General features: G+C 53.0%; 2 protein-coding genes across 4 annotated transcripts; one reads left to right on the top strand and one right to left on the bottom strand.

The window, feature by feature from the left end:
- The first annotated feature begins 986 nt into the window (after positions 1–986).
- On the top strand, positions 987–16,125 carry GOLGA7B (golgin A7 family member B). Its single transcript, XM_007126151.3, has 5 exons — positions 987–1,347; positions 7,857–7,982; positions 11,762–11,914; positions 12,001–12,102; positions 13,196–16,125. Exons 1-5 carry the CDS (start codon positions 1,336–1,338, stop codon positions 13,298–13,300), a joined length of 498 nt encoding a protein of 165 aa, XP_007126213.1. The 5' UTR covers positions 987–1,335; the 3' UTR covers positions 13,301–16,125.
- A 9,135-nt stretch (positions 16,126–25,260) lies between these two features.
- Positions 25,261–60,117, bottom strand: LOC102974572 (cartilage acidic protein 1). Of its 3 annotated transcripts, XM_028485452.1 has the most exons (11): positions 59,964–60,117; positions 51,060–51,194; positions 47,768–47,913; positions 45,024–45,160; positions 41,416–41,498; positions 40,465–40,565; positions 39,846–40,014; positions 31,080–31,225; positions 29,691–29,733; positions 26,963–27,106; positions 26,197–26,496 (listed from the first exon to the last, which is right to left on the bottom strand). In XM_028485452.1, the coding sequence occupies exons 1-11, from the start codon at positions 60,046–60,048 to the stop codon at positions 26,378–26,380; spliced, it is 1,308 nt and encodes a 435-aa protein (XP_028341253.1). In that variant the 5' UTR covers positions 60,049–60,117; the 3' UTR covers positions 26,197–26,377. The 3 variants fall into 3 exon arrangements, with proteins under 3 accessions (XP_028341251.1, XP_028341253.1, XP_028341252.1); XM_028485450.2 differs by lacking the exons at positions 26,197–26,496; positions 29,691–29,733 and adding an exon at positions 25,261–26,138; XM_028485451.1 differs by lacking the exon at positions 29,691–29,733 and having other exon boundaries at positions 26,399–26,496; positions 59,964–60,114.
- Positions 60,118–61,531: the final 1,414 nt, after the last annotated feature.

The raw sequence follows: 61,531 nt of genomic DNA on the forward strand, positions 1-61,531 counted from the left end.
CCATGGCTCCCTGTGTGTGGGTTGCCGCTGTTGACCCTTTGGCAGCTGTGAGCTGCAGAGGAACATACCCAGCTTCCCCTCAGAGACCAAGGGGTGTATGGGTGTGTGAAAGGGCACCTGTGTTGGTATTTCCTTTTTGTTTATTAAGCATATAGATAGGTCATCTGGTAGAAAGATGTGATGTCGAAAATGTGAAAGAGGCACCAGAGCCAGACCTGCCATCCTTGGAGAGTAGGCGTACTCATTTGGCACCATGTGCTTGTGGTTTTTAATTGGTGATGGTGGTGTGTATGTCAGCTCTGGGATTTCAGAGGAGAGAGGGAAGAGTAAGGGTTGGGGGCAGGGCCAGGAAAAGCAGCAAGGAGAGGCTGGCTTCAGTTCTGGAGCTCCCTGAAAGAAGGGACCCCCAGGGTATCTCTGGGGATGAAACAAGGGTACATATTTAAAGAAAGGAGATGATTCTCTGCGGTCTGCAGCAGCCTCCTCTAGCTAATAGGGTTCAAGGCAGTGAAAAGGAGAGAGGGGAGAGGAGGGAACGTCCATGCAGCCCTCGAGAGGGGGCCACAGAGAAGAAACGGAAGAGAAAGGAGAGGAAAAAAAACACAGACGAGGCAGCCTGGGCCACGATGGGGGAGGGGTTGGGAAGACGGGTGTTGGAAAGGTAAAGAGCCCGCACCTGGGGGCCTGCGAACGAGTCGAGGACCCTCAGCCTTGGCAGGCTGGAGTATCTTGCCCCAGAACGGTCTTGCCTCTCCTCCGAGTCTGCAAGTCCCTGGAGGCCTCGGTAGCGAGCGCCGAGATCCTGGCTCTCTTACTAGGGGGAGGGGCAGGCAGGAGAGGTGGGGCCTCCGGGCCGGGCAGGAGCGGAGCTTCTGGCCGCGGGCGGGGCTCCTCTCCGGCGGGCGGGCGCCGGAGTCCGGGGCCACCACTTCCCCTACCCGATCTGCCGAGGCGCCTGGCCCCTCCTCCCCGCCACCCCCCAACCCCCGCCGCCCCCACGCCCGCCGCCCCTGTTAAAGATAAACCGGGCTGTTGCCTGCAGGAGCAGCGGCAACCAGCGATCGGGCCCGGAAGAGCCTCGGCTAAGGCTTCGCCTCTCCGGCGCGGCGCCCTTATCAGCACCGCGGAGAGCACAGTGACCGTCTCCAGGACCTAGGCGCCCGCCCGCCCAGCAGCCCACGGGCGCACGGGTCTGCGGCGTCCTCATCAGCACCGCGGACAGCGCCCCGGGCCCCATCTCGTTGCCGCCAGCCCACCTGCTCCCCGAGTCAGCACGGCGGACAACCCCCCTCGACGGGCCCCGCAGCTGCTTGGAGCTGTCAGCGCCCCCGGAACATGGCCACTGAGGTAGGGAGCGAGCACCGGCCCGCAGGCGGTGCCCGGCTGCTGTGGGAACAGATCCCCGCTAGGGGCGGGGAAGGAAGACGGAGGGTGGGGCAGGATGGGATGGGGTGGTTTCTCGGATCGGGTCCGGAGGGAAGGCGTGGGGGAGGGGAGAAGTGGCCGGGGGGAAGAGAGGGGCTCCTCACTGGAGCTCATTTCACCCCTGGCGTGTCAATCTTCCCCATCGGAGTCCCGAAGCTGTCCGCACCACTTGTTGGCACTAGAGCCACGGCTGCTCCCGGGGCCTCAGCTGGGGTTTCCCCTTCCCATGGACTGCAAGTCCTGAAACCACTTCCCTAGAGGCTTGGAGACGAGGCTGAGCCAGTTTTAGGGGAGAGAAGGCGGCTGGCTGCTGTTGCTATGTGGTGTGGCCATCCAGCTTCTGAGCCCAAAAGCCTGGCTAAGAGATGACAGACCTGCCTTCACATCTGCATTTCCTCCTCGGGGGCAGGGAGACAGGAGGGGACAAAGAATCCTCAGGTCAAAACCCCAAATGGTTGGTTTTAATGAGTTGCCTGCACCAGTTCAATTTTGCATATTACCCTTTCTTGCTTCTTCACCCCTTTTGAGTTTCCTGTACCAGAAGACTGCATTTCCCTTGTGTCTGATGGGAGGAGCTGCCTTCTTCAGGGTGTGCCTATACGTGTGTCACCTTCAAGGGACTTGAAAGCTGAACCAAGGACCTATTGACTGAGGGCAGGTCTATGTGCATTGCTTAAGAGATCAGGAATTACCTCCTCTACCCGCTCATTTCACAAGGGAAATGGAGCTCTTTATAGTCCCACTTCATAAGTGGTAAAGCTAATACATGAAGGGGAGGACCTATTTAACACTCACACAGCGTGTCAGCAGCAGATCTGAAAGTTTCTTCTTTGAATTTTGGAGTGGAACCTAGGACACCAGATTTCCCCAGTTCTAATGTTGACTTTTTTTGTGGTGTTTCCCCATTTCCAACCCAGCTGGAACACAAGCCAGGGGGACAGCAAAGGCTTTTGAATGATCCTATGCAGTGCCTCTGGGCATCCTGAGCAGCGTGACATCAGCACCAAGTGTTACTGTTGTTATTCTGCTGTCGTCGCCACGACAGAACGACGTGCAGCTGCTTGGCATCACTCGGCTTTCTGACAAGGCACAGGGTTAGCTAGGAGAGCTCGTCCCTAAGGACCCTGTGAGGGGACAAGCCCTGCGCAGACCCATGGAGCTTGGTTTCTAGGGTGGAGAAATGCAGAGTGCTCAGAAAGTGCCAGAGATACTGAGAAGAGGAGGAAGAACAAAGGAGAAATGGCCAAGGATCTGGTCATGTTCCAGACAGGGCTGGCAGACTGCAGCAGAGAGGCTGCTGGTGTTGGACAGGAAGGGGAGACTTCAGCCACGTGGGGACAGTTGGGCCTGCAGTGTGGGCAGAAAAGGTGGCCACATCTGTGATGAGGCCCATTTGTCCCAGCAAATCTCCCTCTCGGGTCTGCTATGGTTCACAGATTCTAACGAGCAGGCTTACATCTCTAGGTCGAGGCAGTGTTTCCAGGAGGCTGCTGTTAGCCTGCTGTTAGCTCTGCTCATAATGCTTCTGTGAATATAGCATTTTCCTGTATACAAAGCACTATCACATGAGTGATCTCCTTTGAGCCTTAGAGCAACCCTGTGAAGTAGGCGAGGATAGTGTCATTATCCCCAATTAACAGATGAGACAACTGAGGCTCAGAAGCTTGCCTAATCCCTGTGAAGGAGCCAAGGACAGCATCATTATCTCATTTTACAGATGATGCAACTGGAGTGCTGAGACTTATCCAAGAAAATATGGCTAAAAAGTGGCAGGGCCAGGACTAGAACCTGAGTCTTCTGCCTCCCTGGCCAGTGCTTTGTTTGCTGCATCCAGGTGTATCCAATGAGCCAACTGTGTTGCCCAGTAGAGAACAGAGGACTAGGGGTCCTGCCATAAGACTTTGATGGGGGAAGGAGGCAAAGGAGTTCGGGAAGGGCTGGAGTGTGGGGACTCAGGTACCCTGACTGGCTTGGCTGGTTCAGCTTGAAGGCAGAGGGATGGAGGAGTGCCCACGGGGTTGATGGGCTGAGCACAGATATTGCTCATTTCCCAGTTTGGCCTCGGGTGGACTCTGATGGCAGCACACAGGGAGGAAGGCTTAGCTCTGCCAAAAAGGCACAGGACGTTCACGTGATCTGGGCTGCAGAGCGAGTCATTTTCCCCAGCCTGTTTTTACTGTTAGGACTGAGTTAAGATTCCCAGGAAAAACCTGTTGGGAGAAGGAAAACCTCATGCCAATCTCCTGTGGCCATTCTCTTAGGATCCTGAATGGGAGGTCCTCAGCTGCAGCAGAAAGTGTTTTGAGAGGAGGAGAGGGGAGAGAGGGAGGGAAGAAGAGACAGAGGGAGAGAATTGAGAAAGATTGGATATCCCTGGATCCCTGGATGGAAGGCATGGAAACTGGATATTTTCTACTCCCTAATTTCTGTTTAGGAGTTAGCATTAGGGGAGGGGTGTGTGTGAGGACCTCAGAGTAGGGATGAAGCCTCCTGAGCCATACGCTGACCTCATTTGGAAAACTGTAATGAGCCCATTTCCTGCGTGACAAACCTCTGCGAATGTGTGTCATGGGAGCAGGGTCTGCCCTGGAAACCAGTCCAGACGGCCAAGGACAACTGGGAAATGCTTGGCTGGGAGGGGCTTGTCCAAGTGGTGGAGTTTGACCCCTAAGAGTTTTTTTTTTTTTTTTTTTTTTTTGGGGCCTCTCACTGCTGTGGCCTCTCCCGTTGCGGAGCACAGGCTCCGGACGCGCAGGCTCAGCGGCCATGGCTCACGGGCCCAGCCGCTCCGCGGCACGTGGGATCCTCCCGGACCGGGTCACGAACCCGTGTCCCCTGCATCAGCAGGCGGACTCCCAACCACTGCGCCACCAGGGAAGCCCTCTAAGAGATTTTTAAATGCACCCAAGTAGCATTAGCCAAGAAAGGCATTGGAGGTTTGATCTCTGAGGCATGAAATTAACAAGCAGCTGACAATGGGCTGGGCGGGGGCTCTGGTGCAGGCTGAGAAGGAGGCCCTGCGCCTGGGTTTCCATCCTGAGGCCCGACTCGGCTGCCTGGGACTCGTGATCCTCACTCCTCCTCCACACCCCAGCCAGGGAGGACGGTGTTGGCTCATCAGCGGAAACTTCTGATTCTTGAGTTGAGTCTCAAATGCGTCCTCTGGAATTAGTTGGTTTTTAATGAGGATGGAGATGTGGGCCAGATGGGGCCTCCTGTTTCTCTTGGTCCAACCTGCCTGGGAGTGCTCATCTGCACTCCAGTGCTTGCTCCTCCCCACCTCTGCCAAGTTGACTCTGTCAAGTGGACAGACCCTAAATGTGAGACCTGGGATACCCACTCTCCTGGCAGCCTCCTTTTCCCTGCCATGCAGTTCAAAAATTGGTGTCAGCAGATCTCACCACTGATTTTCTCTTTCTTCCTCATGCAGTGCCTCTTGGTCCTGTCCTAACTCAGCTGCCAGCAGCTAGGGGATGGTGATGGGAGAGAGGGGAGGGTTGAGGAAGGTGAGAAGTAAGAGGCAGGAGACCCTGCCTTGCCTTAGATCCTAGTCTTCACTAACTACAGATGCGTTAGAGTCTTCGAGTCTGTGTGCTCTAAGTAGATCTGGGAAACTAGGGCTCTGGCATATAAAGTGTGTCTGATACCATCCTCTAGCAACTCCTCGAGACCCCACAAACACTCTCCAGGGAGGGAAGAAGATCCCTAGTCATCCAGAGCCAGGACAGTGTTCTAAGGCTCAGGATATTGTTGGGATTGGAAAGGGTGTTGACCCCTCCCACTCTGGCTACTTGAGAACACATTGATAAAAGCCAGAAGGAAGTGGGACTGTACTCTGTAAGGTAGCACCCTAAAATCTTAATGGTGTAATAAAATAGAGGTTTATTTCCTTCTCAGTAAAGTCCCAGACTGGTGTTCCTGATCAGTAGGTGGCTCTCCTCTAGGCAGTGATTCAGGGACCCAGGCTCTCTTCAGCTTGTGGTTCCACTATCTTCAACACATGGCTCTCTTGGTTTCTGTGGGAGGGGAAAAAAATCACAGAGGAGTGGTGGACTTTATGAGCCAAGCCTATACATGACATTCATCACTTCCATTCGCATTCCATTCAGTCATATGGCCACACCTAACTGAAAGGGAGGCTGGGAATTAATCTGGCTGTGTGACCAAGAGGAAGAAGTGGCTGTACTCAACAGCTAGCCAGTCACTAGAGACATATACCTTCATGGTAGCACACAGTATGTGTGCATTCAGTCACAGACAAGGGAGGATATTGGAGGGGAAGAAGCTGAGCCCATTTCAGAATGGCTGAAGCACTGTTCTTTCCTTTTCTTTCCATTCTCACCATTATTTTTCTTAAGTTAGACCCACTTTAATTTTCCCCTGGACTACTACAAAGATAGTCATTCCTCCACCTGGCCCCCTACCCCAGTCACGCCCACTTCCCATGCACCACTCACAAAGCTACCAGAATGATCCTTCTGGGGCTAGGGGAATCCATCCTCAAGATTGACAGGCTCATGTAGGTTGGTTTAGAAGGTCGGAGGAAGGTCACAGCCCCTTCCTTTTCCTTTGAAAATACAACTGTATGAAACCTTAACCAGACAGAGCAGACACACTGATAAATAACATTTTTATATTACCAAAGCATTTTTTATTTTTCAAAGCTATCATAGGATCCTACTAAATGTCAAGGGGACTCCTTCAATTAAAACCTTGATTAGGGGAATCAAGGACTATAGGAGCCCTTATACATTATTTCATCCAATTACAATACTTTAGGATCACACTCTTACATAGAGCAAAATTCACTTGGATTTAGGAAAGTCTTGTTAGCACCATCCCAGGACCTTGATCTACCTATCATCTGATCCTACTACCACACTGCAAACCTTTCTCTCTTTACTTCTTCTTCCCCTAGCTCTTAAGCAATTTAAGTATCTTCTATCTTAAACCCTCTGCTGCAGTAGGAACTTGTCAAGCTCGTTGTGATCTAACCCTTGCCTTCTCTACACTCTCATCTACTGCTCTTATCTGCTCTGCAAACCAACTTCAGTCTTGCTGAAATCTGCCTCCAGTCATTGGAGTAGACCTTGTTCTCTGCTGTCTCTGTTACTTTGCACAAGCTCCTCCCTCTGGGTTGCCTTTTCTTCCCTCCCTCACCCCCCCACCCTGCCCACCCCCCCACCGCTGGTAGCTCTTTTATGACTCCACACAGACCTCAGGGAGCCTTTCCTGAGTAAGCGTTTCTGGGGGAGATGCTACTTCTCCGCAGCATTTATCACAGTCTGATTCATTGTATATTTACTTGTCTTCCTCCCTGGAGCTCACAGACTGTCTTTTGCTCAGCATCCCCAGAGCCTGGCAATAGCAGGGACTCAATAAATGAAAGCTGAGTGACTGAATGGATTCACCTTAATTACACAGGATGAACTGGCTGTGTTCAGTCTGCCTTTGGGGCTTGGGCTCCACGTGGTTCCAATGTCTGGAATATTTCACCCAGTGGGAAGCTTGCCTCAAATGTGGGTGATGGAGGCTGGAAGTGGAAGAAAGAGGCCCTGTTCTTCTGTGGAATTGAGCCCACTCCTCTGAAATGCTAGAGTCTGTGTCAATGTCAAGTCTGCAGTGTGGACAAGGGACAGAAGTCACCCCACTCCTTCCTACAAGGGCAGGAGATTTCTTCATTTTCTGGCCTCAGCCCACTTTATCCACAATTTTCTCTGGGAAATTTGGATGTCTGTGGGCCCCTTCTTTCTTGTGATGAGACGTGCTGGACGTGGAAACAATCTGTGGTGTCTCTGACTTAAGCCATAACCTGGCCTGAACCCCAGTCTCCCTCTGAGTTCATGGGTGCATCACATCTTCCTTTGCCCCACAAGCTCCCCTCCCCCAACCCTGTCAGCTCTACTAGGCGGGATGGGTCTGAGGCAGCAGTCTTGTCCAGTGCTGGGGTCCCCAAGCCACAGCCTGACAAGCTGTGAACATTTGGTACTTGCTGAATGAATGAAAGAGTGAAAGACACCACCATGCATGTGTGTGTGTGTGTGTGTGTGTGTGTGTGTGTGTGAGAGAGAGAGAGAGAGAGAGAGAGAGAGGATCTGGGCTAGCCACCAGGAAGTGTTTTCCTCTCGTTAAAATTTGTTCCTGGCTCTGTTGGTGGTTCCAGAACCTCTCACTTTGGCTCAGCTTTGGCCCTGCTTCAGGCTTTTTCTAGATCTTTCTGGGATAGCTAGAGGCATCTTCTGGAGTAAACTCAACAAGCCTGCTTCCTGCAACCTTCCTTGAACATTTGTGGGGTGGACAAGTTGTCCTGGTTTGCTGGGAACTTTCCTGATTTTAGCAATGAAAGGCCCACACCCCAATAAACCCCTCAGTCTTGGACAAACCTAGAAGGATGATCACTTTGAGTGCATCTCTCCTGAACGTCTCCCCAGGTCCACAATCTGCAGGAGCTCCGGCGAAGTGCCTCGCTGGCCACCAAGGTCTTTATCCAGAGAGACTACAGCGATGGGACCATCTGTCAGTTCCAGACCAAATTCCCCCCAGAGCTGGACAGCCGGGTAAGGATGTCTTTTCCTAAAGTTGGATCATAGACTATGATGGAACTGAGGGGCTTATTAGAATACGTATATTTTTCCAGGAAAAAAATCGTATAGGAAACAACTTGCTCAGCCACTTCAAGTGGAAGAACTAAAAAATGTCCTTAACACTGTCTTGCTGTCACCTCCTAGAAAGTTAGAGCTGAAACACCTCAGAGATTTTCTAGTTCAGTGGCTCTCAAATTTCAGAGAATCACCTAGAGAGCTTGTCAAACAAATGCAAATTCCTGGGTCTTATTGGATGATACTAGGTGTCATCAGAGATGCTGACTCAGTTGCAGGACTGGGTTCAGGAATCTCTTTTTAGAAACACTTCTCAACCCCAGCTGCACATTAGAATTTCCTGGGGAGCTTAAAAATATCCCAATGCCCAGACCACACCCAAGATCAATTAAATCAGAGTGTCTGGGACTGGGGGCCAGGCATCAGCATTGCTTTAAATTTCCCTGGGTGGTTCCACTGTGCGTCCGGGGGCTGAGGATCTTAATTTTTAATGAGGAATCCCCGGGTGATGTGGAACTGGGTGAGTCACAGATCCCACTTTGAGAATCTCTTGTCTCCTAGTACAGTGATTCTCCTGCTGGGCTGCCCGTTAGAATCACCTGGGGGCTTTTGAAAAAACCTTGCAGGGCGTCAGCTTGGGTAGAATAGGACAGTGGTAGTCTTTGCTGCTCGGACCCGGGACCCGCCCTCTCGCTTCTCAGACCATTTGAATTAGAATCTCCTGGAGGCGAGACCTGAGTATGCCTGTGTTTCAAAAGCTGCTCAGGCGATTTTAGCGTGTACCACAACTGAGAACAAGTAAGCCCTTGAACCAAAACTGTGGTCTGTGGACAGGCAACGTCAACGTCCTCTGGAAACACAGAATCTCAGGCTCCACCCTGGATCTACTGACTCAGAATGTGCATTTTAACCAGATCCTGAAGTGATTCATATGTGCATAAAAGTTTGAGAAGCATTGCATTAGTTCATCCTCTCATTTAAGAGAGGAAACTCAGGGCCAGGAAGAGGAAGTGACGTGCCAAACTGACTGAGCGCCGAAAGGGCCTTGGCGTCCGACTCTCTGCTTTTTCACAGGACTCCTGTTTCCTTAGTGGGTATAGATAAAACTGGGTGCCTGGGTGATCAGAGTCTTGGCAGGGAAAGCTTAGAGACCTGGAGGAAGGGCCGGAGGGTGCTTTTCCCTCCTTCTCCCCACTCGGACAGAGGGGAGAGCCTGACGCTCCATCACAGGGTCTGCTGGTGGCATCAGAGGCCGTCAACCAAGGGCTCTGCCCACAGCCTCCCGCGCCAACTCAGCTACTTGGCTGTTTCGTGGACCACTGGCCCCTTGCAAGGCATCAGCCCCTGCTGCGGAGTTTTGCTCCTGGTCCTGGGTGTATGTAGCCCTCATCCCAGGCCCCATTAGAACTGGCCTGGGGTTGGGGGAGGGCAGAAAAGGACCATGACCTTTCATTCAGCAGCCCAGGCAGATTTGAATGAGTTTGGGAGGGTGGGGCAGGGGTGGCCTTTGCTGATCTGACCCCTAAACAGCTTTTGGGGAGCCATGTAGATCTCCTCGTCTTAGCATGCCTGTCCTTTGGGGCGGGGGTGATCCCTGAGATACAGCAGCAGGGCTTGGGTCCCAGACAGGATGGACATAATTATCTCTATATGTTCACTCCAGATCTTTAGAGAAGTAGTGGCTGGGAACCCCAAAGCTTCTGACTATTTGGGGGGAGAGCTTTTGTCCTAGACAGGAATGGGAGGTCCCTAACCTTATGTGATGGGCAGTTCTGGTCCTGTGGGGGGTGAGTGGGGGAGGGGGTGCTTAAAGAATGTAAAAAATGGGATGAGAGACACTCTGATACCTACTGAGTTTGGAGCATGACCTTCCACTCCAGGCTCCAGTGGAGGGCTGCATGGTGAAGAGCACAGGCTCGGGTCAGAGCTGTGTAAACTGGGCCAAGTTCACGCAGCATTCAGCAAGTATTTATTAGGCACCTACAATGTATTAGGCACTGGAGATGTAGGGGTGAACACATGGAGCTTACTTTCTATTAGAGGATACAAAAAAATTTAAGAAGCAACAAGAAAATATGTAGGTGGTAACAAATACTGGAAATATAAGAGAGGAGGTCAAGTACAAAGGGGGAGCTGGGCAGAGGATGCGGGGTGCTGTCAGATAAGGTGAGACCTAAGGGGAAGTAAGGGAAGAGCCAGGGCAGGGGGTGTCTGGGGAAAAGTACTGCAGCTGAGGACACAGGCCCAAAGGACCTGTGGCATTTTCAGGAAGCAGTGGGCAGTCGGTGTGGCTGGAGTGAAGAGAACAGGAGATGGAATCAGAGGAGTTGCAGGGCCGGGCCCTGGAGGGCCTCACAGGCATGTAAGGGCTCCTTGGATTTTACTTGGAGAGAGATGGGGAGACTTGGGAAGCTCTTGATCAGAGTCATGACGTGATCTGACTTTAACAGTCTCCCTTGGCAGGGCTGGGGGCAGAGAGACCACTTAAAGAGGTCAGATGATGGTGGTCTGGACCACAGAGCAGAGCTTCCATCAGGCTCTTCCCCTGTAAAATGGGGGTGGGAGTCGTACTTCTCTGATAGGATTGTTATGAGGGTTAAATGAAAGAATACATAAAAAGTGCCTGGCACATAGAACGTGCCTAATAAATATTAGCTATTATGGTTATGGATGCAGGCAGGATAGCTTCTCAGTTGTCCAAATGCATGGGGCTGACCTGTTCTGGGTGACCTGTTTTTTTCTTTTTTTAAGTAATTAATTAATTAATTTTTGTCTGCGTTGGGTCTTCGTTGCTGCGCGCGGGCTTTCTCTAGTTGCAGCGAGCAGGAACTACTCTTCGTGGTGGTGCCCGGCCTTCTCACTGTGGTGGCTTCTCTTGTTGCGGAGCACGGGCTCTAGGCGCGAGGGCTTCAGTAGTTCTGGCACACGGGCTCAGTAGTTGTGGCTTGCGGCAGGAACTACTCTTCGTGGTGGTGCCCGGCCTTCTCACTGTGGTGGCTTCTCTTGTTGCGGAGCACGGGCTCTAGGCGCGAGGGCTTCAGTAGTTCTGGCACACGGGCTCAGTAGTTGTGGCTTGCGGGTTCTAGAGCGCAGGCTCAGTAGTTGTGGCGCACGGGTTCAGTTGCTCTGTGGCATGTGGGATCTTCCCGGACCAGGGCTCGAACCCGTGTCCCCTGCATTGGCAGGCGGATTCTCAACCACTGCACCACCAGGGAAGTCCCCTGGGTGACCTCTTAACTGGGAGGAAGTGCCTCCTCCTGGAAAGACACTCCTGAGGTCTTATGCAATCAGTCTCATGCTCTCCAAACATGGAGAGCCCCTACTAATCAGGTCCTGAATCCTCTCACAGCCATCACAATGGTGTATGTGTGTGTGTGTGTGTGGCAAAGTCACTGGAATTCCTGCCTGATCCGCTGCAGAAAATGTTCACATCTTGGATTTCATGGGAGTTTTCTGTTTCCAAGGGAGGTCAAGTAGTCATTCTTACTCCCATTTTACAGATGTGGAAACTGAGGCGAGAGTAGTTAAGTCATCAGTCCAAGGTCACACAGCTAGCTGATGGCCAAGTCTGGACTGGAAACCCAGGTCTCCTGACTCCCTGTGTGACGCTCCATGCACGCCTGCAGCCTCGCCGGTCTTGCCTGTGTGCCGCCAACCCCACCGCTGGTGTGGCCCCTCCACTGCCACCTCCAGGGAGGCTGACCTGGGCCTGGTTCCCTGTCCCTCTCTCCCTCCAGATCGAGCGGCAGCTCTTTGAGGAGACTGTGAAGACCCTCAACAGCTTCTACGCAGAGGCGGAGAAGATTGGGGGCAGCTCCTACCTCGAGGGCTGCCTGGCCTGTGCCACGGCCTACTTCATCTTCCTCTGCATGGAGACCCACTATGAGAAGGTGGCTCCTTCCCCCACAGCCCCGCATCCCCTCCCCCAGGGCTCCTGTGCTCCACCCTCATCCTCAACCGGTCCCTGTCCTTGCAGGTCCTCAAGAAGATCTCCCGATACATCCAGGAGCAAAACGAGAAGGTCTTTGCCCCCCGAGGCCTCCTGCTCACAGATCCCGTGGAGCGTGGGATGAGGGTTGTATCCTTTCCAGCTGTTCCACACGAGGGCACAGAGCTGCCGGCCAGTGGGCCCCTGGTGAGGCTGCTGGGAAATGGGACCACCTTCGGGGCCTCTGTTCAGGGAGTTCCTAGGGCTCCCCCCACCCCTGGTCATTGGCCCCTGCCTCCACCCCAAGCTAGTGCTGTTTTTTGCATTTCAGGCTTCGCTTTTACTGAGCTGCATTTAATCAGTGCTTAATACATGCCAGATATCATAGTAAGTGCTTTGAAAATATGAACCCGTGCACTTCTCATAAGACCCCTATAAAGTGGGTAACTCTTCTTATTGCCTTTGTAGCTGACCCTGGCTCAGGGCCGCCCAGCTGGCGACCGCCAGAGCCAGGATCTGAGCTCAGGCCCACTCTGCAACGCTCTCGCATGTAACCCTCATTGAAGCCCGTTCAATGCGCAGGTCCTGTTGTTGCCCTTTTGCAGATGAGAAAAGTGAGGTCTTGGTGGGAGACTGGCGTTCGAGAGGGTTATAGGTCTGCTTACTCCACCTGGTCAAGGTGTACTTGCATCCTGCCCCCCAGTCAGCAGCAGGGGGTAGAATTGTTTAAAAATAACGTTTACTGGAAAACTGACAGGAAAAGAGTAAAGAAAACGCCAATCCCAGAATCTCATGCTTACAAAGCCCAGGGAGAGGCTCTTCTCGTCTTTGCGACTTTACTATGTGCCAGGCATTGTGCATTACATGCTTTATTTCATTTAATCCTTGCAGTAACCCCAAGATTCTATTATTATCCCCATTTTACAGATGAGATGGGTGAGCTGAGATTTGAACTCAGGACACCCAAGTCCTCACACTTCCTGTGCAGTAACACCCCCTCTTGGGCACATCCCATCCTGGGATACAGCGATTAGACCCACTAGAATGTAAGCTCCTGGTCTCGGCTGTGGGCAGGGGCATCTGAGCTGAGTGAGCGCAGGTGCGAGGAGGGGCGTGGGTCTGGCTCCCCGGGCCTCTGAGTCCTTACTGTCTGGGAAGCAGCACCAGCTCTGCCTCCCGCTTCCCTGCTGGTCTCCATCAGCCAGTTCCTGTCCGCTCGCATCCCTCCTTAACGCCGCCCCAGATCGAGATCTCCATCTACGAGGACCGGTGCAGCAGCGGCAGCTCCAGCAGCGGCAGCTCCAGCAGCGGCAGCGGCGGCAGCAGCGGCGGGGCGGGTGGCCGGTGACTGGCCGAGAGTCCCTGCAGGGAGGCGTACGACTGGACTGAGGGCCCTGCAGACCTGCGGCGGCTACGCTACCAGAGCACCCGCTTCTGAGTCGTTCTCTGGGCCCAGGGCAGGAGGGAGGGTGACCCGCCCAGTGTTGCCTGTGGGCCATCAACGGCGCCCCCTGCCCCTTGCCCCCTGGCAGGACGGCCCACTTCCTGACCTGGCTCTTACCCGACGGGGCTGGTCTGGGTCACACAGAGGCAGGTTTTCCAGGGGGAGGCTGGGGTGAGGACAACACAATTTGGACAGCCCCTCTCTTCTGCAGCTCCCCTCCCAACACCCCAGAAGAGGATCCAGGTCTGTCACGTAGAGAATTCCCATCCTGCACGATTCCTCACCCCAAATTCCGCGTCCACCAGGACTCCCTCCCTCGGGGCCCTGCTCCCCATGGCTGTCTCCCAGTGTCTGCTCTTTCTGATGCCACCACGGGGCCTCTGCCTGTCTGTGACCCTGCCTCCACCGAATTCAAGGTCTGGGGAGACAGGAGTGGTCAGCCTATGGGCGCTGCGATGGGGAGTTCTTCAGCCCCCTCCTGACCTCTTCTAGACTCATGGTGTCCCTGTCCTCCACCCAGAGCCTGGAGGTCATCTTAGCCTTGCCAAGAAGCGTCCAAGTCCTGAGGCTTTGCAGGCCACCAGGTGCTGGTGGTGGGGCACATGGCCTGGGGCTCTGGGAGGTTATATGGGGGGTCTGGAGAAATGCCTCATGGAGAGATGTAGCCTTGAGGGGTTTAACCGCCAGAACTGGAGCCAGCTTCCTGAGATTAGAACCTGCACGTGTGTGAGAATGAGTGTGTGTGCACGCAGGCACACGTGTCAGCGCACATATGTGAGTGCACAGGTGCGCAGGTGCATGAATGCACCTGTGTGTGCTGTGTGTGAGGGCAGGTGTGTGCATGCGTGCATGGTGAGTGCACTTGTGTGAGTGTGTGGACACATGCGTGTGTGCATGTATGTGAGTGCACTTGTACGTTCCCCTTGGCTGCTGGGCCAGTGACTGCCCCTCTCTGCATCCTGTCTTATCTTCGTGCGCCACGGTCTGGCTGCTTCCCTGTGTGGGTCCAGCCTGTCCCCCTGTAAATAAATGTCCTAATGTCCCTTACCCCTTGCCTGGGCTGCCAGCTTGGCTCTTCTTCCTGGCCTCTCCCCTACCTGCAAGGTTCTCCCCACCTTCTGACTGTACCGTGTACATTCTAACAAAAAAGAAGCTGGGGTTCTAGGAGAACAGAGCCAACCTCCCAGGGCCTTCTGTGCCCCCCTCTCAGTCCCTCATGACAAGGCAACGGGGCCATGGACACTGCATATTCAGCCCGCCCAGGCTCCGGGGCTCTCTAAGGCTGTGTAAGTGAGGCTTCTTTGGAAGGTCAAAGGAGCTGCTAACCCGCAGGGGAAAAGGCAAATTCCTTTCCTGAAAGGAAAGAGGGGTGTCCAGCCAATGAGGCCCTGGCTGCCGACACCCAGCAGCCCCATCCTGGTGCCTGAAGATGGACAGAGGAGACTGCCTGCCTCAGCCGGCAGGAGGTGCTAGAGTAGGTATGAAAGACCAGCTAGCCAGGTAGCTTTCTGGAACCAAAGAGGGGCCTGATTTTCTTTTGGATGCAGAAGCAGTGTGTAGGAAAGTTCCAGAGAGCTGGAGAGGGCAGCCCAGCCCCTGAGCCTAAGTGGGTCCCGGTCCAAGGATGCCCTGGGTGAGCTTGCAGCCCAGTGGGCTCCAGCACAGCCCCTACCCCTATACCCACCCTGGCCCACCTATGGCTGGGGCTGACCTGTGCGTCTCCTGTGGGAGGGCTGGGCGTAGGCGATGTGGTGGCCTTTTGCTTTATTATTTCTTTTTCCAATAAAAGGCCTTGCCCAGCTTGAGGCTCTGTGCTGCTTCTCTCTCGCACGGTGGTGGGAGGCCAGATCTGTGCCCCAGGACCACGGCGAGGAGGCAGGGCTGAGTGTGCTCCTGAAGAGGCAGCGCCCTGACACGGGCAGGATGGGCCCTGTCTTCTTGGAGCTTGCAGTCTAGTGGGAGGCAGACACTCTGCATCCCTAATCTGCAGCCTTTATGCAGCCCTGGGATCCTTAGGTGGGGGGAACAGGTTGGACTGAAAGCCAGGTCAAAATCAAGTCATGGATTAATTAGATAAATACCCATTTCTTGAGCTCGTATCTGTTCGGGGTTGGATCACACAGGTCACTCAGTTCTAAAGAAAAGTGTGTGGGTGTTGGAACCTAGTAGAGCTGTGTCTTGGCTTTTATAAAACTAAATAACATTTAATGAGCACCTACTGAGTGCCAGATACTTTGCTAAAACCATGTGGCACAGATGTGGGAGGGCATTTAAAGATCATCTAAGTGAGGCAGAATGGAGGCCCAGAGAGGGTGAGTGACTTGACCTAGGTCACACAGCTGGTTGATGATAGTGCCAGGTTTAGAACGAAGGTCGTCTCCTGACCCAGTGCTCACTCTGACACTTTGGGGATGACACCCAAATGGAAGTTGCCTGAAGCTGTAGGATGGCCGAGGTCACACATTCAGGTCTGTGGGCCAAGAGAGGATCCCACCAGACCGTGGGGACAATGGCTTCACCTCTGGGTGGGGTCTGGTGGGGGGCCCTCTCTGAACAGGACCCTGCGTGGCTTCCCTGCTTGTACTTTCTGCTCCTAAGGGGCAGCTGGACTTGCTGACTGCTGAAACCTGGGGTGCGGGTGGGTTGTCACAATGGAGGCTGTTCTTTAACATGTGGTAGGTTCATTTTGTCTGTCCTGTTTGCAACATTATTATTAGTAGTAATAATAAACAAACAATAGTAGCTAACATTTATTTAGCACTGACTATGTGCCAGGTACTAGGCTAAGACTCTACATAATTCATTCAATCCTCACAACGACCCTCTGTGGTGTGGACTATTATTCCCACTTTACAGATGAAAAGACTGAGGCTCACAGAAGTTAAGTAACTTGCCCAAAACTATACAACTAGAAAGTGGCAGAGCTTGGCTTTGAATCCAGACAGTCTGACTCCAAACTGTGGGGAAGATGATACCAGCTTCAGAGACCCCCTCAGCCATCCTAGGGTGAGGATTTGGCAGATAACCCAGGGAAGGACTTGGAGCTGTGCCTCGGTTCCAAGGGAGGTCTAGTACCTTCAAGCCCAGGGCATCACGGGAGTGTGGGTGGTTGGGCTCCTCATGGGCATGCGGGGCCCACAGGGGCAGCTTGGTGAAGGGCAGTGAGGGGAGAAGCCGGCTGAGGCGTGGCTTCTCTGCCTGGCTTTCCTCTGCTGGCTCAGTTATGGGGGAAGTGGCAGCCATATCCCTGCAACCTCCTTGCCAGCCAGAGACAGGCCCCATCAGGCCCCAGGAGCAGAGGAACCCTCAGGCGGCTCTGGGCTGCTGCTCCCGCATCACTGTCCCCTGACTCCGCTTTTCTGGCTTCCTTTGGCCAAAGGCAGGGCTGTGTGTGAAAACCACAGGGTCTACAGAAGCTCGTGGTGCCACCGAGTGGTGGCATCTTGCACTGCACCCCCAAATCAAAGCAAATTGGGCCAGAGCATCTCAGCGGCTGGGAAACTTCTCCACGACCCCCAAACAAGCAGCTGATCCCACCTGCAAGGACTTTTCTGTGACTTCCAGAGTGGCATGGGGCAAAGATGGAGTCCAGTCTGTGGTGACTCTTTCTCCCTATGGCCAGCCACCGGGGTGCTGCCTTTCTCCTGGGGGTCTTGCAGCCTGGGAAACCCGACTTCCCTTCTCCATAGCTCTGGAAGGACTTACAGCGACGAGGTGTCTGGCAGGAGGCACCCACACCTGGTTTTGGCTTTACTGTTCACCATGGATGAAGGCAATGCAAAGAGCACCCCATGTCAGACCTGAATTGGAGCTCCGGCTTCATGACAGTTGCATATTGTGGAAAGACCTGGAGCTTTAGTTTCCCCAGCTGTAAAATCGGGATACTAATACTTTACAGAATTGCCTAGACCAGTGCTTCTCATCCTTGGTCGTAATCAAAGTTACCTGGGGAGCAAGAAAAACCACTGATGCCTGGTCCTGTCCCCAGGGATTCTGATTTCATTGTTCTGGGGTGCAGCCTGGGCATCAGGAGTTTTAAAATTTCCCCTAGAGATTCTAGTATGAAGGCAAGGTTGAGAACCCCTGGTTTCGATGGTACCTAGAGCCTATGAGCTTTTCACAGGCCTCTGAAGATATCTGAGACCTGAATGGAAAAGCTGATTGGTTCCATGAATTCAGCCAGACACAAAATGAGTATGAACTCTATGATTGCACTTATAACACATTCTAATACAGGCAAAACTAATCTATGGTGTTAGCAGTCAGGATAGCAGCTGCCCTGGGGTGGGGGGCAGCGAGTGGAAGGGGGCCTGGGGGATTCTGGGGACTCCTGATGAGCTGTTTCTCCAGCAGTTACATAGGTGTGCTCACTTTCAGAGCATTCACGGAGCTGTACACTTAAGATTTGCATATTTTCTATAAGTATGATACATTTTAATGAAATTTTCCAAGAAAGTTCATTGGCTTCAAAATAGGAAAAGAAAGCACAAAACTGAAATTAATGTTTTATTACATATCTACAAAATGTAACATTGTCAAACAGTCAACTGCAATTTAACCAAGTCGTGTGTGTGTGTGTGTGTGTGTGTGTGTCTGTGTGATTTAGTGCGGGTTGAGGATGTATAGGATAATGTTTGATATGATGAGGGGTGGGGCGTTTAAAAAAGAAGGTCCCTGGTACCTAAGAAAATCTTAGAACAGCCCAGGTTTATGCCAGGAACTCTTAATCTTGACCCCTTGCCCTTGTATGCAGAATGATGTACCTTTAACTGGGGAAGAGAATCCACAGCTTTCAGCAGATTCTCAAAGGGGTATGTGACCCCCACAAAAGGTTAAGAACAACTGGTTTTGAGGAGCTGGTGAGAAACTGGCCACGAATGTGCCTGGCATGAAATAGGTGTTCTTTCCCTCTTTTCAAAGTCCAGCCTTCCGAGGTTTCCACAGAACGCTTCTCAGGTGACTTTGGGAGGATTTATTCTCCTGGCGGCACTGAGGGCAGATTGTGCTGTGCTCACAGCTCTTCCTCTAAGAGGCTATTTAAAGGGCCTGTCACTTCAGCATCTGCTGGACAGCAGAACTTAGCGTCCCAGAGCTGCACAGGGACTCGTGGTTTTGACAGGGATGATGGAGGAGGTGGAAGAGTATGGAGGGGGTCAGAAAGCTGCACCGGTCTGCAGACCCCTGGTCAATTGCTTAACCGCACTGAGTCTTAGCTTATCATTTGCAAAATGAGAGCGTGGTGAGAAGGCATCTTTGTAAATGATAATCTGTTTCTCCAATGTAAGATTGTTATTGCTGGAGTTACACTAGGATCTCATTATACCGTGGCCTCATGATGTAGATTTATAGCCAGGTTCCAGATTCTTGCATAGAACAAGCAAAATCCAAGGGTTCACTGATCCCCTAATATATGCGAGGAACTCCTGTACAGTATTATTCCATTTTGCTCTTTAACACTCTTGTGGGTGGTTATAGTTGAATTCTCATTTTATAGATGAGGAAATTAGATGGTTAAGTGGCTTCACGAGTGCCCACAGCTAGTTAGTGTCAGAGCGAAAGCTTGAACCTAAGTGTCCGACCCCAAATCCATCTCTTATTCTGCTACCGTGTGTCACAGTCAGACAAAAGGTTCCGTTCTGCCTGGACTGACTCATGAAGACAGATTTCAGGCTCAGAGAGAAGCATGTGGGCAAATGCAGACACAGAAAAATTAGATTTGCAGGGGCACGAAGGGGCTAGTTATTTTGGAGTAATTCAAGTTTATCGATTTCTGTAATGGAAAAGTGATCGGGGACCAGCTACCACCTGAGAGCTGTGCTGAGCAAGGCCCTGGAAGGGGAAATGTTATACACAGCTTACAAGACCTTGTGGTGGTGACGGACTTCCTCCTGTCCCAGTTCTCTCCGAACTCTTGGCGGGGGCGGGGATCTTGTCTTACTTATTTCTACCACCTCCCTCCCCCACCCCAAGTGCCTGGTGCAGTGAAGTTCACCCTTGGCAGGTGAACGAGAAGTGCAGCCCATCACAGGCTGGCAGGAAGAGACAAGAACATACAGACGTGAGATCCTCAGGCCCCTGGGGCAACATGCCACTGAGAAGCAGCTTAGGCAGATGCAGACACAGACAGGTAAGTGGTCACCGAGTGACTGAATTAAATGGTGACCCCAGGCCATCCCCTGCTCTGGGCAGCTTTAATAACATTGCCCTGGCTATGATCTTGTGGCTCTGCTCATGATCTCCACCTGGGAGGGGAGGGAAGGGGAGGAAGTGTACATCCTGACCCCGCTCGGCCCCTGCCTGGTGCTCCTGGGCACCATTATTTTGAGGTGGTAAATCCTTGTGGGGCTGAGTGCTTTGCCCGGAAAGTCTGGCCCTGGGGTCCTAGAGGGTGAAGTACCATGGGTGGATGGATAGGTGAATGGATGGACGGATAAGTGGATGGATACAGAGAAGATGTGTACAGGGAGATGACTGGTGGATCAGAGGTGAGGGAGAGGGCTGCCTGGCTTGAGACGGATGCTCGCAGACCGTGGAGAAGCAGGTGAATGGATGGATAGTGATCGGCCCTGTGCTCCCCAGAGCAGATCTAAATACAGGACTGGAGCTCTTCAAAGGGAACATGCTGTGCAGGCCGGTCCCCAAATGAACTCCACATTTATAACTGTGAGTGATGGTTGTGTCTCATTGGGAAAGATTCTTATAGGTCTAACATCGCCCCAGTTAATGACTTATGGATTGTTGTAAAATCAGGCACTGCTAGAAGTGAAAGCAGGAGGTTAAAGGGCCTGGAACAGATTTCATAATAATATCTGCATTTTAACAAACTGAGCACCTTATACGCTCTATCTCGACGAAGCCTCACAAAAGCTCAATGAGGTTATGCCTCCATTTGCAGTGGATGAAGAAACTGAGTCTCGGAGAGGTGATGCTGCTGGTTTAAGGCCACTGCGGAGTGCATTGGTGGGGTGCCTGGGATTCAAGCCTGATTCAAGCCATCTGATCCCAGAGTCTCAGGGTGAAGAGAGAATTTTAAGGAGAGATGGAAGGAAAGAAGGAGGGAGCGCGGGCTGCAGGGTTTGGGGATCAGCTTTGTAAGAAAGAATGTGGTCTTTGACACCCGAGACACCTTCTGCCCTGGGTGAAGCTTTGCAAGCTGCCGGCTTCCTTCTCCCTCTGTCCTCTCTGTGTCTGCCTTCAAGGCCTATACATCTTGAGCTTGGGGACTGAAAAGTGCAGAGAAGGTATCTGTGGGGTTTGCCTTCCTCCCTTCGGCCTAAGCGTGTTCCTCTGCTTTTGTCCCCACGAGCAGTTCGGGGGACGTGGCTGTGCTTTTGTCCCTCCCCCAGAGCTCCGCACGCAGGTCCGGGCTGGGAGAGGAGAGTCAGCCCTTAGATCTTTTTGCGGGGGGTGTTAAATGATTCTGGGGCATAAATCCTTCGTGACTTCTCTGGGTCTGGCCATGAAGAAGGACAATGGGTTACCTTTACTGGAATTATTCTGGGCCCCTTCTGGAAGGCAGGTGGGCAGGCATGCTGAGGTCATGAGATTCTGGGCAGGACTTCCTGGGAAGGGGTGACACAGATTCTCCTTCTGTCCCCAGCCTCATCCCCTATGCTCCTGACCCTGTCTGCAGCCTCCCCTCTCTCAGCTGATCGGGACCCTCTCGGCACCTGGTACCTCCCCCTGGCTCTCTCGTCCTGGCTGTGTTCCACCATCCAAGCACGGTGCCTGGATTCACTTGGCGGGCACTTCCCCTGACTCTGATTCTGTGTCAGCATGATAGAAAGGACAAGCACTGGCCCCCATATTTCTAAAATGCTTGATGCAACTGTGCTTCTGAAATGCTCTGAGTTTTCTGGAGAAGGAAGCAGAGGGAGGCAAGGAGTCCCAGGCAGGAGTCAGAGTCCCAATTAGGCTGTGGTCCTCAGGAAGGTCACTGCTCATTTTTGGGCCTCCGTTTCCACATATGAGAAGGATGGGGCAGAACTAGATGATGTCTCAGGTGCCTCTGTATTTAATGATCTAGGATTCCGTGCTGGTGGGGGGCGAATCCCTGGGCCAGTTCACCAGCTGCTGGTGACTCCTGCTCTGTGCAGCTCAGTCAGTGCCATGCCCTCCCTGCTGGGTTTACCGCATTTTATGAGTATTCTCTTGGGAAATGGCACCTGGTGAGAACTAAGTTGAACACTTCAGCACAGCCGAGGCCCCGGGAAGGTTTGGTCTGCTCCCTCATGGCCATTTTCGGTTCTGAGATTGCTTCAGCTCCCTGTGGGCGGCCAATGTCCTCCAAATCTCCCACACTGCAGCCTCCCGGTGACCTGGGCCACGGCAGGCTGTGCTGGGAGCCACATGAGATTTGGCACTGAATAGATCTAGGCTCCATCCTGAACTTTGCTACTTGGTAATATTGATAACATTTCTGATTTATTGAGGGCTTACTAGGTGCCAGGCTGGCCCTATGTCAAGTATTTTATATCATCTTGTTTAATGTAAAAACTTTGTGTGGTAGGTATTATCCCCATTTTACAGATAAGAAAACTGAGGCTCAAACACAGCTCACCTACCTCAAATACCTCTTTCTCAGCAAGGCCTACCCTGAGCCACCCTATTTAGAATGGCATTCTGCCTATCTCAGCGCTCCCGATTTGCCTTAATGCTGCTTCCTCCTTCCCACCTAACTTGTAACGTACTATATACTTTACTTATTATGTTGTTTAGTGCCTGCCATATGTCACCAGGGCTTTCAGGAATCTTTGCCGGTGATGTTCACAGATGCACATTCCAAGCCGCTAGAACCATGCTTGGCACATAGTAGGTGTCTAGTGTATGCCGAGTGATACCTGGTTAAGTAATCTGCCCGGGTGTCAGTTACTTAACTAGCCGTGTGACCTTGGGTAACTTATTGTTTCTAAGCCTCAGTTTCTTTGGTCATAAAATAGAATAATAGCATTTATCCCATAGGATGCGTATGGGGATTAATGGAGATGTATAGTTTTTGGCACACGGCAGGCATTCTGTAAATGTTAGCTCCCTTCCCCAGGGAGGGTTTTTTCTTCTTGCTTCTCATTGTTCTCTGATGGCCTACCCTTCGGCCACTTCAGAGAACAAGCGCTGAAGGAGGGGGTTGGCATTATCTGTGGACTTAACCAGCCTGTGTTCTCTCGCCCTCCTTCCTCCTCCTTCTAGGATGTGTCTGTTGTTAAGGAGATGCAACATCAGCCCCTGACAGGACGTGGCTGGGGTCTGGTCCACACCAAAGGAGAGAGACGATGGCTGACCCCGGGGAGGGAGAGAAGGGGAGGGACTAGGCTTGTCTCCTGGGCTGAGAGTCTGAGGAGGGGTGGGTATCATTCTGGAATCTGCTGGAGAAACCCAGCTGGCTCACTGAGAAAAAGAAGCGTTCGTCCTCCTGTCTCCATGTGACTCTGGAAGGATGACCAAGGGTCCTGTTCAGAGGCGTGAGTGGAACCCCTGCTTGAGCTGCAGTCCAGTGGCGGGCGCCGGTCAGGGTGCGATGCCCAGATCCTGGGAGGGGGCCATAGCAGCCAGAGTGACACAAAATCAAACTCCTGGCCCTCAGAATGGCACCTCCCCAGAACAGGGCTGGCAGCTGAGTAGATGCTTGAAGAGGTCACGTGGGTGATTCACAATTCTGTGCCTGGTGAGGGGACTCGGCACAGGTACTGCCATTTCTTCTCGCAGCTTGAATGTCACTTTGGGGAGACTGTCTCAGATCCTAGGCCTCCAGGGACTCCATTTCTTCTACGCAACCCACCCCTTGACCCTGGGCAGCGTGATAGACGGTGCTTTTGTGTAACCAGCCAGCCAACCCGAATGCAGAAGGGAGAGCACAGGCTGGGGACAGATTGCCCTGACAGAGTCCTTCCTCTGTCCCATTCCAGCCGCATGCGTCTCGGTAAAACTGGGATGATTACAGCACTTTCCTCCGGGGATTGTTGTGAGGATTCAACAAGTTGATTCCTATCTAGTTTAGAGCTGACCCGGACATGCTGAGCTCACTAAATGGAAGCTGTTACTGTCATTTTAAGGGGTACATTCCTGGGAAGAGGAGCATTCTTGGGCAGAGTAAAAATGGTATTATTATTATCTGGCTTTTCTTGAAAAATGGGAAGTTCTGGCCATGCTGGCCCATCTTCCTGCTCTGCTAGAGTGAGTAAGGGCTGCCCCCTTCAGCGGCTCCAGCTCCCCATTTGCATAATCCCTTCTAGCCCATTCCATTACTGAAGGCATTTGCTATTTCTGTTGCAAACTCAGGTCCAGCAGAAGCCAACAAAGATGTCAGGAGCCTGAGTGGGGCTATTAGCAGACAAAGAAAAGACTGAATTGTCTGTGCTCACAAGGGAAAGGCAAGGGTTTGGGTGCCCACGGGCCACAGGGCAAGAGGAATTAGAAGAAAGAGTGACCTTGAGCCTGGCTAGCTTGGGTGCGGCTCTGTGCCCACCCGTCCGTGGCTGGTTCAGCACAGACCAGTAGACACACTGGACTGAGGCATTGGGCTTGGAAAGCCTGGGCTCCTGGCCCACTGGGGAGGTCTTGTTATTTGGGGGCAGGTGATGCTGAGTTGGTTCAGTACCTGCCTGTCCTCTGTATCTTCAGCCTCATATTTCTTCCAGCACAAGCATCTTGGGGGCAGGGAACTTGACGCCCTCATTGTCACAGTCCTCATGGGAGGGACCCAGTGCTTGTCACACGGGAGGGAGGTTCTCAATAAATGCTTGTTGAATAAATATATGAACGAATGCAGAGAGCTAGCTTTCTGGTACAGCAATCCAAGAATTTAGCTAGACTTTTTAGAAAGCCTCTCTGAGTCCCATTCCCATCCCGTGCCCTGGGCTCCTCCATCTGGCTGGAGGAAGGCAATATGGGGACAGCAACCACGTCACCTTCACTTACCACTGCATGCCCAGAGCCTAGCTCAGTACCTGGCACATAATAGGTGCTCAGCCAATATTTGTTGAAAGACTGAATGAACGAAAGAATGAATCTAACGGAAAGCCTTCTTACCCTGGAGTCAGGATATTGTAGTTGTGCTCTTAGCAGCTGGAGGGATTTTGAACTCCTCTTTTAACTCATCTGGCCCCACCCACCAAGTAGGGTAAAACCACACAAATATACCCAGTTATAAGAAACTCAGTGTGCAGGAATTCGTGGTTATTACTTATAAGGCAACCTCTGAAGTTTGCTGTCACCTCGGATCTCCTGATGTCCTTGTCAGGCTGTCACACTAGCTGTCTTATCCCTTATTTCTCGTGTTGTGTGTGCAGCCAATCAATGGACACTGTTATCTTGTTATTTACCATTGCCTTTGGAACCATCGCTTCTGTGGGCTTTGGGTTTTACTTATCTCACTATCTTAGATCCACTTGTTCTTTTCTAAAAAGGCAGCATCTTCCAGAATGACGAGGGAATAGTCTGAATGGTGACAGCGCTGTCTGTTACCCCCCTGACAAGATGGGGTGGTGGCAGAGGGCTCCAGCTTTGGCTCGGGGACCAGCTGGCTTGTGACCTTGGGCAGATCACTTCATCTCTCTGAGCCTCATCTCTGGGGCCCTTTCAGATCTTTAATTCCATGTTAACACACAGGAGTGGGCTTCCCAGAAGTGGAGCGATTTTTAAGTGGGTGTACCTTTTCTGTGAAACTGTAGCTGTTTTTATTTTAAAACTTTTCATTTAAGCTCCTATTCCGAGTGTAAAAACAACACTAGCTATGAGGAATTAATAGTTTGTGATTTATGGGGCATATTATTATTATATCAGAAAATGGTAGGTTTTTTTGTTAAATATATTTTTAAAAGACTTGGTGCATTCTTAAGTGTGATTTTATTATATCTTGGGGTGCCTTTTCTCCCCATAAAGAATAGATCTGTGATTTATAACGCACCTTCACTTCTGAAGCTTGTCATGAAAGTATTCTAAGGTGTTACATCATTCCCACAGGTGAAGCTTCCAGGAGCTTCCAGGTTTCCAAGAATATTGCAGGGGAGACCAAATTGCAAGGTTCTTTCTAGAAATCAGGGTAACCTGACACTAGCCATGCCTATGTCCAGCCACATATTAAGGGGTCTTAGAAAGGAAAGGACCCTTAGGCTCAACTCTCCTGTCATTTAGATGAGGCAAACTGAGGCCCAGAGTGAAGTGACTTCCTCAGAGCACTCCACGTCTGTCCCTTGCTCATCCCACATCCCTTACCTGGTCCAAACCCCAGTCCCTGACACGTGAACACTGATGCACAAACCCAACCACTGCTTATGCCTGGGGCAGACACTATCTCTATCTCATGAGTTGCTTTCCAAGGGCCATGTGATGGAAGGGCTGCTGCTAATTCAGCATTCCAACCAGCTCTACTTGCCTCAGACACATTTTTTTTTCACTAGCTAGACACTAATACCCAGCAGAGAGTTTATTGGCATGATTTCTCCAGAAAGAGGCTGGAAGACTTCGCAAGTTCAAACGTTAACATTTTTATCAAGAGTCCCAAAGGGCCACCCTTTCCCTCTCCCATCATGACCACCAACCCCAATATGGCTTTCTCTACCACGGGCAGCCAGGGCCCGCAGAGCAGAAACAGCATAGGCCAAACCAGCAGACATGCGGCACATGATCAACTGAGCAAGGAACTGCCTGGGAGCCATCTTTGTTAAGGGCAAAATAAGCCGCTTATGACACTGGAGAATACAGAAAAGACAGGACTATCTTGATTCTTCTGAAGGAGTGAGGGAGGCTGGATGGGGTAAAAAACATGTTCTCAGAAAGCATGCAAAGAAAGGCTTCACAAACAACTAAGGTGACACAAATATCTCCCAAACTTCCCTTTTCAAAGATGGCCGCCCCCGCGGTCCATTCAGAGGGAGCGCGCAGCAGAATCTACTGGGCTTGGAGAGAGAGACAGGCAGTGGGAGAGATTTAGTTTGCCACAAAGGTTGTTAGTTTTGTTTTTGTTTTTTCCTTTATTGATGGAATTTAAAGTGCATATAACTGAAGGCAAAGTCCAAGGCCTAGAGAAAGAGATGAGGCCCGAGAGAGAGGCTCAGAGATTCTAAAGGCGGCAGAAGGATACCCACCTAAAAAGGCCACTTGAGCTGCAAAAAGCATGGGGCAGAGAGATAGAAAATGGGAAAAAGAGAAAGGGGGTGGGGGTGGGGTGTGGGTGTGGGGAAGCGTTTGGGAGGAAGAAGACAAATAGCAGTTCAGAAATTCAGACAAAGGTGAGTACTAGGAGTTAGTCTATATCCCAGGTAAGGAAAGGTGGGCTGAACTTAAGGTGGGAACATTAGTTTTCGGAAATGTGAGAAGGGGAGGAACAAGAAGAGCAATAGCCTCTGGCCAGGACACAGCACCCCAGGGGCCCTTCAGATGATGGCAGTAGTGGTAGGGCTTCTCCAAGCCTCTGTTATGGTCTTCCTTGGAGACCCCACGAGGGTCTAGGGAGACTCCCTCCAGCCAGGGGAAGGCAGGGGCTGGGGACCTGGATCTGGGGCCTCCCAGAGCTCCCCAGGGGAAGGCAAGTTCCCTTTGCTACTGGACCATGGCGGGGGCTCCACTCACCCACACAGGCTGTGCCGTCCTCGTTGGGCTCGTAGCCCCGACTGCATCTCTTGTTGGTCCGGCACCTGTAGCTTCCGTATGTGTTAACACACACGGGCTTGTCTCGAGGGCACACGAATGGGAACTGGATGCATTCGTTGGTGTCTGAAATGCAAGAGGAGCCACTCACTGGGGGCTGTGGGCAGTGGATCCTTGCTCAGGCTCTGCTGCCCACCCCTCCCCGCCGTGACCTTGGGCACGTCCTTTCTTCTCTCTGGGCCTCCACTTCCTCGCTTCAGTCCCCTTGGCTGGCTCCTCCTGTACTTGACCTCTACACGTGGGGGGCATTCAGGCTTGGTCCGGGGTCTTCTCTTCTATCTACCACACTTCCTCTAGGTGGTCCCTTCGTATATGGATGATTCCAGACCTTCCAACTCCAGCCACGACCTCTCCCTGGGGCTCCAGACTTGTAAATCTGTCTACCATGCATCTCAAACTTACTAGGTCCAAATGGAACTCTAGATACCCCCTGGCCCTCAAGCCTCTTCTGCCCCCTGTTCCCATCTTCCCCAACTCAATCAACGCCACCGTCAGTCACTTGGCTGCTCAAGCAGACATCGGAGTGATCCCCGATTCCTCTGGTTGCCTTACCTCTGCAGGCAATTTAACAACAGATGCTGTCAGTTCTGTCCCCACAGTACCTCTCCCATTTGGCCACCTCCTTCTCACTCCTCTGCCACCAGCCTGTCCCCAACCACCAGCAGCTCTTGCCTGGATTTCTGCAGCTGCCTCCCTCCTGGCCTCCTGGCTTCCCCCCTCCCTCCAATTCTATCTGCAATTCAGCAACCAGGTGATCTTTTGAAAATGTGAACCACATGTTTTTTACCCCATCCAGCCTCCCTCACTCCTTCAGAAGAATCAAGATAGTCCTGTCTTTTCTGTATCCTCCGGTGTCATGAGCGGCTTATTTTGCCCTTAACAAGGATGGCTCCCAGGCGGTTCCTTGCTCAGTTGATTATGTGTCCCATGTCTGCTGGTTTGGCCTATACTCTCCTGCTTAACTGCAAAGGGACCTGAGAGCAAAGTCCAGACACCTTTCTAGGGCCTCATGACCCTCCTTAACTTGGCGTTTGGCTCGTCCATCCTCTCCTGGCACACTGGCCTTCTTCCTGTCCCTCTGACACACCAAGCCTTTTTCCTGTATCCTGCTCTTTGCTCCCGCTCTTCCCTCTGCCAGGAAAGCCCCTCCCTCCAGTCTTTCTGTGCCTGGACCCTTCTCATCCTTCAGGTCTCAGCTCAAAGGTCCTCTCCCTGTCCACGCCATCTAGAAGAGTCTTCAGAGAGCACCTTGCTTGAAGGTTTCTTAACTCATCTCGTCCAGCGTTCGGGTCACATGTTTGTGGCCTGTCTCCCAGACTAGAGCGGACGCCCCTCCAGGGCAGGTGCTTGGCCTGCACCCCCAGCTCCCCGCGCAAGGTGCTATGTAGGACGCACACGGATGTCTGCTGGATGGTGAAAGGAAGTGGCGGCTGCACTGGGGATGTCATGGGGTCTGCCCAGCACATGGGGAAGGTGCTGGAATTTCTGTGTACGTGCACTGTCTGTTTAGAGTGGCTACAGAGGGGACATGAAGAGCAGAGGGGACTAATTTCCTCCTCAAGCTACCCTTCGAGCCATCCTCCTCCACTTCTCACTTGTGGTCCTTTGCCCATGCAGCGCCCTCCACTGGAACACTTTCTTCCCTCTGCCGGGCGAACCCCTCATAACCCTTCAGGTCTCAACTCACTCCTTACTTTCTCTGGGACACCTTCTTGGACCCTCCCTAGACTGGTTTAAGACCCCACCTTTGTGCTCCCGCAGTCCCCTCCCCTCCCCCACCCCAGCCCTGCTCAGGCTGTGTGGTCATCGCTGTTTACTTGTGTGCCCCTCCCATTGGCTCTAAGCTCCAAGAGGGCAGGGACTGCGTCCTTCTTGTTTACTCTTGCATCTCAGTAGTAAACGCATTCACCCGGGGCTGATGAGTATCTGCAGAGGGGACTTGGGAAGAAAGCTGCCTGAGCATCTAAAGGGCAGGTGGAGTCCTTGGCCTGACCCCTCGTTGCTGGTCACTGGGATGGAAGACATTGGGTTGAAGACCTTCTGGATGCTGAGCCTCTAGGCTGCCCCTTGCCCATCCCAGACCCTCGGGGGACTTTTAGAAGGTCCCTGGACCCTCACAGAGCTGCCTCACGGAGCCTGGCCGTGCTGCAATTACCTGCCCCCCAGCACTGCACAAGGCTGCAATTTCCCTTCTGTACTGTGACCACATGCTACACTCTGGTTTGCTCCGGTGCCCCCCAGCCATGCCCACCCTTGCTCACCGGCCCCCTTGCTTGCTGCTCTGTTGGAAGGAGGATGCATGCCCGCCCTAGCCTCCACGGCCCCCGGGGAGCCAGGCCTCCTTGTGAGCTCTGTCCGGGTGGCTGTGTGTCTCCTCCCCAGCCCGCATTCTCTCTGTGCGCATGGCAGGGAAGCACTGCCAATTCCCAGAGCTGCAGTGACTCAGCCTGCTGGTCACTACCATCACTCCCACCTTGCCGAGTCAACTGGCGGTCGTCTTGGCATCTGAAGCCTCAGGGACAAACAACACATTCGCCTCCTCACCCTTCCGCCCCTTGTCTGCAACCTGAGCCTTGCCAGGGCCCAGGCTGACATTCCCCAGTGAGAGTCCGGCCTCTGCCTTGTGCCCTGGTACCGGCAGGCAACTCACCCATGCAATGGCCATTTTCCTGCTGGGAGAATCCTTGGCCGCACTGCAAGGTAGGCAGAAGCAGAGACACTAGTGAGGTGAGAAGATCCCATCTCAGGTCCCCTCCTAGTTACAGCCTCAGAGCAGCTGTCACCCTGACCCCAGAATGAGGGCTGCTCTTAGCTCTGCGCCTGGGAGATGCCCTCCCTGCCAGGCCCCTTCCCTTGCACTGAGAATAGAAGCCTGGGCGGGGAGGCCACGAGCAGATCCGTGCAAACTCCTGCTCACTCCCTTTGCATGGGATCCCCACGCCTGCACTGGGGCATCTAACAGAGTCTGACCCTCCTGTGGCATCACCCTGAGACAGGCCGGGTCTCACGAAGACAAAGGGTAGAGAGGGGTGGAGAAGCTTTGAGAGGTGTCTGCTCACTCCCCGCACCCCCTTCTCTGAGAACCTTCCCCACTCACGGGGGTGGGTGCCTGCAAGCCAGGCCGTCCCCCACTTCTGGGCAGGGCTGGCTGGACAAGAGGTGGACATCCAGGCAGGAGGAGGGACTCAAAGGCTTTGCGGCTAGAATCTGAACTAAGTGAGGCTGAGACAGAGATTTTGGCGCCTGGTCACGCCGGGCTGTGGAGGCTTTGCTGTGTCTAGGTCTCAGAGACAAGCAGGCTGGTGGCTGGAGGCGGGGTGGCCGGGGACTCGAAACGGAACACTTTACACAAGACAGAAATGTTGACTGTTGGAAATGACAAATGATGGGGTGCTGGTGCGGCTTCCTGGGGAAGGATAATGCTCCCCCCAGAGCCAGTGCACTAATGACAAAGGTCTTTGAGCTCCTGGGGCCACTGAGCTGCCATGGCTCTCACCCTGGGCATCCCTTGCATTTTGTGAGCTCCTCTAGAACCCTCCCTGTAAGCCTCCTCTTCTGTGTGAGTTTAAGTGGGCCTCTGTTATCTACAATGGCGTGATCCTCTCCAGAGAGTGGTCCAGAGCTCTTCCCTGAGGAGCCCCCAGAGGCCCTGCCCCACCCTCAGAAGCAACAGCTTTGTCAGAAGCTTTGGAAAGAACCAGAAGTGAAGCAGGAGACCTGGGGCCAACTGTTAACTCTGCTCACAAATGGCTGTGCGGTTTTGGCGGGTTCTCTTTCTTGGTCTTGGTTTTCCTCCTTTATAAAATGGGTGAAAACTGCTTGCCCTTCCAATACGCCAGGATTTCTGCAACGAGCAGAAGAGATGTGGGTGTGACACTGGTGTGCAAACTACACATGGAGGGGTCACTATGAAGCCTGCCCTTTGCTAAGAAGATTTCCATCATTCTAGAAACAAAGTCTGCAGATTCCTGGGAATCCAGCTTCAGCCCATGGGTGGGGCTTGCTTTTCTGGCTCTGAGGCCCAGATGCCTTTGCTCACCTCCAGTGGGGCTGGGTCCTGAAGTCTGTCCTCATCCCGCGGGTAGGGAATCTCCAGCACCGAGTTCATCTCCGTGCTGGCCACGTTCCGGCTGGCCATCTTGCCATCGGGCCATGTCACTTCCACGCTGCTGGCCTCATCCTTCCCTATAGGATGAAAGGAGAAAGGATCAGCTACAGAGCAGGGGGCTGGGAGGGATTCTCCACAAAAGTATCATCATTCATTTATTCATTGACCTAATAAAAAATATGAATTGAACACTGTTCTAAGTGCTGGGGAAATAGTGAACTAGGCAGATGAGGTCCTGCTCTTTTAGAACAATGCCATCCAGGACAACTTCAGCAGTGATGGCAATGTTCTCTATCTGCTCTGTCTGACTTGCTGTGTAATCTCAGGCAGGTCGCATTTATTCGTATTTGTATTTATATTGGATGTTTATAGTCTGCTCGGGGCCGTCCCTGGGAATAACCCTGTTTTCAGGGAGCTTCCACTCTAGTGGGGATAGACAGGCACACAGATGAACAAATAATGCCAGATATTGACAAGCTCTGTGAGGAAAACCAAAATAGCGTGTTGGTATAAAAGGGAAGTAAGAGTAGGCTGGGGGCTTTTCTAGTCAGGGTGGTGAGGGATAGGCTCTTGGGGAGAAAGCATTTGAGCCGAGCTCTAAATAAAAGCTGAGGTGACAAAGAACCAGAAGGCAGAGAAAGACCGTTCTACAAAGCTGAGATGTTTACAAAAACTAACGGTGGCGGAGCTCAGAGAACATTCGTGGTGAACCCATCTGCACACATCCTTAAAGCAACGTGTCACATCACTGGCAGGAAGCAGGTTGGAAAGATTTGTCAGGTGTTTAGGCATCGTCAAAGCCGGCCCCAGCTCCCTGCTTAAGGCAACAGGCCCGTCACCGAGACAAGGTCAGGCTAATGGTGATGGACTGGGGTGGAGAGGAGTGGGGGATGGGCCTCACCTGCTGGGAGGGGCCTTTCTCCAATCAGTCACCCGGGAAAGAGGGCAGTGCTCAGCACATGTAGGAGCGAGGCTGCAGCCCCCTCGTCGGTCGTCACCTACCAGGGCTGACCAGACTTGGGCTGGGTGCTCGGGGGTCCACCAATCCGTACACTCCCCCAAGCATCATTCGTAGGCTGAAAAAATGATGTCACCCACATGTGTGTGCTACTTTCCCCTTAATGCATATAGACACTGTTAGAAAACAAGTGAAACTGAAAAGTGCTGTCAAATTTGTAGCAGCTTTTGGTCACTGCTCTCCACCAGTGGATTTTTTTTTTTTTTTTTTTTGTGGTACGCGGGCCTCCCTCTGCTGCGGCCTCTCCCGTTGCGGAGCACAGGCTCCGGACGCGCAGGCTCAGCGGCCATGGCTCACGGGCCCAGCCGCTCCGCGGCGTGTGGGATCCTCCCAGACCGGGGCGCGAACCCGGTTCCCCTGCATCGGCAGGCGGACGCGCAACCACTGCGCCACCAGGGAAGCCCTCCACCAGTGGATTTTACAGTGATCGCTGCTATGGGGGTCGAGGGCGGTCTGTGAAACATTTTCACGTATGAAAGGGGTTCCCATATTTTAGAAAAGGGTTGAAGCTACATCTAGACTTTGTGGGGAATCTATGTACAGACGCCTCTGTGCAGAAGTCTGCTCTGGGGTGGGAGCTAAGACAGGACGGCGTGGAAAGACTCAGCTGCATCTTTCTCCCCGAGTCCCAGTGCGTCAGTCCGGGGCTTCCAGAAGAAGGTGCACCTTGACAGCCACATCATCCACTTCCTGAGCCTCCCTGTGTTTGGTTCTCTTTTGCTGCCTCCAACCCAAGGCCTCCAGAGAAGTCTCTGTAGCGTTCCAGCCTCGGGCCGCCGTGAATTATTGAGGGCAGGGACCAGCTGCTACCGTCCGGAAGTGTCAAAGGTGAGTAGCCCCTGGCCCTGTGCCCGCGATGGGGCAGCAGCACCAGAGAGAGGCTCCTGGAGCAGAGACTCGCACACAGCGCAGAGACCCGAAGACGCAGTGCAGCTTCTCTTCCCACGGAGACTCTCCCCTTCCAGGCCTGGCCTGACTGGTTCTGGGGTCGGCTTTCTTAAGCCAGAAAACATTTCTCGTAAACTCCTACTCCCCCGCTCCCTCCTTCCACAATCATTCATTTTGGGGGAAGGGGGTGAAAATAGGATTGGGGAGGTATCAACTGCCCCCTCTTTTACTGTTTTGAAGCAGTCTCTTGAGGTTCAAGAGATGTGGCATTTTTAGGGTGTTCAGCACACAAATTAAATGGCACATGTAAAAGGTAAACACTTTTCTACTAAAAAAAAAAGGAGACAAAGAAGAGCAAATGTTTCTCACCTAAGCCAACAGAGCAGCTACATGAATACATCTTCCAGCCTGACAGAAGTGCCACAAATAACTCAAAAGAGTCACCGAATATTCATAGACAATCACGAATTTACATCCTGCCTCTGAATCTTGCTTTCTCCCTTCCTCCAGACCCAGGGAGGGGCAGGACTAGGAGAAAAGTCAGCCACGGGGAGAGCACATCTCAGTAGGACTCCCTCCTTTGTCACTGATTATTTTGCCGACTTGGGTCCTTAGTTTCCTCATCTGTAAGAAGGGAGCTGTACCCCATCCAGGAAGGACAGTTCTTCCTCGGAATGTCAGCCCTGCCCCGGCCGATTTTGACCCACAGCATTCCCATCCTCATCATCTCTTAGACATGGGGAGGGGAGCCGTGCAGTTCCCAAAGGGCTTTTGCTTGTTGGCAATACTGCTAGAGAGTATGCACCCCAAACTGTACCAGGTGATTCTCAGTGTTAGGGCATTGGATCCTCACGGCAGGGCCATGAGAAGGTACTAGTTTTATAATTTCCATTTTAGAGTCGAGGGGGATGAAACTTGGAGAGGTGAAGGGAATTGCTCACAGTTACCCAGAGAGGGAATGTCTGACCCCAAAGCCCGTACCTGCTAAACCCTTGCTTTACTGCCCACCCGACCCCAATGACCAGCCCACCACGGGCCAAGCATCATGCAGGGATCTGGGATTTAGCAGGAAGGACACAGACCCAGGCCCCATCCTGGAGGAGCTGAGCCCCATGAGGGCAATGAACACAGTGATTATGTTATAATAAACTGGGAAAGTGCACCCATAGTATTGGTACCACTTGGTGAGAGAGGTGGGTGTTAAAAGTCATTTCGTTGGAGGATGCAGGAGGAACAAGAGCTTGTGAGGCAGAGAAGGGAAGGAGGGGGCATTACAGGCAGAGGGTACAGCACTGGCAAAGGTATAGAGGTGTGAAAAGGGCATGTGTGCTGAAGATCAGGGAGAAGCTCAAAGTGGAAGAAGCAGGGTGTGAGCATGTGTGTTAGGTGGGGTGGGTGGGAGAGGAGACAGGGCCGGGGGGTGGTGTGGGGAGGGACTTTGGAGCCCTCACAGGTGTGGCTGGCTTGAATCCTCCCAATTACTCTGAGAGGGAGAGTTTATCCCCACTTCCCGGATGTAGACACTGAGGCTTGGCAAGATGCAGTGACCTGCAGGTGTCTGAGCTATAGGACTGGAACCCAGGCTCCTGCCCCCAGGTTCGGCTGTTCCCTTTGCCTCAGAAATCTCAAGTCTTCACGCAGCTGCACAAGCAAGGGGGCCTTTAAGCTGGCCAGACTGCGGGCCCAGTGTGTCAGGGAGCTGGGTCCTGAGCAGAGGAGGGCCCATTAAGAGCAGCAGGGAGTCGCCTCTGGCAGCTTTTTAAAGGACAAAGGCCAAGGAGGCACAGAGAATCACACTTTTCAGAAGACTTACAAGCAAAACAGATGGTGGGAATACAGTTGGTGGAAGATTTTTGCACTTTAATAAAGAGATTTTTATGTGGGCCACTGAGTTTTCCTTCCCTAAATGAGCACCAACCGGCTTGGAGGCAGCTCTGAGTCACTTGCAAACCATCAGCTGAAAGGAAGGAGGGGTGTATGTGCAGGGGCTAGGGGTGCCGTCAAAGCCTGGGGTGGGCTGGCCCAGAGGGTGAGCCCCTGACGGGGGCCTGGTGGGGCAAGGAGATTACTGGCGCTTGTTTTCACTTACTGGGTTTGGTAGAGCTGCCTCAGCTCTGTGCTCGCTCGGAGCCAGAGAGCCTGGGTGTGGAATACGTGCGGTGGGTGTGCAGGGCTGGGATGTCGGTTCAGAGCAACCGGGGTCCAGTGGGGCACTCAACAAGGGCTGTGAGCAGAAGTGCTTATTTATGAGCCTGGCGGGCCATCTGCACCGGGAGGAGCAGGGGAGGCCAGGGCAGGGTGGAGGGCGCAGCGAACGAGGCCAGGGGCTCCCCCGAGCGGGGGCGCGCGGAATGGTTCTATAGGATGAAGCTGAGAGCCCTCTGCACAACGGAGTGGGCCTGCTGGGAACACCCCCGGAAGAATGAAACACAGCGAGGTCCCTGTGTTTTCACTGTGTGATGCGACGCAGTCTGGACCCTCGGGGTGCACGGTGGGGGTCTGAGAAGCTGAGTCCTCTAACCACAGCTCAGTGCTGACCAAGCAAAGGCCTGCAGAGTGGGGAGGCGTTCCTTCTCCAGCCACCGAGAGATGAGCTGGCCAGGCACGTGGGGAGGAGGAGGGCCCGGGAGGCTGGCTGCTGAGAGGCACACGTGTGCACCCACACACATGTCCACGGACAAGCCGCTCTCCGCACCTTGCTGCAAAGTCAGGAGGCAGGGGGTGGTTTTGGAGGGAGGAAGGAGCAGGGTCAGAGGGGGGTGAGCAAGGGGCGTCGCGGGTGCTGGAAGGGGGGCTTCCTGCAGCCCTCAGCCCTTCCCTCACAGCCTCGGGCCCGCATCTCCTTCTTAGTCATGCAGACGCCAAGGCAGCCCTTTCTGCATTCCTGTTCTGGACCTGCCCCTTCTCAGCCCAAATACCACAACACAAACTGTTCAGGATTGGAAACCATCAAACTGTCTGTCCATCAGTAGGGGACTTGCTAAATAAATTGTGAATGTGGCCCCACAATAAAATACTGTGCAGCACTAAAGGAAAACAAAGGAGATATGCACAGACTTGGAGCGATGTCCAGGATATTGCCGTTAAGAGAGAGAGAGAAAAAAGCAAGTCTGAGAATAATAGGGAGAGTATAATAATTTCTGTTAAAAAAGATTCCAAGGCATATTTATCTACAAATGTGCTCCTGTGTATTTTGCCTGCAATAAAATCATATCAAAAGTATGGAACTGGGAAAAGGCCACCCTGGAACACTATATTTAAATCTGCTCCCTGCCCCTTCCCCTCTGCATTCCTAATCCCCTCACCCTGTGCTGCATTTTCTTTTTTCGTAGCACTTAACATCTAACATTTTATATATTTACCTAGTTGTTACGTTTATTAGGTGTCATATGTTACTCCTCCTTCCACTAGAATGTAAGGTTACCCATGGTAAGGCTCTTTGTCTAGTTAGTTTTTGGCACAGAGTAGGTACTCAGTAAGTGAGTAGAGACTAGATGAATCAAATGACACTGGCGGAGGGTGAAGAGGGAACGTTTCCTTTTTGCTTAATATTCCAAACATAGTGGTGAGATTATGGGTTATTTTTACTTTCTTTTTTAAATGATGTTATATTTTCTAATTCTCCTATAACCAATATGCATTATTCCTGCAGTCAGAAAAAAATTAAAGCCTTCTAATATGACTTTATTACATGCAAAATACACAGGAGCACATTTATAGATAACTATGCCCTGTGAGTTGCTCCTGGGCTCCTTCGCGGCCCTGCCCTCGCACAGCAAAGCCTGGCTTTGGCTTTCCTGGCTCCGCAGCTCCCTCTGTTCCGCCCGCCCTCTCCACCTGGCTCTGGGTGCCCCTGACCGTTTGGCCCTGACCTCCCTTTCCAGACTCCACTCCCACCAGACCTTTCCTATTCTGTGGACACAGTGAACACTCCCACCACTGGCCTTTTTTCAAACCAGCCCAGCCCCTGGATGCTCTCCCCAGCTCCCATCCACACCTTCCAAATTCCCACCATCCTCTAGACCTAGTTCAAGGCCCACTTCCTTGGGAAAACTGCCCAGAGCAGAGAGAATTTCTCCCATCTCAGTCCTCACAGCCACTGGGCCAGTACGACGCCGCATCCAAATCTGCTTGCAACGAGAGCTCCTGTGTTCCTCTGCCTCTTTCACAACCGTGAGCCTGGAGGGCAGGGAGCATTTCTTTGTTTCATCTGCCTCTTTGCCATGTCTCTCTGCGTCTCTTGGTCTCCCCTGGTCCCTGTCTCTGTCTGTCTCCCTGCTGTTCTCTCTCTTTCCTCAATCCTTCCTTCCATCCGGCCTTCCCATCGGCTCCCTCTCTTCCTGCCCCACTGCTGGCCCTTCGTCAATCAGGAAGGCCCGTGCAGTGCTAGATCCATGAAGTTCCTTCCGGACGTGGGGGCCTTGGAGCTGCAGGGATGGAGCCACCTGCCCCTCGCTGTGTCCCCGGCTGCTGGCCCTGCTGCCTGCTGAGTGGCCTCAGGGAATCTCACTGCCAGGCCCAAGGCTGACCCACTGGGGCCGGTCTCCAAGAGCAGCCTTCCTTCTGTGCCTCTCTGGGAGTGGATCGGGCAACAGGGGAGGCTGCAGGGGACCCGTGGAGCAGTTTGAACCAGAGCTCAGACCCAGAACAAATCCCACAGCCTTGCAAAACAGCAAGGACTGGCCGTCAGGGCAGTCAGGGACTCCCAAGCAGGAGCAGGATCCGTAACCCTAAGCAGGGGAGGCAGACTGTTGTGAAGAGGCACGGAGGCTCTTGGGCCCCTGTGATCCCACCAGATGACCCGGCTGAGGCTGCCCAGCTGAAGAAGCAGATCTGTTCTCTCTTGGCGGGGACAGATACTGGCCAGAGAAGAGACCCAATAAGACCTATAATACATGTCTCAAAATAGCAGAGGCAGCTCATGGGATGTGTGGAAGGAGAAACCAGCCCCAGTCCTGGCCTCACCATTGATTTTCTTTGTGAGCCTCAATTTCCTTATCTGTACAATGGGGTGTGGGTTGATATCCAAGCCAGATACCTGGATAAACATCCTACCTATGAGACCATGGCAGTCACCTTGACGTGGATGGCCTCACTTGGGTCATCTGGTAACTGAGGGGTCATGGATGTCCAGTAAGAAAGAGGTAGAGCAGGAGGACCTTGGCTGGCTGTGCACAGAGCAGCTATGGGAGGTCTGGCAGGCAAGTCACAGTGGTTAAGACCTCAGACTGTGGTGTCCAAGGAGGTGGGGTCCAAATCCAGATCTCCCTACTTTCTGGAGGTGTGATTTAGAGCAGGTTACTTAACCTCAGCCTCAGTTTCCTGACCTGTAAAATGGGGGTTATGATTCTTGATTCATCTTGTTGTGGTGAGAATGGAATAAGGTATCTTATGCAAAGCACCTGTAGATTCGTGCAACTACCACCACAATCAAAACACAGAACTGCTCCATCACCACAAAGACCTCCTTGGGGCTATCCCTTTAAAGTCACACCCACCCCTCTCCTTTTCACCGTTTCTAGCCCCCGGCAACCACTGATCTATTTTCCATCTCTATCATTTTGCCATTTTGAGAATATTATATAAATGGAATCAACAGCATGTGACTTTCTGAGATTGGCCTTTTTTTTCCACTCATCATAATGCCCATGAGAGCTATCCAAGTTGCTGTGTGTATCAATCGTTTATTCCTTTTGATTGCTGAGGAATATTCCATGGTGTGGATGTACCACAGCTTGTTGAACCGTTAACCTATTGAAGGACATCAAGGTCATTTCCAGTTTGGGCTATTACAGATAAAGCTACTGTGAACAATCCTGTATAGATTTTTGTGTGGACATGAGTTTTCATTCATCTGGGATAAATGCCCAGGAGTGCAATTGCTGGGTCTTATAATGGTTGTATAGTTTAGTTTTTGTCTTAAAAGAAACTGCCAAATCATCTTCTGGAGTAGCTGTACCAGGAACGAACGAGAGATCCAGTTTTTCCACTTCCTTGCCAGCATTTGGTTTTGTCACTATTTTTTACTTTAGCTGTTCTAATAGGTGTATAGTGATATTTTATTAACACCACAGGTATACTGTATATCTGGTTATGTTATATATATGTATGCACACACATATATGTAATATACATACATATATATGTGCATATAGATATATATACATACGTATGTGTGTGTATATATATATATATATAAAATGCTAGTCTTTTATGTGTACACACACACACACACACACACACACACACACACATATAAAAGACTAGCATTTTTTTAATACCACCCCCAGGCAAGAACCAATTTTCACCCTCTCGGGGGTGACATCACTCCCACTGATCATGCATGCTTTCCCCAAGCCTTCTAGCCAAGAGAAGGCACCAGGGGTTTGGTGAGACATTTTAATCACTGAACCGGCACCCAGGCGGCCAGGGAAGCAGCTGGTTTGGATAGGTTTGGTGCAGGCCATTGTTTGAAGAACAAGGCCATACATAGCCTTGGACAAATGGAGGATTAAATACTCTGACCCCAAGGTGAACTAATTCGACAGAGGCACCGGGATGCGGACCCCAGCAAGGAGTGGGGCATGAAAACCTCCCTCCTGAGCTCAGGTTCACTTCAAAGCATGCTTGCCTCCAGTAGCTGGTGTCACAGTAACGTGGTATCTAGAAGATGCTCAGGCTGTGAGCCCTGCATCTCGCCGGGATTCGGGATGCAGTTTCAGCACCCACTGTCCCGCCAATAGCTCACTGCGCACTCCCACCCCCGCCCCCCGCCCCGAGTCCTGACTCACCCAAGCCAAAGTGTGCCACGGGCTCCATCTCGCACAGGTAGCCTGAGCCCCCGTCGATGATCCTCAGGTGGGCCCCACTCTTCTTGGTGTAGAGCACAACCTTAGCGCCCCTGGCGAAGGCCCCAAACCGGGTTCGTGGCACCACCCGCAGCCAGTTGTTGCTGAAGCCCTGCAGGGAGGGAGGAAGGCAGGCCCTGGTGTCAGTGGGGTGGGTGGAAAGGACAGGGAGGGAGGGTAAGAGAGAGAGAGAAGGAGAAAGAAGGGGGCAAGAAAAGGGGCAGAGGAAAGAGAGGAGGAGGAAGCCGTGCAGGGAGGGTGAACAAGGCAGACAGACTGGCTGAAGTTTGCGAAGAGCAGCCCTGAAAAGAGGAGGGAAAGCCCATAGACTCGGGAAAACAGTTTTTGGAGGAGTGCCAGTGGAAGGCTGAGGGGCAAAGGGCTTCTGGGAGGCAGCTCTTCTTGGAGTTCACCGTGCTGCTGGGAATTTGCTTCCTCCAGGGCCCGGGACGTCCATTTCCTGCCACGCTGGTCAAGCAAGCATCCCGGGCTCCTTTGCCCTCATCCAGCCCAGGCTCAGCACGTTGGGCTGGGCTCCGTGGGTCCCCCGGTCCAGGCACACCTGATTCCCCCGGAAGACGGACAGCGGCTGAGCCATGGACTCTCCGTGGGACAAGATGAGGTCCAGCATCCCGTCTCCATCGAAGTCTGTCACCACACCGCCTGCAACAGCACAGATTTCACTCTGTCCATCGGCCAGGAGACCCACAGGGAAGGGGGGCTCCTGACCAGGGCCAGGGCCAGGGCCACGCCCTGAGCATGGGAGGAAAGAGCACAGCACTGGCGATCGAAGACTGGAGCTTGAAGCTCCTCGCCTTTCCGATGGCCGCTCAATCATGGAAGAGGGGGCCCATTTCCTCCCCCTGGACTTTTGACGGAGAGCATGGGTGCAAAGAATTCAGACTATGAGGGCTGCTTTCTGGTCTTTTATACACGCCCTTTATATTTGCACGGTTTTTGTCAGTCTATCGGGTGTTTGCGTATACCTGGTCTCCTTTTGGTCCTCACTATAACCCAGAGACGTGAGGAGGGCAGTTGCAATGATCCCCATTTTATGGGTGTGGCCAACAAGATCCAGAAGATGAAGCACCTTTTCCAAGGCCACAGGCGAGGCAATGGCAGGGCCGAGTCTTGGGACTCCTGATCCAGTGCTCTCTTTCTGACACCAGGCTGAGTGCCAGGAGGGGTGAGACGACAGGACGCCCAGCCTCTCCTTTGCCTCTCCTCCCGGCAGAGCATTACCAGAGATGCTACTGCCCACGGAATCCCACGCCTCTGACCCCACGGCCCTGGGACTGGGAGAATGGACCGTCCCCTCCTCTGCTTCCTGCCTGGCACTCCCAAGGCCTCCACCCCCACTCTCACCCCTGCCCCAGGATCTCGGCCCTCAGACTGGCAGGGATAGGATGAGCCCTGCTGTGGGACTGGCTGCACCACCCCTCCCACCCTGCCCCCAGGCTAAGGGCAGCACTGAGACAGGGGAGAGCAGGCCAGAGCCCTCAGGTGCTCTCACCTGTGCCCCGGCCCTCAGGCTCCAAGGCATCGCCAGGATTGAGCTCCTCGATGAGGGGGTCGCCGTGTTCCCTGCGGATGATGCTGCGGGACAGGAGACAGGCTGTTCATGGATGACAACACGCTGGCAAAGCCCCAGTGGGCTCCCTGGACCTAGAGGCCCACTAGCTCCATTCTCCAGCCCCCGAGCACCTTGAGACCCTGCTGCGCGTGGGCTGCCACCCGCATGCCGACAGAGCCGCTCTGCCCACAGACCCCGCCTGCGCCTTTCTTGGGTTTTAATTCACGTTGGTAAATATTGATTTTTCCTTCTCTAATGGATGAATTATAGACAGCCTGGGGAAGGGCAGTTGATGGATGGAGAAGGGGAAGGGATGCAACTACCTTCAACTGACCTTCACTTTCCTTCAAGCGGCCCTGGGTTTCTGAGTTCTGAATACTACGCAGGGTTCCGCCCCTACTCCAGTGCCACCTCCTCTAAGCCCTCCCTGATCGTCCTGCTAGAAGCAATGCCTTCCTGCTCTGCCTTTGTCACTTTCCTGGCCTTTATCACTTTCTGCCTTGTGTTGAAGCGCTATATGAATGCATCTTATCTCCTCAGACTGCGAACTCTCTGCAGCCTGGGACCATGTATTATTACTCTTCTTTGCATCTCCCGCAGCATCTGACACAGTGCCTTGCTCTCAGGCAGCTCCAGACATGTCCGTGGGGTGCATGGAGGAATCCAGAGACAAAAGGGAAGAAAGGGTCCCTTTGGGTTGCTAGGGTTTTGTCTATTTTGAACTCTGAATCATGGTAATATTTGCCGTAGAAAAGGCCACTGTCAAAGTCCTGTTCTTTCTGCACGTTGGGCTGAATGCTGACGATGGCCTTGAGCTTTCCTCTCTAATTTTTCTCACTGGGTAGATTCTCGCAGTCTTGGGCGCTCTGTCCTGGCTGTGTGGAGCAGTCTTGGGGCTGGGGTGGGCAGAAAGAGGACCAGGAAGGATCTGTATCGCTCTCCCCTTACGTTGCAGGTGGGGCTGTCACTTAAATCAGTCACCAGAGGGCTGTGCTGTGGCCAATGCTTTCTTTCAGGAGGGAGCCAGGGTCCCCTGAGCTGGAGCTTCTGGTGACTGGATGGCAGAGGGTGCTGGCAGAACTGCAAGGTGTCTGCAGGGTTGAGCACGTGCCCTGGGAGGTGTCCTCTGTCTGCGCGGGGCGTCTGTGCTGAGCACATCCACGTGTGAGGTCTGGGCAGTGAGCAGTGCTTTTGTGTGTGTGCACATCTGCCGGAGGTGTGTCTGCCTCAGCCTGCTAGCATCCACAGTCCCTTCAACCATTCGTGTCCTGCAACCTCTGTCACGGCTGGGCAGAGACATCTCTGGGTTCAGGTGACAATGGAGTAAGGGGTTTCTAAGGCTAAAGCCCAGAAGTTCCAGGGCAGAGCTGGGCAAGCTCACCCAGATTTGGGCAACCAGGGCAGGCTTCTCGGAGGAAGGGTCAACAAAGCTGAAACCGGAAGGAAGAGTGAGTCTGTGTCACTCAGAAGCGAGAGCGAGGCAGATGGTGTGGACAGCCTGAGGGGTCCAGGCCTGGTGCAGCCCAGAACTGAAAGCTTGGGGTGTCTGGTGCTTAGGTGTAAACTGGGGAGTGGAGAGTGACAAGGCTGGAGACAAAGCCAGCCTGTGGGATGTATCAAAGAGAAGGTAGTGGGGAGCTTTTAAGGGGTTTAAGTGGAAGAGGGGTGTGGTCAGATTCACATTTTCAACAGCTTGCTCCGCAGGACTGGACACAGGGTGGCAGCTAGAGAAGAGGGAGTGTGAAGGGTGGAGCCATGGGAACAGATCAAGGCACGTTTAGATGTGTAAGTGGTGTTACCACACACATCCTGCCTGGCCTGGGACAGTCCCTGCTCACGCCTGTCATCCCGCTATTGTTAACAGGGCCTCTGCACTCCTGTTAAGCACCTGGAGTGGGTGATGAGTTCCCTGGTTTCCCAGGCATCACTGAAGGACCGGCAGACTCACACACACCGAGGCTTTGCATCCCTGGTGACTCCTACAAGGAGCCCGCCATGTTTCCTTCGGTGACACGTGACAAGCCCACTTGGTATGGGGCAGGTAGGGGCTCAACTTCCAGAGTTGCCAGCTGAGTGGTGGCCCCAGCTGTAGCCCCTACATTCTCTGCTGCGATCTCCAGACCCAGCCATCTGCCACAGGGACTCTGGGCACAGCCATGTAACCGGGAAGTGGCTTCCACTGGCGCTGTGCGGAAACAAACACACTAACCCATGGGGTGACCGTGTGGTGACCCTGTCCGCAGACAGCCCGGGGCCAGCCCGCCCTTGGGGTGGCGGGAGGGAGGCTGGGAGGTTTGACAGAGGCCAGACAGGCAGAGGAGGTGCCTGGGTGCTCGGGCCACAGAGACCCCTTCGTGCTCCGGGCCCTGGCGAGTGACACTTTATTAGCCAGAGAAGGAAAGCAGTGTCTCCGTTAACGAGCAATTGATCTTCCGCAATTAATCTGGAAGTTGTGAAAAAGCTTTTTGCAAGGCACCTAATTAGCAAATCTGGTGCCTTCAGGGGGTGATTACAGCCCGTCTGGATTGATGCTTTGTTAATAATTATATTTTAAAACACGCTTAGTCACAGCTCTCGCCTTTTATTAATAGTTGAGGGCCCTTCTCGGGGAGGGGATGGGGGCCTTGGGGAACCGAGCAGGTGATCTGGCCCATTTCCTGCATCCAAGGCCCCTGGCCCACCCTCCTCTTGCCACCTGGTGCTGAGGCCCATTAGCATGCTTTAGGCCAGGAACCAGGGCCAGCATGTGTCCTGAGGTTTTTTCCCCAACAGCAGTTCTCAAACTTCCGTGTGATAAGAATCACCTGATGCCTAGTGTACGTGTTAAAAAGACAGATTCCTGGGCCTCAGCCCCTGAGATTCTGATTCAGGAGATCCAGGGTGGGCCCAGGGATTCTGTACTTTAAATAAACACACTGGGTGGTTCTGACGCCAATGGTCTCTGGACCCCAGTTAGAGAAAAATCGAACTTTTCCTCCCTGCATGCAGTGCTCAGTTGCCTCCGTTCTTGTCTACCATTCCCTCATCTACCATTAATTGTCTCATTCAGCATTTCCCAAAGGATGCTTTGCAAAGCACCAATCCCAAGACAAAAATCTCTGAAAGAAGTATCTTGTAGTGAAATCTATTTGGAATACTCCATTCACCTCTTGGAAAGTAAAAATACTCATGGTCATGTTAAAGGCTCTGAGAAGTCCTGTAGTCAATACACCTGCCTGTCTTTGCTTCATCCAGATGCACCCAAACAGATTTGGCTCTGGAACCCCTTTGGGTGGTAGAGTGGAGCCTGGCTTCTAGGCACACTTTGTGCATGTCCCCCTGACCATTTCCCCCCCAACAGCAGGAGGCCCAGGATTCCCCACCTCACCCTTCCACCCCCCATTCTCTCAGCCTCTTGCTCAATCCCTGTCCTTCCAGCTTCTAATGCTCCTTCATCAGGGGACCTTCCTCCTTCCTCCCCTTGGCGCTCCTCTTTTGAGTCCTAAGCCTTCCTCCCTGACCCCCACCCACGAAGGCCGAGTAGCCACGAGCCAGGCTGAAGCATCTACCGGAAGAGGCGGTTGGCTGAGGAGCTGCGGTGGGCGAAGTTGTTGAAGAAGATCTCCAGCTCCTGGTCATTGTCAAAGTCGGCAGCGATGACTGTGCGGACAGGCGAGGGCATGGAGAACTTGGGCGAGGCGATGTCCTGGGAGGAGAGAGGGCTGCAGGTCAGCGGACAGATGCGTGGGGCAATGGGGGTGGGCTAGAGGCCAACTCTCCCCACCCCCGTGTGTGTGCGTGCGTGCAGATAAAAGCCTGACCTAGCACATCCTCTATCACCTTCCCTGTAAGGGCCCTAGGTATGCTGTGTTTAGGATCACATGAACCTCAGGCTGCTTGTAGGAGAACAAGGAGGTAAGAGGAACAGTCCTAATTCACACTGGTGAAGCACCTTGCTGTTCCCCGGTCCGGACCACATGGAGCCCTCCCATCAGTCACTTGAGGCAGGGCTGATGTGAGCACTCCCATTTTACAGGTGAGGTAACTGAGTCCTGGAGAGGAAGGGGAATTGCCCACTGTCATAGCTAATGAATGGGGGCCATCGCCAGGGCTCTGATTCCAGACGCTATGCCCTTCCTAGTACGTGCCCTTCGTCCTCCACAGTGAGAGGCGGAGGCTGGGAGGACACTGGGCAGTGCTGTGCATTTAAATCCAGGCTTCTCTGCTGACTAGCTGTGTGGTCTCAGGCAGGTTACTTAACCGCTCAGATCTCACCTTCCTTATTGGTAACACAGGGATAAATAATAGCTGCCCAGGTTGTGAGCACTGCATGTAAAGCGCTTCGCACAGAGTGGGCACCAGATGGATCCCTGGCAGTCCGTCCTGGCCTTGCCCATATCAGCCTCATGAAAGGTGGCAGAGGTGGCCTTTAGCTGTGTTTTTGCTGCCTTTATTACCTTACTTTGTTTCTTGGGAGTCTTTTGATTTTTTTTTTTTTGAGACATTTGCCTTGGGGGGTTGCAGTTAAAGATACCTCTGCCCAGGGCTCATGAGGAGACCCCAGACCCAGGACAGCCCAGCAGGGACTTCAAAGTGCTGACAGGGCCTTGGTGGACCTGGCAAAGTGTCCCGCCTATGGAACTTGCCTTTGAAATAGAAGAGCTGTGGAGGGCGACCTTTTGTTTCTCAGCAGAAGATCCATTCCTGGTGGGTTTGTCCCTTAAAGACCCAGGAGCCTGTCTAAATCCAAGGGTCCACGTGGGGAGAATTGGGAAGGGCACAGTTGGGGTTTCTGGGAGTGGTCCCCTGCCTTGGCCCTGCCCCTGGGCCTCCCACTTCAGGCCCTCTCCCCTGGCCACAGGAATGAGCTGCACACTCTCGGTCGCCCCGGGGGAATAGGCTGTCCCCAACAACGCAGTCATGAAGCTGATTGAGAGCCTTGCCCGCTGTCCAGGGTGGGCTGAAGAGGGCCTTGAGAGCTGGTAACAAAGAGACCTCAGGATCTCGAAGTTGTTATTATTCTATTGATCCTATAATAATGGAAACCTACATAGGCCCCTGGGGGTTGTCCCACTGGATGCCTGGGCTTCCAAGATAATGTATGTAAGATGCTTAGCACAGTTCCTGGCACACAGAAGGCACTTGATAAATGGGGTCTCTATTATTAGTAGTAGTATTATTATTGCTCCTGTGAGCTCTGGGGCTGGGCTATCAGAAGAGTTAGTTGACATTTGGGGCTGGATTATTCCAGCCGGTGCATAGTAGGATGTTTAGCAGCACTTCTGTCCTCTGCACACTAGATGCCAGTAGCACCTTCTATCCCATTTGTGACAACCAAGAATGTCCCCAGACATTGTCAAATGTCCTGGGGTAGGGACAAAATCACTGGGCTGAGAACCTGGGTTAGAAGAAAAAGCTGAATAAAGATGGAAATCATCCAGGATCCCAGGAGCAGCTGCTCTGTGTTCAGGATGTACCTCTTTTCCACCCAGAGAGCCTGGGTCTCAAGCCTCTGCAGGGAGTGAGTGGCTGAGCCTGAGCACCCCAAGGTGGCTGCCTACAGGGGAGGGGCTTGTGACAGTGCCCCAGACATAAGGTCCCTGGTGACTCCCCTGGGACCATCAAGCTTCTGGCAAATGCCGCCACTTTCTTGCTTCCTCGGGGGCTTTTGGCAAGACCAGCTACCTCCAGAGGCACCCTGACTCCCGGAGGTCAGCTCTAACCATCCCACGCTCTCCATCACCCTCCTGAGAAAGGCCCAGACTCAAGTTCATTAGGCTGGTGGTACATCCCTTACTGTCACCAAACAGTCTTTCTGAAGAATTCTTGGTGTCACAGACTGTTGATAGCTCAGGGAGGGGGCACAGAGAGGGGTTCAAGGTTACCTTGTCCCCCACCTGCCATTTGTCCAGAGGGGGCAGCTGTTGGGCGCTCTGTGGCCTCAACCTCCCCTGTCCTCCCAGCCCCACTGTGCCCTTGGCCTGAGCCTCAATTTGAAAAGCTCAGGCCCAGGCTATGGGCAAAATGCTCCCGATCCAGAGAAGGAAGCCCACCTCACTGGGCCTTTGCCTTGCTGCCGCGCACCTTGGGAGGCTGCTCTCTCTCCTCTGCCGGTGACCGTGCTCTGGGCACCACAGACATCACAGCAGCCCAGGCAGGAGCCCATCGTCCCCCAGATGTTACCTTCCTTGCGGCCACCCCGCCCCCAGGCTCTGCAGAGCCACAAGCCCCTACTCAGCCCGGTGGGAGGCACAGGCGGGGCTGCATCCCCAAGACGACAAAGCAGGGGAGCGAGGCAGAGGCTCCTTCTTACCCGAAAGCGCACCTTCCCGTGGGCGCTCATCTGCAGATAGAGGCGGTGGGGGCCATTCCAGTTGCCATAGACGATGTCCACTTTGCCATCACGGTTGAAGTCGGCCAGGGCGACACCTCGCCCGTGCTGGTGGGGGTCATCCACACCTGGGGAGGAAAGGCAGGCGCCCTCAGGGCAGCGCCCCCTGCAGGCTCCACAAACACTCCCCTTGCCAGGGCCCCGTGAAGAGCAGCAAGGCGGGGGTGAGCCTCATCCTGTCCGGATCTCTCCACAGGGGCAGAAGGTGGGAAGCCACCTGGTTGCAGAGAGAACCAGAGACTTGCCTTCAAGTTGCACTTGCCCAGAAAGTACTATTTTTACTCGGTTTTGGGGCAGCATGGATTGGGGAAAGGAGACTTGTGGAGATTCTGGAGGACTAAAGCCTTCCCCAGCTACCCCTGACACTGGGATACATTAAGTTGATCATCACTCTTTTGCTCAAATTTCAGTGCTTCCCCAGTACTCTTGGGTCAAGTTCAAATTCCTGCCCGGGGAGCACAAGGCCCCTGCCCACCTTATCTGGTCTTTAACTGGTACCGCTCTTCCCCCTTCCGCATAAGCACTGGCCACCCGGGGTTCCTTTCATTTCTCAAATGACCCAAGCTCTTTCCAGCTTCTGGGCTTTCGCTCAAGCTGGTCTCTCCTTCTGGAACTCTCTTGCCACGGCTCTTCGTTACTTGGCTCCTTGTTTTTCTTCTGCTCCCAGCTGTAATGTCACCTCCTCAAAGAAGCCTTCCCTGACCACTCCCATGAAAATAAGCCCCTCCCACCCACCCTGCCATTCATCCTGACAGCCTCCCATTCTCCTCCATTGAGCTGATCACACGTGCATTTATGTTCCTTTGTGGGGCCCAGTTTTCCTACTAGAGCTTACACTCCATGAGGTGAGGGTCTGTCTTCTTGTTCACCTGTGTTCCCACAGAGTCTATCTCAGTGCTTGTGGTGACCTGGTATTTTTCTGTAAATACTTGCTGAATGAATGAAGAGACATAAATAATTTGACAGAAGGCAACCAGGGACTTTGGTGACAGCAGAGAAAATACAGCACCATGACTGAGAAACGCATAGTGAGCCTTGTGAGATCTGGGAAGAAAGCTTGTGGGTCCAGCGTCACCTGTTTGTGCTGCCCCTGCCTCTACCAGTGGCCAGTGGGACTGAGCTGATCCTGGGGGAGGATGGAGGGTGGCTTTGCCCAGAGGGATGGCCTGACCTCCTGGTTGCCCAAGGCAGACATGATCCTTCAGGTCAAGTGCAGAGCTGATAAGCAGTGGAGGCCGGCTCTAAATACCCATGCTGAGTCTTCTGGAGGACAAACTGCCATTGTCATCAGGCCCTCAGAGATGGCAGGTGATAGGACAATATGATGGGGGATGGGGATCACAGACCCAGGACACAGGGAGCTCTTGCCAGCTGCAAATATGGAGATCCTGAGGATAGGGGCCAGCAGAAAGCAAGGTGGGGCCCCCCCTGAGAACCTTGGGGGCTGGGCATCCTCTTGGGGGAGGGGAGGATCGGGAGGATGTGGAGGATGGGTGGGGGTGGGGGAGAAGAGGCAGGGAGACCCAGGCTGGAGAAAGAGGGTTTGCAAAGGCATGGGGGCAGCCTCCAACCTTTAGGATGAAATACCCCATTAATTCTCTGCAAAACTCCCCAGCCCGAATGTCGGTGGCCTTCTGTGTTGGCCTGTTTCTCTCCTATCTATGAGGCACCTTGACAAGGAGCTGGTTCCCTTTCACGAGAATAATCAGTGCCAGGCTGCACTTCACAGCAGCATCTGTTTGGGTGATGAATGCCCTCTTGACATGTCTTGTTAAACCCCTGCAATCACTCTGACTTTCAATTACAGGCATAGCACCTTTCCTCTCTCCTCCCGTCTGATACCTTCTCCCACTCCAACTTGCTCGCTCACCTCTGCTTCCGTCTCTTTAACACCTTATCAAATCCTCTAGGTTTTCTCCACCACCACCTCCTCTTCATTTTATGATTTTTCAGCAATGAGAAAATTTGCTGCTGGAGCGTTTAACAGGTGAGCTGGGTGGGAGGACAGGCCGGGGAGCTGCCTCCATCTTTAGCTTTGCCTGGGAAGAACAGGGGAGCTGACTGGCTGCAAGGGTGCATTTGTGGGGTGTTCAAAATGGGAACTCCCGGGCAGAGTGCTGGAAGGGCAGGTACTTGTAAGTCACAGAGAATGGATTGGTACCTGCTCAGGGATTGGATGCTAGCTGTCAGCACCAGCTGGCGCTTGTAGGACCTTGGATCTATGTGTCTACATCCCCGCTCACCTTTTCTTCCGGAGGCGGAGCTCGTCCCTATGCCACCAAGAAGGAGAGATCAAACCTCCCATTCCTTGGCAAGGTGGGGAGGAAGTGGGTGGGGAGAAATGGTTGAAGGGCAGACTGATTACGTCCACATACTTTTATTATGTGTCCCAGTCCTTGCAGACACAGACAGATTATTATAGTGATGTAGGAGCCTGAGTGAGTGGTACATGCAAAGGCAGTGGGAATACAGAGGAGGGAGTGAGGCAGGAAAGGCTTCACAGATAACATCTACGCTGAGTGTTGAAGGATAAATAGAAGTTTTGCAGATAGAGAAGGGGGAGAGGGCACTTCAGGTGCAGAGGACTGCCAGGTGCAAAGGCCCTGAGGCAGGTGATGGATGAACACAAAGGGAGGAAGGGGAGCAGAGCTGGGAGCCTGGAGTACTATTTTGTGTAGATTTTATTCTGCTTCATATTATAGCTCTTCGTTCATTTGTCTGTTTCCTCCTCTAAAATGTCAGTGCCTTGTATGGGCGGGTGAGGGGAGTGGGGTAGGGTGATCTTAGCCTTATTCAGGTCAGCGTCCCAGCTCTTAGCACCAGCCTGGCACTTAGCACGGGTTCAATAAATGGCTATTGGATTGAGTTGAATGTTTAAGATGGATGTGGGGAGGGGAAATGGAGAGAGGCAGCTTAGAGTGGAAACCAGTGCTGAGAGACACAAGCAGGACTCAGAGGGACACGGGCCAATCCCAGTCGCTGGAGAATGGATAACAGCCAGGCATTCCAGACGCTGTCTCTCCAGCCACAAACATCCCCTGTGTCCTGAACCATGGGGATGTGGAATTAAAGGTGACAAGCAACATTTCCCTGTGCGGTGCAGACAACGACTTGTCCCGCTCTCCCTGGGGCCTGTGGGACCTGGAGGGAGCAGGGCAGACCAGAGTCCCCTGTAGGGTGGTGGGGGTCACAGGACAGAGGCTGTTTTACTCACCAGCACTGGCCGCAGCATCCACGAAAGTGCCGTCCCCCTGGTTGTGGAAGAGGAAGTTGGGCCCGTTCTCGTTGTCGCAGAAGATATCTGAGGCACTGCTGCTGAGGATGGGGCCCACGCTTACGCCCCGGCCCCCTGGGAGAGGACAGCGACTCTCACTAAGCGGCAGAAGCAAAGCCCCAGGCCCGCGTGCAGGATGGGGGCCGCCTCGGAGGCCCACGAGACGCTGCTATGGTGATGCCTCCGAAGAGCCGGGGGTGGGGGGCGGGGAGGGGCGGATTCTGACAATCCAGATGCTTCCTGGAGCCCAGATCTGGGCTCACGGTTCCATAAACCAACGTGGAGGGTGACTGCACTGATGATGAGGCAAGTGAGGAGCAAGATGGAGTTACTTTGTGCCAAAGGAATGATTCCATGAGCTGAGGAACACAGAGGCCACCACACAGAGCCTTCTCTTCCCTTTGGTAGCTGAATTACGCTAATCCTAAACCCATCTCTACCTGCAACATTTTGATGAAGTCACAGATTCCCTGACAGCCCCCAGCCTTACCCTGATCACACATATGCTGATCAAGATGCTGGGTGTGTTCCTGTTCTAAGGACCTATAGAAACAGGTTCCAGCCACAGGTACAGGGATGCTTACTTTGTTTTGCTTGATGTAGGAAACAAATGCGAGCACCTGCCTGTCCATCAACAGCGATGCAGAATGGATTACGGTGCGTCCATATGACGGACTGTTCTGCAGCTACTAAAAAGACTGTGTAGATCCATGTGTATTGACTTGGAGGAATGCCCATGACATATTGTTAAATGAAAAAGCAATTCGCCAAGTAATGGTATTGTGTGATCTTATTTTTATTTTTTAGAAAAAGGAAAACAAATGATACTTCTGAATATATGTGTTTGTGCAAACTTGTTTTTGAGTTTGGGGAAGAGTGGGGAAGGCCACACTCCGAGCTGTTCACATTGGCTGCCCTGATGGGGTAGGATTTAGGGAGGGAAGGAGAGGCAGTATGTTGGCCTTTTTTGGGAATGTCTGTATTGTTTGGCTTATTGTAACAAGAACTGCTTCTGTAGTTTGAAAGGAAAAAATCCAATAAGGTGTATATTTTTTAAGAAAGAAAGAAAGCAAGCCAGCTCTACGTTAGGGTTTGAAATGCCCGAGATCAATGTGGACATGTCACCAAGTCTAATCTTAAGGTGTCTTGAACAAACCACCCCCAACCAGTGAGTTTCAAATAAAGCCCTGAAAGCCTCCCCTCAGCCTCACTCCTACCCCAAGTATGGTGCAGAAAGCAGCCTGACCAGGAGCAGGACAGGGATTCTAGTCCCAGCTTGGCTTTTTTACAAGTTGTGTGACCTTGGGCAATTTACGTTACCCGTTTAGCCTCGGTTTTTCTCATCTGAAAAATGCAGATAGCGTAACCTGCCTTTTGTATTTCAGGGTTTTTGAGAGGATCAAATGAGGTGAGAAAAATAAGAGGATCAAATGATGTTAAAGGTCTTTGTGAATCCTACAACCTTGCTACTAAGGTGTATCACCTGTGAGCTTGTTAGAGATGCAGAATCTCAGGTCCCTACCCACCCAAAGAGGACCCCTGGGGGGTTTATGTGCGCAGTAAAGTTTGGAAAGTGCTGCTCTGAAGGGCTGTTCAGTACAGTAAGAGCAGTTATTAGAGCACCCAGAAGAATGTGATTTTTTTAAAAAAATAAATGAGCACTCAGGCAGACCTGAGTGACGCTGAGCCAGGTGCCCTCACCCGCCTGCTTCTGGACAAGGCAGAGGTTTCCACTGTGCTAATTTGGGATGGAGGTTCTTTCGGTCCTCAGGCTGCCCCCATCCTCTGAGATTTGTCCCTGGAGGAAATCATGGGGCCTTTCTCACCTGTGCAGGTGGAGCTTGCCCACCAGGGGCCGGCTTTGGGGCCAGAGTGGGGCAAATGGCATTGCCGCAGTCATTGTTCTCCTGGTGGGGCTCCTCGTTAACACATCCTGGGCCCTGTGACCCCAGATTTCTCCCAGGTAATCTAATTAGCTCTCAGGGAGAGCTCAAGCCTCGTGAAAATGGAGCCACTGAATCCACAATGCTCCCGGGAGCGCGCCATCATTAGCAGAGCCCAGGCGTGGGGCAGGGCAGGAGGCTTTCAGACACCTTTATTTTCCCAAGCCAGCAGGGAGGGTGCTGGGCTACACCCTGGGCACCTCTTCTGCCCATTCAAAGAGTGCTGCTGAGTGGCTGCTGGCAGCTGTCCCTGCCCTGGTCCTGCCAGACTCCAGCCCAGGATCAGGCTTTGGTGAGAAACCCTCGGTCTCGTCTGGGCCCCCGGCAATTCCAGGTGGGGCTCCGGGACTTGCTGCCATGCAACTCCATCCTTCTTCCACCGCTCCAGCGTCCTCCAATTTCCTCTCTGCCTCTGGCTCCCAAGCTGTGACACATTCCCTTCCTTTTCTACAAGGCAGGTTATTTCCCTCTTGGACAAATTTCTAAATCTTTCTAATTAACTAATTGGGTTGGGTTGAAGCCTTGCACCATTTGTAACCTGTAATTACTAGAAAATTGCCATGGTAACCATACTACTAATTAGTGACAATTTATTGCCATGGCAACTGGACCATAACAGAGATGTTACCCACAACTCTTTCTTGGCAAGTTTGCTGCACAGTTGGGAAGCAGGTGAGTCGATAGTCGGGGAGCCAGCCTCTTGGGCGCGAGCCCCAGCAGCCTCAGGATGGAGGGCCAAATGGGGGTCTGAGGCAGGGACAGCCAGGTGCCTGCACCCCTCACTGAGGCCGCAGGGGAGACTCTACTTCCAGGTCCATCATGTTAGCTCTCTTCAAACTGATAAAATCCATCCATCTTAAGCGTAGCCTGACTCTCCCACTCCCTGCCCGGGCAATGACAGAGGCCCCTTATTCCGCAAGTATCTTCTACCTGGACCTTCCCCTCCTCCCCTAGCTCTTCCCCCTAAGTCTTCCTGTCTTCTCTGTTACACCCACCCTGTCTCCTGGCCTCCTAAGGTTTAGCACACACCTTATGGGGCTACCGGGGGCAGTTAAGAACATCTCTATTTAGCCTTGGAAAATGATGTTCCAATAGGGAGTTAAACTCCACTTTACATCAATTCATTCTTTTCTACGTGAGGCAAGAACATCCTCTTGGGGGCAAGCAGTTCCCCAGTTGGGGCCGGAGAGGCACACCGGTTGGTAGGAAAGACTGGGGATCAGGACATTCGAGCTGTGTGACCTTGGGCATGTCACTGAACCTTTCTGGCCATCTGGTTTCTCACCTATAACATGAGACTGATAATAATAATAGCCCCTTCCCAGGCTGTCATAAATATTAAGTGAGCTGGTTTTTGGAAGGTACCTTGGAAAACGTCAGGTGCCACAGAGTCATTAGTGGGACTATTTCCCACCTGTTGGGTGAATAGTATCCCTTTATTTTTCCAGCATTTTCAAGCTTCAGAGGCCTTCTTGGTCTGCTCTTGGGTGTGAATGCTGTTCCCTGCCCATCCCTTCCTGAAGGCTTCTCACTTTGCCCACCAGCCTGGGTGGAAGAGGTGGTGACAAGGGAAAATGCTTCCCTACGGCCCCCTTTTCCTCCTGCCACATTCTGACACCCCCTCTGATGATCCGCTCAGTGGGCCTGAGCCCACGGGGCAGCCTCGCTTACCCTTAAGAACTGCACCCCTAAACCTCTGAACCCCTACACTTGGGAGATGTAGACCAATCTGGGTGCAGACAATCCATCTCTTGGACTGCGTCAGGGCAGCCCTCGGGGCTGGGGGTGGGGAAGGGAAAGAGAGGTTGCAGGGAGCTGGGGGGGCGGTGCCTGCTGCGGGAACTGTACAGCAGAGGGCCCGGGATGAAGAGGCAGGGGGATTCGCGGTGCTAAGGAAAAGCCTCTAGGGGCTGCCCGGCCTCTGCACCTCCTCTGGAGGCAGGAACTTGGGAAGTGTGCCCTCCAGGCCTTGGTCTCCCTCCGTAAAGTGGAGGGGGGAATGAGAAGGTCTGCAAGGCTCCTTCCAGCTCTACTTTTCAGTGCATCCTCCTGGGCCCCTCTACAGTCTGCACCGTGGGGGCTCTGCGGCGAGGCTGTCAGACAAGGAACCTGGACCTGTGGGATTATTCTGCTGATTAATGATTCTAGTGGATGCTAAGGCCTGCAGGTTGCCGAGAACATCCAAGATATTGTAAAAGAATAGCAAAGCACTGGAACATGCAGGGGTGGAGGAATGGACAGTGTGTGTGTGTGTGTGTGTGTGTGTGTGTGTGTGTGTGTGTGTTGGAGAAGGAGGTGTGAGAAGGGCAGGATGGTAACAGCCTAAACTTCCTGAAAATTCTAACACAGAATCATACTGTGTTAGTGCTGGTGTTGCTACCCCCGCGTCCTCTGAGAGTGGTCCAGATGCGGGCAGGGTTCCGAGTGTACTGGTGTGGAGGGTATTAGACAAGGACATTCCCACTCACCCCTAATCCCTCTGGTCTGTCCCTGCAGGACACTGAGGGAGATGGGGTGGCGGGAGGACAGGCTCCATCATTTGTCCACTGTGGGGATTTTCAAACCTTGGGCACCTGGTGGGTACAGGAGGGAAGTCGCTCCTCTCTGTGTGCCCAGCCCCCGAGGCAGGGAGGGGGCTGGAAGTAGCTGTTTCACAAGAGAGGGCAGGAAAAGGAGGGGCAGGAATAGCTCCTCTGGCTGCCTGTCGTTCAGTCCTGTGTACTAGGTATCATGCACGATTCACCTCACCCCATCATTTTCTAGGTGAGGAAACCAAGGCTCAGGGAGGCATTACTGCAGCCAGCAGGCGATGGATCACAGTTGAAACCCACGTCTGAGCGACCCCAGAGCCACTCTCTCCCCACAGCATGCTCTCAAACGTTTCTACTCGAGTTCCCTCTCATCAGAAGAGGGATCTGTACTCCTGGTAAGGCCCAGAATGGCCAGCCATAGGCTTGACATAAAAAAAAAAACAAAACTCTCTTGTTTTAGCTGAAGAAAATGTGTACCAAGATTGTATTTGTATTCTATAACATCTGTGTTTGCTTTGAATAAAAAATGATGTCCCTCCCTGTCAATCATCTCATGCTTCTGACACTCTGTTTCCTGGGGCTTTGGCGGCCCTGTGGCTGTACTCCCTGGGGGTTCCGGGCCCTGGCTGAGGAGCCTGTCACTCTAGCCTTGCCTGTCCCCAGCTGACAGGTCTGGCTGCACTCCCACTGAAAGGCCAGCACTGCCTGGGAACCTGGGAGACTCTGAGGCCCCCACTCTGTCGCCCCGGGTCACCTCTCTGGAGCCGGCTGGTAGGGGTCCTCCAGAAGGCCTCAGCTGGGCTTTAGGCATCCCTGTCTCCTCCAATAATGACTTCCTATAAATCAGATCTGCCCTCTGCTTTGTTCTTCACTGCTCCCAGCCAACAGCAAAACTCCCCACCCAATATCATAAATCCACCTTCATTTTCTTTCCAAATTTCTTTTAAGCCTTCTTTAATCACCACCTTGCAGCCTGGACAGATGCTCCCTAAAAGGGTGAGGCCAAACTGCAGAGCTCCTGGGAAGGGAGTAGAGGCCAGGTAGAGGCAGGGTCCAGAGTGAAGAAAGGAAGAGAGATGGATTCCAGTGGGAATAGGGCTGAAGATGCCCACGCCTATGCCCAGGACTGGAGGACATGCCAGGAGACACATGCAGAATACCTCCAGGGCAGGGGTTAGCCCTGCTTGCTTTGTGCTTCCCCCTGGGCTCCCTACACCCAGGAGATGCCCAGCAGAGGGTCCTGGCATCCTTCTTTCAGAACCTCAGGGGAGAGTGTTGATGTCTGCCACACTCGGTGGGTACTGCCTGTGTGCTAGGCCCTGTGCCAGGCATGCTCTATGTTTATCTCCTTTTAATACCCCCATTTTTCAGGTGAGAAAACTGAGGCCCAGAGAGGTTAATAAGTTGCCCACTGCTGCCTGGGCAGGAGGACATGGTGGAGGCAGGATCTGCACCCAGTACTCTGGCTCCAGATCCTGCCCACTTAGCAGCTCTGCTCGAAGGCTAGTTCAAGGTCCTCAGAGAGGCTATGGTACGTTTCTGAGATCATTCGGGGCCAGAGAGGCAGTGCAAACTTTTTGGTCCCCACCTTCACCCACCTTGAGTTCCTGCCTGGCTCTCTCATGGGGAGAACTAGTTCTCAGGATTCCCATGCAGGGCAGTTCAGGCTCCAAAAGGCTGCAGGCAGCTGGGGAAGCCGGGGCTTGGAGAACCAGGAACCATGGGGGAGTGGCCTTCCCTCTGTTGAACTCTGCACCAGAGGCTCTGGCTGCACCGCCTTCCAGGGGCCCTCGAGTCCCCTGAGAGCGGGCGCGCTGGCCGCTAGATGGCACTGTGACCCAGTAGAGCGGCGGCCGCCGGCAGAATCCAGAGTCTGGACGAGATGCCTCCCCTCCTCCTCCCGCGGAGCCGGACGGCCCGGTGCGGGCTTCGCCATTGCCCGGCCTGCAGACCGGGATGCCCGGGCCAACCCGCTGCTGCCCTGAGCAGCCCAGGCCAGGCAGCCGTTTCAGCCAAAAAAAAAAAAACTGGGAGCCGGAATTAAAGTCCGGAGGGCCAATCCCGGGGGCTGAGTTTTCGGTGGTCGTGCCCCTTCCTCTTTCACCGACCCCTTCTGTCTTGCAGGCTGGAGCAGGATTCTCGAGCTGGAGGTCATCAGAAAGGTCAGCTGGTTGTGGCAGTTTAGGCATCAGGGGCCGCGGCTCTAAGTGCTAGTTTCTCTGCAAACCTCCTGTGTGACCTTGGGCAAGTCTCTTCTCTCTGGACCTCGATTTGTTCTTTTGCAAACAGGAGGTTCTCCGAGGTCCGTCTGGCAGATGGGTGTTGTGTGCCTTGGCTCCGGGGACCGGCAGCTCTCTGACTGCACACCTGGCCATGGCTTGCTTCCCTCACTGCCTGCATCTCTCCCCCCTCCCCAGGCCCCAGGGCACCAGCCTGGAGCTGAGCACTGGCCACGTGGCAGAGCCTCAGCAATCAGGCTGGGCTCTGGTGGTGGCCCTTACATTCGGGGTCCATTCCTGGGGCTCAGGAGGTTGCTCTGGGCTAGTTTTCCAGCCAGATGTCCATGTATTGTGAACAGAGTGACGATGGGGGCTGCACGGTAGCGTTGGGGGGCTTGGAGGGCAGGGAAAGGGTGGGCTGGGGAAGGTGGGCAGACAGAATAGTAACTTGGTGGGCCAAATAGGTTCTTGTCCGCCAAATGGCTTTTGGAAGTCTGCAACGCTGCTCTAACGTGTCCTCTGGGCATGCCAGCTGCCCCGGCCTGCCTGCATGCTCCACGGAAACTGCTGTCCCTTCCTTGAGCTGCCCCGTCCTTCCAGCACAGCCTGGCACAGTTGGCCGGTGCCCCTGTCGCCACCCTGTGCTCCTCCGCGGTCTCCTCTTGGTCCCCTGCTTCCCCGTCGCTGGCTCCTGCCAGACCTTCTGCTAGCCCCGCCAGCGTGAACACTGTCCCCTTTATGCTCGCACCCAGCCCCAACCTTCTGAATTCTTTGGTTCTGTGTATAACCCTCGCTCCCAGACCTTGCCTCCCTTCCAGCTCATCATTTTCAAGTGCTTCATCTCCCCAGTCTACCCTCCTTCTCCTGCAGATCAAGGCACTTAATCGCCAAAGCAGCCCAGTGCGTAGAACTGGGAACTGTTCGGAAAAATTGTCTGCACAAGTCGAGGCTGAAGCTCCTGCACGTTTATTCCTTTTCCCAGGAAAACATGGTTTATTACTGACATTCAGCCTCTCTGCTGCACGTTCCCAGGCAGAGCTCTCGCGCATTCTGATGGAGCTTGAGCTGTGCAAACTGTTTTATTGTCTAGCCATTTGTTCCCACAAACTTCGTCAGACAGGTCAACATCAATCTCTCCCTCTCACTGAGGTGGAGAGCTGGCTGGAGAAAGGCATGGTAAACTCAGGAGAGGCTGTGACAATCCTTTCTGGGTAGGACTTGAGATGATGCCACCACCCAGGTGTCTGGAGGCAGGGGGATAGCCCAAATGACCCTTCAAGGATCCTTCCAGCCCCCAAATTTGGATCCAGGCCAGCTGCCACTTGGAAGTCTGTAGTGCAGATTGGGATGGATATATCGGAAAGGTCAACCCCTGAGGGAATTTCTACACCCAAAGTGCAGGTTGGGTGTGAGAGAGGCCAGAGTTCACGTGAGAAGCTGTGTACACCTCTGGCTTCCTGATTTTTGGCACCCCAAACAGGAACTGGATTGCTCTGCCATCAGCAGTCTATTGGCAGATTATCAGAGTTTAGTCAGCAGCCGTGCTGGAATTAGAAAAACAGCCTTCCCTAGAACGATCTCCCTGTCAGAGACTCTGACAATAGGTCCCCCATCCAGAAAGATGTGCGGGGAGCGTGACTTCAAAAAAAGTGCTGGAGAGGTTTTGCAATAAGAACACAATTCTTTGAGCTCAGTTATCTGAGACGGGACCCAGCTGAAGCTTAGGGATTTAGCACTCAATTCCTGGCCGCTTATGTGTAGGTAAATAATTTCATCTGCTGTTTGGCAATAAAGAATGCTTTAAATCTTGGCCTCTGTGATTTGTCAGTTTTCTCCTACAGAACCTGTTCACCCATCATTAGGGTTACAGCAGGGAATGGGGCAAGAGGTTCCAAGGAAAGGATGATGTGGTGATGTTCTTGGCTATGTCTGACGTCACCCACTGGGCCCTCCCCCAAAGCCCACCCCTGCCAGATGTCTCATCATCTGGAGAGGTCGCGTGGGAAGAAGCCGTCTATGGGTGGTGGGATGGAATAAAGCCTTCATCCTCCCTCCCCAGGGACACAAACCCACCCTCTCCGGTGGTCTCTGATGTATTAGACTCAGCCTTGCAGGGTTCCAGCCCCCAGCCCCCCATGTCACTCCGCCTACCTGTGTATTTGCTGACCCCAGCCTCAGCAGCGACATCTCTGAGCGCCAGAATGCCCCGGTAGAGGTCACTGGCCTCCGGATCCATTTCAATGAGGGCGTCAGGGCCCACATTACCGTAGGCGTAATTGGCGATGTAGATGGAGTAGCGTCCGGAGCCCTGAGGAGGAAGGGAAGGAGGGTAGGTGAGCAGGACCACGGCGTGGGGTGGGGGTGGGGGGGCGCCAGAGAGCAGCTCCCCCGCTCCTCTCGCAGGGCCATAGCTCTTTCACAGGTTCGGCCTCTGCTCCCGGGGTCTGGCCTGCGTGACCTTGCACGACACAACCCCAGAGGTGCTTTTCATAGAGGCTACGAAGTGCACGACACCCCCAGAGTCCTACAGCAAAGCGGCCCCACTTTTCCTTCCATCCTGTTCCAGAAGAACATCCCTCCCTCTCCTCCACAGCCACCTTTTTATAGACAGTTTTCTAATGTGCCTTCTCCTCCAGCTGAGCTCTCTCCAGCTGCCAGCCGGGGTAGCTGCTCAATAAATATTTGCTGATTGATTGATCTACCAATTCCCATTATTCTCAGTCTCGCTCTCCCATTCAAGCTCGCTCCAGCCAAGATGACAAGCAAATTCGTGAGCCATCTCCCTGCCCAACCTCCACCCTGTACTTCTTCACTCCTCCATTTGGGTAGCATGATAGGCTCGGCTACGCCAGGCTCCTCCTTCCCACTTCCACCCCCTTGTTTTTCCCACGTTACCAGAAAGAAATAGTATATTGCTTCTGCCTTTATAACACTGTCTCAAATATATATGTATCTTTTCCCCTTTGCATCCAGGAGAAGCCCTGGGCACCAGCTCCTCCTTTCTGCAGTCATTCTCTTCTCTAGTCCAAGACACGGCTGATGAAATATTCTTTCCTGCCTGTTATTATAATGGTGTTATTTCTTCAATGGATGCCTTCTTTCCCCCGAGAGATCCACACAATTTCTCAATCAGTTTTCTAGCTTTCCTCTTATCCCTTGCAGCATTTCCCTCCAATTAATCAGACAGTACATATTTCTTGAGCTCTAACGATGTGCAAGGTGCTGGGGTATAAATGTACTTAAGACCAAGTCTTTGTCCTTAGGTTGCTTATAGTCTAGTTTAAAGGAAGCCGACAAGGACCTGCTGTATAGCACAGGGAACTAGACTCAGTATTCTGTAATAACCTATAAGAGAAAAGAATCTAAAAAAAATAGATATATATGTATGTATAATTGAATCACTTTGCTGTACACCTGAAACTAGCACATTGTAAATCAACTATACTTAAATAAAAAATAAAAGTAAAAAAAAAAAAACAACAAACAAAGGAAGCTATAAACACAAAACAACCCAGGAAAAACAGCTGAATTTAAGACAGCAAAGTGTGCTCTGTCACCCACCTCTCTTCAGCCCTCTTTGCTTTCTTCTATTTCTCATCCATTGGTCCCATGAGAGACCCCTCTCACCTAACTGGTCACTTTATCCCTTCTTTGGGACCATTTTCTTTGGGGAAACTGATTAAGAGCCACTTGGGTCTAACAGGTGGGTGAAGCCAAGG

Source organism: Physeter macrocephalus, unplaced genomic scaffold (assembly GCF_002837175.3).
Source record: "Physeter macrocephalus isolate SW-GA unplaced genomic scaffold, ASM283717v5 random_401, whole genome shotgun sequence".
NCBI lineage: Eukaryota > Metazoa > Chordata > Mammalia > Artiodactyla > Physeteridae > Physeter > Physeter macrocephalus.

What these genes read in the sequence shown, in the direction of transcription:
- GOLGA7B (XM_007126151.3), top strand. An exon ending in CCCCAGAGCTGGACAGCCGG is followed by an intron (nt 7,983 to 11,761) that starts GTAAGGATGTCT and finishes CTCTCCCTCCAG; the next exon opens with ATCGAGCGGCAGCTCTTTGA. An exon ending in TGGAGACCCACTATGAGAAG is followed by an intron (nt 11,915 to 12,000) that starts GTGGCTCCTTCC and finishes CTGTCCTTGCAG; the next exon opens with GTCCTCAAGAAGATCTCCCG.
- LOC102974572 (XM_028485452.1), bottom strand. Translation starts at nt 60,048, where the DNA reads ATGGATCCGGAGGCCAGTGACCTCTACCGGGGCATTCTGGCGCTCAGA. An exon ending in GCCTGAGGGCCGGGGCACAG is followed by an intron (nt 40,566 to 41,415) that starts GTGAGAGCACCT and finishes GTGCTGTTGCAG; the next exon opens with GCGGTGTGGTGACAGACTTC. An exon ending in CGTGGCACACTTTGGCTTGG is followed by an intron (nt 31,226 to 39,845) that starts GTGAGTCAGGAC and finishes TTCATCCTATAG; the next exon opens with GGAAGGATGAGGCCAGCAGC.